The 55,521-nt window shown below is 55.7% G+C and overlaps 1 protein-coding gene and 1 non-coding gene across 2 annotated transcripts; both read left to right on the top strand.

Annotated features, from left to right (window-relative positions):
- The first annotated feature begins 29,842 nt into the window (after positions 1-29,842).
- TRNAV-GAC (transfer RNA valine (anticodon GAC)) lies at positions 29,843-29,917 on the top strand. Its single transcript has one exon. It is a non-coding gene; the product is annotated as a tRNA-Val (tRNA).
- A 9,143-nt stretch (positions 29,918-39,060) lies between these two features.
- Positions 39,061-55,032, top strand: DNAJB5 (DnaJ heat shock protein family (Hsp40) member B5). Its single transcript, XM_056848026.1, has 4 exons — positions 39,061-39,111; positions 47,370-47,614; positions 50,704-51,305; positions 54,744-55,032. Exons 1-4 carry the CDS (start codon positions 39,074-39,076, stop codon positions 54,975-54,977), a joined length of 1,119 nt encoding a protein of 372 aa, XP_056704004.1. The 5' UTR covers positions 39,061-39,073; the 3' UTR covers positions 54,978-55,032.
- Positions 55,033-55,521: the final 489 nt, after the last annotated feature.

Raw genomic sequence — 55,521 nt, 5'->3', positions numbered from 1 at the left:
GTGTGCAACCTCTCAGTCAACTTGTAAACTCAGCAAGAAATAAAGAATATAATTGCAACCGTTACATTACCACACCATCTAGGCAGGTGGAGGTGGTGGTGATTGTTCTGAAGCCAAGCAGGCTGGCCACTGTAAGGGTCATAGTTGAGCTGGGGAGCCAGAGCAGCATTTGCCTAGCAGGTGGTGGGCTCTGCAGGGGAGAGGAAACAAGTGGGTGCCCCAGGGAGTAGCGGGAACCAAACATATGCCCCCCCCCGCAAGTCTTGTGGGCCTCTGCTTATGCTTTTATGATCTGCAAACCTGGCCACTAGACTGCCCCCCCATTCCAGATCATTTATGAACAAATTCAGTAGTACTGGCCCCAATACCAACCCTTGTGGGACCCCACTGCTAATCCCTCTATTGTGAGAACTGTTTGTTTATTCCTTCTTTTTGCTTCCTGTCATGCCAATTTTTAATAGGAGAGCCCATCCTTTCTTCCCCTGACTGCCAAGCTTACTCAGGGGTCTTTGGTGAGGCCCCTTGTCAAAAGCCCTTCGGAAGTTCGTGTATGTGATGCCTTCTACATTCCCTTATCCACACGCTTGTTAACCTGCCCAAAGAACTCCAAAAGGTTGGCAAGGCGGGACTTGGGGCCCTGCTGATTTTTCTTCAGCAGGCTTTGTTCCTCTTGTACAGCAAGTCTTGTGTATTTGCAAAGGCTTATGATGTGGTTTGAACAGCAGGCGAGGGGCGTGCTAATTGGCTTTAATCTGTAATGTTTTAATAGCTACTTGCAGGCCACCTGAAGCCAAGAAAAAAAGGCAGGGTGCAAATAATGCTCTCAATTAACACTGGCTACTAATCTGATGTGAGGCTAACTGGCCTGTAATTCCCTGGATCCCCTTTGTGCCCCTTTTCAAAAATCAGTGTAATTTTGTGCTACTTTCCAGTCTTCCAGGGCACAGGCTGAATTTAGCAACACGGCTAGATTTGAGTTCTGGAGAACTGTAGAGGCCAGTAAAGTTTTCAGGGCGTGCACTTTCAAGAGTCAAAGCTGCCATCGTCAGATGCTTGCAAGAGCTTTGCCTTTCAAAAGCCCCTGCCCTGAACACCTTATTGGTCTCTAAATACTTGAATCTAGCTGTTCTACTGCAGTCCAACATGGCTGCCCTCCGGAACTATCTTCAGCATCACAGGTACATCGACTGGTTAGTTTCACATGTGAGTTTCTTTAGAAAGCCTCAGGTGTAAATGGGGCAGGTGAGGTGGCTTGCTTCACGCTCATGTGAAACCGCCTTCTGCTGAGCCAGCCCCTTGGTCTGTGGCCTATTCTGCCTGGGGGGCACTGGCTTTCCAGAGTCTCAGGCGGAAAAGGGTCTTGCATTTCACCAGATCCTTTTAACTAGAGATTCTAGGGACTGAGTCAGAGCCCTTCAGTAAACGTGCTACAACGGAGCCAGCAACGTTTAATAAAAGGAAAGAGCCACTACTTGGATTGGGCACATCCATGGGATATGCCTCTTTGCTGGGGGTGGGGGCGCTTCCTCCTCCCCAGGCAGAGAAAAATCCCCCTGGGAAAGTATATGCTGGGGAGGGGTACATGAGGTGGCTGGTGCTTTTGTTCCTGCCCTGTTAGTAGGCCTCCAGAGGCATCTTACTGGCCTTGCCTATTCTTCATTCATCTAACATGGAATTCTGCTCATCTCCAGACGGATAAGCCACCCAGGAGGACCTCACATCCACTCAATGTCTCTCGTCTCATACAGGCCAGAATTTGGTCTAGCAGACCGTTTGACTGGCAAATCCACTATACTTGGCTCACCTTTGCAGATGAAAGCTCAGACTCTGCCAAAAATTGTGTTAAGTCTTTACGTTGCTACTGAACTCTTGCTCTTTTGAACTGCTATTGACAGACTTAGCACGGCTACCCATCGTGATCTGTGCAGATGAGTAACTCCAGATTAGCCTGCAGCGTAGTAGGGAGGGGAAGCCTTTGTGTCTTCTGTGAGAAAAAGCAGTTTTTTGGGGGGCAGAAAGCTGCAGTACCACAGTCAAAAGCTCTGCTCACAACCTGAGTTCGATCTCGATGGAAGTTGGTTTCAGGTGGCCGGCTCAAGATTGACTCCACCTTCCATCCTTCCGAGGTCGGTAAAATGAGTACCCAGCCTGCTGGGGGTAAAGGAGAGACTGGGGAAGGCACTGACAAACCACCCTATAAATAAAGCCTGCCTAGTAAACGTGATGTGATGCCACCCCATGGGTCAGTAATGACCTTTAGGGGCAAGTTAAGGCAAAGATGGAAACAAACTGCCAGGCACAGAATCCTCTCTTCTCCCCTTATTTCCTATCAAGTATCTTTTCAACAGTGCTTTAATCGGGGGGGGGGGGAGGCCTCAGCATACCCTGAAAGACCCATCTGACAGAGTAGCAAGCCTGCATTCTACCACCCCACACACTAACTGTGTAGCCTTTCCAGGTGATGCTCTTTCTCAGCAACATCTCTCAAGTTGCTGAGATCTACGGCCTTGAGAAATAGGAAAACCTGTTCGGAACAAGTCACGGAGTCAAGAGTAAAAGCAGCACCATCTTTAATGGAATGTTTTACAGGAGATAAAGACAACCAACATTCACTGGGGCTCTTATCCCTGCAATTCTTCTCCCTCCACCAGAGTTATGCAGGAAAGGGGGCTTGTGGTGCCGGGTGAGTGTGCATACTCGTGGGGGGGGGCAACTTCACCTCTCCTCTCAGTGAGGCACTTCCTAATCAAGCAGCTCCTTCTAGTAGCTGCATGATAACTTCCCTAACCTGTTAATCTCAGTGTTCATTTGCTGGTGCGTGAGTGCACGTGTGCATCTGTCCCTGTGCATTCAACGTGAGTCTTGTGCGTAGATTAAGTGAGCTTTGTGGAGTGTGAAGCCTCAAAGTTGCAGACATTCAACAGTTACGAGGATTCTCTTTTAGCAGCTGGACAAGTGTATGCCGCAGGGCATAAATCCCAAATCGAGAGCTCAGCAACCAGGGTGCTCTTGAGATCCTGTGCTAGAGCCAGTATTGCTTGCTACAGATGCAAGGCAGGTGGCACGGGAGCTGCGTGCTCTTCTTGTAGCTGGGATCGTAGTAGTCCCACTCAAACCGCCCCGACTGCTGGGGATGCAACAGGGGTGTGGTGGGGCTCTCTTCACTATCAGACGACAGGATCCGCAGGGAGACACCTGCAAGACACAAGCAACAGGTGAGGGGAGAAGGAGCCACTGTGTCAGGGTTTCTGCCCTCACTGACACACTGCCCCCTAGCCAGCCTGGCCCACTGGTTTGGACACACTGACCTAAGGAGTTCATAATCCCAAGGGGAACTCTCCCCCTCAAACCTTCCCCAAAACAAGGCAACGTAACCCGTGTCTTAGATTCCCCCTGGCCCCTAGGGGCACAAAAACCCAGAGCTCTTGGCAGCAGTGTGGAAGGGGCTTCACAGTCTCCCCGTGGTGTGGGAGAGCCAGCATGTAGTGGTTAACTGCGGTGGTTTGGAGTGGTGGACTCTGATCTGGAGAACCGGGTTTGGTTCCCCACTCCTCTACATGAAGCCGGCTGGGTGACCTTGGGCTAGTCACACTCTCTCAGCCCCACCTACCTCACAGGGTGTCTTGTGGGGAGGGGAAGGTGATTGTAAGCTGGTTTGATTCTCCCTTAAGTGGTACAGAAAGTTGGCATATAAAAAAACTCCTCCTCTTCTGTGGTATTGCCCTTCTCTTGGGAGCTCCAGCCCGTTCTCCTGCCTTCTAGACACCCCCCCCCCTCAGATTCCTGTCCAATTCACTGACATCCTCCTTCAAAATGAGGTCCCCAGAAGTTCCCCCTCTGCAGCTGTCCACTCACCGGCGCTGGCTCCAAAGTCAGAGTCCAAGCCTGGCCCCTGCGATGCTGTGAAGTTGGCAGAGTTGAGCAGGGTCCACTTGTGGTCCCCACGCCGGATGCTGCTGCCATACTCAAAAGGCACTGGATTCGAGCAAGTGGGAAACGCTGGCCTGCAGCTTAGCATCTTTCTCTGCGTGCCGGTGTGATGCCCACTGAATGCGCCGTCCGGGGTGCTCTGCAACGCAAGGGAGGTGATCTTGCTAAGCCACTGCATGCTCCGGCTGCTCTTTTGGTACTCACACACAAGAGCCAAGAGGGATTTGGTTAGTGGACAGACTCATTTGCTTTTAGAAAGGCAGTGAGCAGAACCCAGAGACAGCCGAAGGACGGCTCTGCATGATGGCTCTTGGGGGGGTGGGGGTGGCGGCATCCTTTAGCCTCATTTTTCCACCTGGGGCTCTTACCAGGGCTGCCACCCTCCAATCTTGGCAGGGGGCGTCTCTTTTAAGCTCTCTTATTGCAGAGAGAGACGCTTCGGTTCTGCCAAGAACTGGCAAAGTCAGGAGTCTGCCATTCCCAGTAGCAGCTGGGCTGGAGCTTAGGGCTTCTCCCTGGAGTCACACCTTCGACCGAGGATCTCTCTCAGGGTGGCTGTTAATCCACAAGAAAGATTCCTAACCACCCCTTAGGTCTGCCTTTTGTGAAATTCTCAAGTACGTTGCAACAACCTTGGCGGAGGTTTTTGCCTGAGAATCTAAGAATTCTGCAAACACCACTAGTCTTAGGGTCCCAAATCGTGCCAGAGGCCTGGAAGGACAGGCCCAATTAACCCCGCAGAACAGCCCAATTAATGCCCCCCAGGGGCCCAGGCCCTGGTGAGTCCTTGGATGGGAGACCACCAAACAAGTCCTGGGTTGCTATGCAGAGGGAGGCCGTGGCCAAACCACCTCGGACTGACTCTTGAAAACCCTACATGGTTGCCAAAAGTCACTTGCAAGGATGGTAAAAAAGTGCGTGGGGGGGGGAGGGGAGGCAGGAAAGAGCCTGAGGCTGGGGGTCCCCAACCTTTCTGAGCCTGCCGGCACCTGCGGCATTGTGACATTGGGGGGGGTGCGTGGGTTGCAACCCCGGACTGCCCAGCCGCCCTTCCAGGGTCGGGGCGACTTCATGCAGAGCTCCCTCTGCCCCTGTGGCCCCTTTCGGGCCGAGGCTGCGCTCCCCGCCGGCCTTCGGGCAGGAGCGCCTTGCTTGGGCCGCTTCCCTTGCCAGGGCGCGCCCCGCCCCGCCCGGGCCCCTTGCCAACGCCAAGCCCTGCGAGGCAGGCCGGGGCGCGGAGGCGCAGCCCCCTCTTACCCACGAGCCGGCGGGCGAATTGGGCGGCACCCGCGGGGGCCGCGGCTCCGGCTCGCTGGACGGGGAGCGGGAGGCGGCGGCGGCGGCGGCGGCCGGAGGCGGGCGGCACGCGGGCGGGCCCCTCGGCTGGCGCCGTCCGCAGGCGCAGGGCAGGGGCGGCGGCCAGCGGGGGGCGGCGGCGGCGGCGGGGGGGCTGCCGTGGCGGTGGCGCAGGAGGAGCAGGGCGGCCAGCAGGGCCAGCAGAGCCACGCAGGGCGCCAGCAGCCCGGCCAGCAGGCGCAGCGTGGCCGCCGCCTCCGCCCCCTCCATCCGCCCCGACGGCACCCCGGCGGGCGGGCGGGCGGGCGGGCCGGGCACGTGCCTGGGGCCGGCCGGCGTGGCGCGCGGCGAGGAAGGAGCGAGGGAGCGAACGACCGGACTGCGGGGCGGGGCGGGGCCGGGTAGGGCAGGTGGGAGGCCCCCCGGGCAGGGCCGGCTCGCTGCGCAGAGGCGGGCGGGGCCGGCAGCAGTGGGGCGGCCCTGGGCGGCCCCCGCCCCCTCCGCCTGGCTGGCCTCGAGCGGACCAAAGGCCGGTGGCGCTAGAAAGGCCGGCGGCGCCGGGAGTGGACGCAGGAAGGTGCCGCCGACTGAGTCCGGCCGCGGCCCATCGAGGCCGGTCTGGTCTCCTCCGGCCGGCAGCGGCTCTCCGGCGTCTCCGGCAGAAAAGGGTCTTCGCCGGCCCCTCCTTGCCTCGGGGTCCCTGGAACGGGCGACGCCGCCGGGGAGGGCGCCGGGGCCCCTCCCCGACCTGCTTCGCCGCCTCCAGCCGCGGCCCAGGCAACCCCACCCCCGGCACAGGAGCCCCCGCCGCTCGGCTCCCGCCTTCTGGGCATGGCCCTTGGGCATGGGCCGGGGGGCGGCGCGGGGCCCCCTGGCCCGGCGGCGAAGGAGCCCCCGAGAGCAGCGCGGCTGTTGGTGCGGCGCAGAGGCTCCCCGGGCCGCCAAGCGAAGCGCAGGACGGCGCCACGGTCTGTCCCGACACGGAGCCGGCCGGGGGTGGCTTGGCACCAGGGCCTCTTGCTCCCGGGGGGTGTCCTTGCCCGCCTGAAGCCGGGGGGGGGGGAGAGGCCCTTCTCCCCTCTCCAGAGGGTGGGGTCTCCCTGGCAGGGACTTGGCCATGGGGAGAGGGAGGGGCAGAGGCCGGAGCTGCTTTTCCGATTCTGGCGCGGCTCCCGGTTTGCCCCCCCTGGCCTGGGGTTTGAGGCTAGTCTCCTCCCTTGCCTCTCCCCACAAATGAAACTGCCATTGCCGTAGGCAGGTGGGCCCCAGTACCTTTCTCCCCTCCCTTTTCTGCACCCCCTTCCTGGCACGGGGAGGAAATGCCCCCCTTTTCCCAAAGATAGGAGGGGTGCTCCTGCTGGGTTGTTTTTTTCTGGGGGTCCCCATGCCACAGTCCCATAGCTAGGAAGAAGAGAAGGCATCTGAGCAGGCACAGGGTGCTTTTGCTTACCTGTCTGTCCATCTTGTCTTTTTATCCTGCATTTCCTGCAAGGAGCTCAGGTGGGTGTGAATGGGGCCCTCCCCTCCCCTCCCCGTTCTGCCCTCACTGCAGCCCTGCAAAGTAGGTGGTGGCAAGAGAGGAAGGGCTTGCCCAGGGAGCTGGCTGGCTGGGTGCGCATTGGCAAGCCCACCACCAGCGCCCATCTGCTCAGCACCCCCTTCTAGTGGTGCCCTCCTCTGTGAGGGCTTCTCTGAGAATGGGCAGAGCCCCCACGCTCTCAAGAAGAAAGAGAAGCAGAGTTAGTTTTCATATGCCAATTTTCTCTAGAGAGAATTGAACCAGCTTACAATCGCCTTCCCTTCTGCTCCCCACAACAGACACCTTGTGAGGTAGGTGGGGCTGAGTTTGGAGAGAACTGTGACTAGCCTAAGGTCACCCAGCTGGTTTCATGCAGAGGAGCGGAAAATCGAACCTGGTTCTCCAGATTAGAGCCCACCGCTCTTAAAACACTACACCACACTGGCTCTCAAAAGGCCCGCCGGGTGCTGAACCTCGCTGTCTCTCATCCTTCACCTGAAGCCTTTAAACAGACTTACTGGCAGCTGGGAGGCTGTTTGGTACCCAGCCAGGACGGCCTCCCCAGGGGGGAGCAGAACCGCATAGGCACTTCGGCACGCCCTCTACCACAGTGCCTATACCACCAGCTCCTGCCACCCTTGCGTGGCTCGCCCCTACGGAACAGAGAGCCCCCCAGGGCCAGCCTCCTGCTGCGCACGCTCTCTTTCCCCTCCCGCACAGCGTGAAGGCCTGGTCAGGGGAAAGGCAGCATGTAGCTGTCTGCCCCCCAGGTGGATGCAACAGGTGTACACCTGGCACTCGGAGTGGTGGGTGGAAGGAGACAGGAGAGGGGAGCAGTGACTCATCCTCTGGGTATGGCGAGCTCCTTGTTGTGGGAGACGGCAGGGACAGCTGAAAGCGGGAGCCATGTGGCACGGGGCGGCCTTGCCTTGGGCCCAGTGCCTGCCTCGTGTTTGGAGGCTGCGGCTCTGCTGAAGGGGAGGGGCCGTGGCTCAGTGGTGGAGCCTCTGCTTGGCACGCAGAAGGTCCCAGGTTCAATCCCTGGCATCTCCAGTTAAAGGGACTAGGCAAGGTGGTGATGTGAATAGACCTCTGCCTGAGACCCCGGAGAGCCGCTGCCGGTCTGAGTAGACCGTACTGACTTCGATGGACCCAGGGGGGTCTGATTCAGTATGAGGCAGCTTCATGTGTTGAAGATGCTTTTGCAGCCATGCCTGGTGCAGCTGACTAACATGGAGCACCAGCTGCACCTGTGGATTTTATGAGAGACACCCAGCATCACAGCCCTTTCAAAGGGGGTGGCCGTGTTTGTTTGCAGCAGAACAGCCAGATTCGAGTCCAGCAGCAGTATCTGATGGTAGGAGATTTGACTCTCGAAAGCTGATGCCCCAAATATCTTGTTGGTCTTTAAGGTGTTGCCAGACTGGACTCTCCTTCTCAGCATAAAGGCGCCCGATCAACCCTGAGCAGTGGATCCCGTTGAAGCCACTTTAGATAGCTTGCAGGTGCCGATGGTTTGGTGCTGGGGAGGGCTCTTAACCTGGATAATTGGGCGGGGGGGGGGGGGCTGCTGCCCTGATAGAGGGGTGGAAGTTCACCCCATAGCTGCAGCCCAGGGCCAGGCTAAGCACACCCTTCCACTGTGCCAGCACCACCGGGGGCCCTTGGCTCAGCTTGCTCCAGTGGGCTTTTAAGGTGCCAGTCAGATCCTGGCATGGGTTCTAAACTAGCAATGTGGGCATGCACCAAGTACCTGCTTTCCAAAGGCAGCTACCCTTTCCCCCCTGCTTGGAATAGAGCCCCTGATTGCCCAGATGGGACTGGCCTGAGTGAGGGAGAGATCCCCTGGGGGCATGGGGTTCCAGGATGCTCTTCAGTGTCCTCTAGCTTTAGAGGAAGAAGAAGAGTTGGTTTTTATATGCCGACTTTATCACTTAAGGAAGAATCAAACCAGCTTACCTTACCTTCCCCACAACAGACACCCCGTGAGGTAGGTGGGGCTGAGAGAGCAGTGAGTAGCCCAAGGTCACCCAGCTGGCTTTGTGTGTAGGAGTAGGGAATTGAACCCGGTTCTCAAGATTAGAGTCCACTTCTCTTAAGAAGAAGAAGAGCTGGTTTTTATATGCCAGTTTTCTCTACCTTTTAAGGAGAATTAAACCAGCTTACAACCTCCTTCCCTTCCTCTTCTCACAACAGTCACCTTGTGGGGTAGGTGGGGCTAATAGAGTTCAGAGAGAACTGTGACTAGCCCAAGGTCATCCAACTGGCTTCATGCGTAGGAGCGGGGAAACCAACCCTGTTCTCCAGATTAGAGTCTGCCGTTCTTGACCACTATACCATGCTGGCCTTACCCTTTGTGCTGGACATACATTGAGAGGGGTGCACTGGGGCCCAGCCATGAGGGTGTCCTGTGGGTTCACCTGCCTCCATCTTCCCTCTGCGGTGCTGTGGGCATTCTGCTCAGAGGGCATCCTTCAGTGTGGGCAGGGCAGCCTCCCTTGTGTGCATTTATGGGAGAAGAGAGAGGGGACACGTGCCCGTCTGAGACTGGCTGGCTGGGTTTCAGCTCAGTGTCGCCCGAGGGTGGTGTGGGGGCTGGCAGGCTGTAAATAACAGGGAGGCAGGCGTGGGAATTGTTCACGGTGGGAAGTGAGGCAACGTGGAATGAAGGAAGAGGACGTGTGGCGTTGCGGCTCATCCTACTCAACAGGCATTCTGTGCAGGTGGGAACGCCCGCGCACGCCCAGGAGCGGAAACCCTGCCTGGCAGAGAGAGGTGACGTCTTCTTCCCTTGGCAGGTGGGGGAGGGGCAGCTGCTGAAGGGAGCTGGAGGCTTCTCTTCTGCCACGGGCTGGATATGCTTCCTGGGCCTGCCCACAACTGCTGCTTGCAGGATGGCAGAAATTGCGGCCCTGTGTGCCACGACACCACCTAGCGCATCCCACTGGCGTGTTGGATCCTGAGCCAGAAGTGAGGTGCCCCCCTTCCTGTGTGCTGCAGCAGGAATGTCAGTAGCCACTGCCTGGTGAAGCCTGGGCCAGACCCCCGCCAGTCCTGTCCTTGGGACTCCTTGCCCATGGCACCTGATTCCCGGGCACTCCCACTTACCCCGAAGCATGTGTCGTTGGGTTAGTCATGCTGGTTTTGTCGAAGGGGAGGGGCGGTGGCTCAGGGGCAGAGCTTCTGCTTGGCATGCAGAAGGTCCCAGGTTCAATCCCCGGCATCTCCAGTTAAAGGGACTAGGCAAGTAGGTGATGCGAAAGACCTCTGCCTGAGACCCTGGAGAGCCGCTGCCGGTCAGAGTAGACAATACTGACTGGATGGACCGAGGATCTGATTCAGTATAAGGCAGCTTCATGTGTGACACATTGGAGGGAGGCCAAGTCTTTGCCAAATGGGTGCTGGTGGTCCCGCATGGCTGTGGGCCCTCCCCGACAGGGCTCTTCAGCTGTGTGAGGGTTGGGGAGTGTAGCTTGGTGCAGGACCCCCCCCTCCAAGAAAGGCAGATGGAGGGAGCTGTGAGTTGGCTGAAGATAAGCCCCCTGGACCCAGGGAGAGGCTGCAGGTCTTTCTGCTAGGTGTGTGTGTGGGGGTCCACTGTCTTGCAGGAGTGTTTCTGTTTCCTCACCAGAAGCCACTCCATATTGTTTCACTCCCTCAGCTTCTCCAGGGGGTGAGAATTTCCTCTGGTGGCTTTTAACTGGGTTGGTTCCCTCTGAAGGAGAAAGTACGGGGGACATTTGTCTCCTTTGAAGCTTTTCCTTTATTTATGTACATGCAGTTAGAGACAAGAGGCACTCCTATAAGGTAGCAGATCCTCCCCCATCAAATATCTGGGGGGGGAGCTTCAGAAGACCCCTGCTGGACCAGACCACTGGTCCATCCAGTCCAGCATCATGCCTCGCATAGTGGCCAGCCATTTCTTCTGGAGGTCCACCAACAGGGCACAGAGGCCGAGGCCTACCCTTGATGTTGCCTCCTGGCACTGGGATTCAGAGGTTGGCTGCCTCTGAATGTGGAGGTTCCCTGTAGTTGCCATTGCTAGTAGCCACTGATGGACCTCCCTCTCCTCCATGAATCTGTCTAATCCCCTTCTAAAGCTGTCTGATATGCCTGTGACCATCACTACATCCTAATGTTTCCATCTAGACATTAGGAAGAATTTTCTAACAGAGTGGTTCCTCAGTGGAACAGGTTTCCTCAGGAGGTGGTGGGCTCTCCTTCCCTGGAGGTTTTTAAAGCAGAGGCTAGGTGGCCATCTGTCAGCAAGGCTGATTCTATGAGCTTAGACAGTTCGTGAGAGGAAGGGCATCTTGGCCATCTTCTGGGCACTGGGTGTGTGTGCTGGAGGTAGTTGTGAAATTCCTGCCTTGTGCAGGGGGTTGGACTACATGACCCTGGCGGTCCCTTCCAACTCCATGATTCTATGATCCTCTGACAGCGAATTCCACATTTTAATCACTTGTGTAAAGAAGAATTTCCTTTTGTCCATCCTGAATCAAACTAGCCCATTGGCTTCATTGAATGCCCTCAAATTCTAGTATTTTGGGAGAGGGGGAAAAGTTCTCTTTATCAACTCTCTTCATCCTGTACATAATTTAATCAACCTCTATCATGTCTCCCCTTAGTCGTCTCTTTTCTAAACTGAAAAGTCCCAGACTCTCCAGCCTTTCCTCGTAGGGAAGGGGCTGCAACCCCCTAATCTTCTGGGTTGCCCTCTTCTGTACTTTTTCCAGCTCTGCAACATTGTTTTATAGATACGGTGACCAGAACTGTACACAGTATTCCGAATACATCTGCATCACAGATCTATACAAGGACGTTATAATATTCAACATTTTGTTTTCAACCCCTTTTCTGATAACCCCCAGCCCAGAGTCCGTCCGCCTTTTTCACCACTGCTGCACATGGGGGTCAACATTTGCAGAGAGAGAAAGAGAGAGGGCACATACTGGTGCTTTGGCCAGCTGGCAGCCATGTCTGGCTTCCTCTCTTCCAGAATCGGAACGGCTCTTTCTTTACGCAGACCGCCCTCGCCCTCCTCCCTGGTTCCTAACAATGAAGATCCACTGAGGTTATCTCCGCTGCTCCTTTTGTCCTGGGCGTGGTGTCACAGAGGCACGTCGGTTTAGGCTAAGGCAGAGGACCATTTACTGTAATTTCACGCCGTTCCACTGGGGAAATGAAGCAAAGCTGACAGCCCGTACCCCGTGCCGTCTTTTCTTCACAAGGAACACGGCCAGGAATTGCTGACCTTGGGACGCCTCGTGGCTCTGGGAAGCTTCATAGCAGGTTAGCAGGGACAGGCCCGCTTTCCTGCTCCCAGCCCTCATTTCGCCCTTGGAGGTGCCTCTCCACACTGGCCGTTTTCACTGCCACCCCTGAAGGCACCTGGGAGCGGGGAGGCAGCCACACCAGTGCAGGCAAGGGGCAATCTGCCTTCCTGGAGGAGAGCCTTTGGGAAGATCCTGCCTGGAGACAGAGGGAAGGGGTCCACTGCTCTTAACCACCAGACCACGCTGGCTCCCAGTTGATGCATTATGTGCAGCGACGATGTGTGCCTTTGTCCTGGAGTGGCTACAAGATTCCATGGTGCCCTCTGGGTGGGTGAGAGGAGACCCGGCCTCAGGCAACAGCGTGGCTCTGGCTGACTCGGGAGGAGACCGGCCTCTCTGCTGATCTGGCATCGAAGTGCTGAGGAACGATTGCCGTGCGCACGGGGCGTGTGACGCAGGTGTCTCTTCGGAGCCGAATGCATGTCACCCCCTCCCTCCCTCCCCACACGCAGCTCCCAGACCCTGAGCATTCCTCTTGAAGAGAAACTGCGGGGTGGGGGCGTGAGCAAGGCCCCACCCTTGTCAGGAAAGGGTGTGGCTCAGAGGTAGACCCTCTGCTTCCCACCCCTCCCCACACACACCCCCTGCGTCTCTCCTTCCAAGCAACAGGTAGCAAGTGATGTGGAAGACCCCTAGTCGGAGGAGACCAGGGCGGCCTCAGGGGCTGACTCGGGAGAAGGCGGCTTCAGGTGTGGTGGAAGGGCAGCTGGGGACTGAAGACAGCATTATTTACCAAGGCCAGCCTCTGGAATGCCCCCGCCTCCCTTATTCCTGTGCAAACCTCGATTCTGCAGCTGCCACAAAGATGCCAAACCTCGGCTGGTCAGAGATGTGTGAAAAGTGGTGATTCACGCTTGTGGGGAGTGATTCAGTCCGCCAGAAGGGCAGTCGTGTGCAGAGCAGTTGACTTTAAAGGAAGAGGCGTGTGGTGGGGGCAGCAAGGTGGTCTCCAGGTCTCCCCTTTCCCCCTTGTGCTAGTGGGAGAAGGCCACAGACATGCTGCGAGAGACCCCCCCCATTACACGCACAGTTCCTTCAGCCCCCTAAAGAGATCTTCTGTCATTCACCTATAAAGTCAGGAGTTTGTGAATGACACAGTTGGAACGTGCACAACATATCAGCAACAGGGCTGTTGCTATGGATACTATGCTCTTGACTACCAACATGCTTGGTAACTAAGGACAGGAAGCTCCTTGATGGGGAGGGAGGCTGGTGTCCCCCCCCCAAATCCAAGGCAGAGGAGTACCAACCTCCTTATGGGCAGGACCTGCCAGTGCCCCCCCAACCTCCCCAGAAATCCGGTTTCCAGCCCTGCCTCCTCTCGGAGATGCGCTTCTGGGCATCGGAAGTGAGACGGGGCTGTGTGCTGCTCCCACCAGACGACGCAGCCAGCAGCGTGGGGGCGAGAGACCCTGGAAGTGAATCCCGTGACGTGGCAAACGGCTCCTTCCCACCCACAGGCACACGTAGCTGAGGGCCCACGCACAGATGCGCTCACCCGCCCACGGGCACACCACCCTCCACCAGAGCTGCTGCTCGGAGTGAATGGCCTCATTCATTCAGTCTCTCTGGATACCCCTCAGACGTCAGTGCTCCATGCACACGCAGCGTGCGCCAAGGGAGGGTGGGCTGGCAACATGACTCCTGGTCCTCCAGGGCTGCCAAGCAACATTAGCCCCCCTCCCCACCACTCCATGGGCTGACCAGGCTCTGCAGAGGACAGGGCATCACTGTGTCAAAAGGACATCTTTGGAAGTGGCACCCACAGACATGCCCTCTGCTCCACAAAGCCCTTCTGTTGGGTCTGCCGTCCTCTCCTCTGCCCACTGTGACCTCTCCCCTTCCATCCTGTGGCCTGTCCTGGCAGCCGCCTTCCTCTGTCTGTACAGCACCTGGCACCTGCTGGCCAGGGCTTTATGCATATTACACTGCAGAAGCTTCTCTTGGCCAAAGGACGAGTTCCCTTTGGCTCTGTGAAAAGACCCCAGGGGGGCTGTGGCTCGTCCGCTTGGCCCCCAGAAGGTCCCAGGTTCAATCCCCGGCATCTCCATTAAAAAGGCCAGTCAGGAGGTGACGTGAAAGTCCTCTGCTTGAGACCCTGGAGCGCCGCTGCCAGTCAGAGCTGACTATACTGGTCTTGATGGACTGATGATCTGATACAGTCTAAGGCACCTTCGTGTGTCCAAAGCCCTGCCCTGGGTCAGGCACAGAAACCCCTGGCTGGGGGCTGGGTCCTTCTGGAGCTGTGCATGCTCAGGAGGAAACCTCTGGACCAGCCAGGCCTGGTTGCAGCACCAAGAATGGACACTGCCCTGTTCACACACGGAGCATGGCCCTCTGCCTGCTGCAGTGTCCTCTGCCACTCCCAGATTTGCCCAATTTTGAGGTTCTGGAGAGCTTGTGAGATGGGAGAGGGTCTGCCGTTGGAACTACAAGGTCACCTTCACGAGGCCTAATTCAGCCCGCCCACCCCGGCCTCCAACATGCCCCAAAGTTTAAAAATGGGCTATATATGAGCAGCTCCCTGGGGAAGAGGGAGGGGGGCTAGTGGAGGACATTTAGAAAAGGACTCCGCAGGAAGAAGAGACATCTTGCTGTGGAAGCAGCCCCTGCCAAGAGGAAAAGGCTGAGTACAGGAGGCTCTGGCTTTGTACGTCAGATGAATAAGATCTGTCAAAAATCCCACCCGTTGCTGCATCCTCACCAAAGCAGACTAGAGCCGCTACATCTCCCAGACAGAGGTGCTGGTATGTGAGCACCCTGGCCATCCATCTGTGGAACCCACAGACTCAGCAGAGGGATGAAAGTGTGTGAAATATGCTTTACATCTAATGCCCAACCTTGAAGAAATGTGACACTCTTCTCACGGACAACTCTCAACCACTGCTCAGTTGCAAGCGCTAATTTAAACATATGCAAATAAAAACTCAGTACACAAAAGAGGTAAAAGGTAAAGGTCCCCTGTGCAAGCACCGGGTCATTCCTGACCCATGGGGAGACGTCACATCCCGACGTTTTCTAGGCAGACTTTGTTTGCGGGGTGGTTTGCCAGTGCCTTCCCCAGTCATCTTCCCTTTACCCCCAGCAAGCTGGGTACTCATTTGACCGACCTCGGAAGGATGGAAGGCTGAGTCGACCTTGAGCCTGCTACCTGAAACCGACTTCCGTGGGGATCGAACTCAGGTCGTGAGCAGAGCTTTTGACTGCAGTACTGCAGCTTAACACTCTGCGCCACGGGGCTCCACAAAAGAGGAGACCCTCTTAAATCTGTGGCTGTGCTTTTGTGTGAGCTGCTCTCTGCATCCACTTGCCACTCACCCCCCCCCAACAATGTAAACACTGTACCTGTGGACATAACACTCATAGAATCATAGTTGGAAGGCACCACCAGGGTCATCTAGTCCAACCCCCTGCACAATGCAGGAAACTCACAACTACCTCCCCCCCCACCCCCAGTGACCAGAAGATGGCCAAGATGCCCTCCCTCTCATCATCTGCCTAAGGTCACAGAATCAGCATTGCTCTCTGGCCACTGGAACTCCTCTCACGTGTATTGGGATTAGTTTATCATAAGCCATTTGGAGCTGATCTTTTTTGGGAAATTGGCATATCCATTAATGTGTGTGTGTAAAGTGCCATCAAGTCGCAGCCGACTTATGGCAACCCCTTTTGGGGTTTTTCATGGCAAGAGACTAACAGAGGTGGTTTGCCAGTGCCTTCCTCTGCACAGCAACCCTGGTATTCCTTGGTGGTCTCCCATCCAAATACTAACCAGGGCTGACCCTGCTTAGCTTCTGAGATCTGACGAGATCAGGCTAGCCTGGGCCATCCGGGTCAGGGCATATCCATTAATATCTATTAATAGGAATTAGTAAAATCTTTCCCAGGTCACCCTCATCCACATCCACACACAATTTAGCAATTGTTCAATCCTGCAGGAGTGCTGTCTGGAGCACTGCTTTGCACCAACATCACAGAGCCCCAAAACCCTTTTTCAAACTCCTGAGCAGGTGTAATTTTTATGAACACTCCGCACTGGCAGCTGTTCCCATGTCCAGGGAGACCTTATTCCAGAGCTGTGACAGCCCACAGCCACGGAGCTTTCAAAGATCACGGTCTTCATTTGCTTTGTCCCTTTTGTTGCGCTTCTCTGCTGCTGGGGGTCAAATACCTCTCCGTTTCACTTATCCGTTTGTATCTTGCCATTCCTCCAAGGAGCAGTGTGCATGGCTTTCCCCTCTCCCATTTCCCCTCACAACAATCCTGTGAGGTGGGTGAGTAGAGGTTTGAGCGTGGGACTCCCTGGTCTAAGTCTGAACACTTCACCGCTCTGGCTCCGAGACCGGCAAAACCACCAGGTGGTATGAAAATCGATGCATTCTGTGCTCTAATTTTGTGCTGTGTTTGACTCTCGGGCCACAGTAAGAGCCGTCAGAAATGATCCGAAGATAAGTGGCAGGTGAAATCGGTCTGTTGGTAGACTCTGAAACGGCACCATTGAAGCGCCACTGGAAAGCTCAGGGATCGTGCCGAGGCTTAGCCAGAGCTACTCCTGGCCCTTTGCCAAGGCTGGGTCAGCTCCTGGACTTCCCAGGAAAGGTCCTGGTAGGCTGCTGCCCTGCAGGACTGCTGGTGTCCTGGGGAGAGCTCAGCGGAGTCCCAGATGAGCAGGCTGCACAGCTGGAGTCGCTTGGCTCAGATTGTACCAGCGCTTAGGGCAGCACGGGTGTAGTCTTGGCCCAGGGCCTGGCATCCTAGTCACTACTGGCTGGGTGTGGGCCAGGAGACTGACCTCTGCCAGGACTACGCTCCCTGGTCTGCTCTGAAGTGCCTGGTTGTATTATAGAGTCCAATGATAGACAACAAGGAGGAGGTTAAGTTAAAGCAACAGTTCTTTATTTAGCTAAACACAGACCTGGGGTGAAATAACCAAAGATAAGATGCAAGGTTACTCACCAGAGAACAAAGGAAAGTCATTTATGCATTCGGATGGGGCAGGCCCATAGCTGCTGACAAGCAGATTGATACACAAAAGCACCAATACACATTAGGTGTCTACTCCACTCTAATTAGCATAGCCTATAGATATTGCCCAAAGGCGTTCACTGAGCGAATGCTTGTAGAAAACACATTCCTAAGGTCAGAGGTAATTCAGAGACAGCCCTCTCCACTGGTGACTGGCAGTACCAAGCACAGTGCATGATTTCCTGGCTCAAAGGCTTCTGGATGCCAACTTCCCCAAAGCTTCCATGTGTGTGCATATGAGTACGTAGTATTTTATACCAGCCCTTATATCTGGGCATTACAGCTCCTGGGCGGTTTCATTGGCACCACTGATCCCTCTGCCTCAGGCTTTCTGTGACAACACCAAAAATCAGGGTCCCCCCCAGGGCCCACTCTCTGGCTGCCCAGTCACCCAAGGGATGCAGTGCAGGGGCTCCACTTGATCCCAGCAGTCGGTGGCACAGAAGGGGACGGGCACTCCCTCCCAGTCCCTCACCACCCCTGCCCAAGCCCTTGAGTCATCGCAGGCCCAGGAAGGGAAGGCTGTCCCTTGCTTGGTGGTAGAAAGGGCCATCAAGTCACAGCCAATTTACAGCAGCACCATAGGGGTCTTCAAGGCAAAAAATGTTCAGAGGTGTTTTGCCAAGGCTTGCCTCTGCTTAGCAGCCCTGGGTTTTCCTTGGTGGTCTCCCATCCAAATGCTAACCAGGGCCGACCCTATTTTGCTTCTGAGACCGGGCTAGCCTGGGGCAACTAAAATGCCCCCACTTTCCCAGGGGATGCCTCCAAAGGATCCCTCAGCATGCCTTGGGAAAGATTTCCTTGATCTCTGTGGGAATGGCATATTAAGGCCAACCCTCTGCCCTGATTTATACCTGCCTCCTGAAGGTGAAAGAGATGTGTCCTTCTCCTGCCCTGGCTGGGGGATTTTAATCGCTGTTCCTTGCTGTTTGTCAGCCACAGAGCCGGCTGCTGCACCTTGGCTCTCAAACCCGCCCCAGCTCCTGGGAAGGTCCTCCTTGGACTGACCAAAGCAGGCTGCTTTTCTACGCTGTCTGCACAGATTCATGTATGGCTGGTCAGGTGCAGACTTTAGTTAGGGTTTGATACTGGTGATGCGTGTTCAAATCCCTCTCAGGCATGGTGCTCAGTGGTGGCCGTCGACTTGGCCTACCTCGCTGGGTGGTTGTCAAGCTAAAGAGACGGTAACTCAAAAGTACTTGGCATACTGAAAAGAGGTTGGCATCTAGAATCCCCGCATCTGTCAATCTGTCCACCTTCTTCTGAACTCCTTAGCAGATCCAACCAATCACTGCTCTGCCTGCACTCGAGTGGGTAAGCCCACCTGAGCACTGAGGCTTGGTGACTTTATAGGGATGCGTTATTTCCTGTATTGCAGCAGGAACTGGATATTTTAATAGTGAACACGTTCTATCCCTGCGCTGTCAAGAATTTTGGGGAGGGGGTGCATCAATACCACTCAGTAGGGTTGCCAGCCTCCAGGTACTAGCTGGAGATCTCCTGCTATTACAACTGATCTCCAGCTGATAGAGATCAGTTCGCCTGGAGAAAATGGCCCCTTTGGCAACTGGACTCTGGCATTGAAGTCCCTCCCCTCCCCAAACCCCGCCCTCCTCAGGTGCCGCCCCAAAAACCTCCCGCTGGTGGCAAAGAGGGACCTGGCAACCCTAGTGTTCAGTGCATGTCTAAGCCCATTCCATACAACTGTGCCTCTGCCGTTGGAAATGTTTGCTGCCTGCGACTCTCATTCCAAAATTGTTCTTGTAGCACAAAACATTGGGAACCAGGCCTCACAATTAATTTATTGATTTGCTTCATTTATACCCCCCTTCTCCTCAGAGGGGTCCCAAAGGGGTTGACATTGTTCCCCTTAATTTTATCACTCATTGAGGTATGGGGGAAGCCAAATGTGTTTAGTCCCCTTCCCAACCCCTTCATCTGAGTCTTGCCAGGCATTTCAGCCCTGCCCAGGCCCCCCGTTGGCATTCCAGCCTTGGCAGTTGTTGTGAGAGCCTGCCTCTGCCCCCGCAGGGCTGCTTTTCCAGGTCAGAGGACAATGAGGGAGGCTGGTGACTCCAGCAGCTGGCAAAGCAGACCCCCCCCCCCGCTTTTCCCCTCCTGCAGCAGCCAAACCAGTAATTGGACTGCCACTTCTCAAGGCCCGGAAAACAGCCAGCCGTTTCTCTTTCCAGGAATGTGCTGCTTGGCTCCCCACAGCCCTGCCCCCCCCCTTGGATCCTTGCATGTATTAATGGGTTTCTGTCTTCAGCTGCACTCTGGGGTCATTTGGGGTCAGCTGCCTTCTTTCCCAGGTGCATTTCTGCCTCTGAGGAAAGCTTGCCTCTTGAAACCACCTCATCACCTGGTTCTCTGTTCATCCCTGGAGATCGGAGCCTGTCACCAGGCCTCCAGCTGGGAGACGGGACAGACAGGGAACCCCTCAAAGCCAGATGCCGGCTTCACCAGGAAAGCCCTTCCCCAGACTGGCATAAGCTGAGCCTTAAAAAACAATAGGGCCGGCTCTCCGGCCAGGCCGGCCAGGTTGCAGCACTGGGGCTCTGCAGGGAAGAGGCCGTCCCCCCCCCTGCAGGGACTCAGCTGGCCCCCAGCCACTGTCTGTGACAAGGGAGGCGACTGGCATCCTCTGCACTTCTGCCAGTGTAGTGCCACAGGGTTTGGCTCAGTCCTGAGAGTTGCCAACTCTGGGTTGGGAAATTCCCAGGGATTTTAGGGGTGGATTCTGAGGAGGGAGGGGTTTGGGGATGGGAGAGACCTCAGCAAGACGATTTATCCAGCCGTCCATGCATACTAGGAAGGCACACTCCTTTATCCTATGAATGAACCTTTGGCACACGAAAGGACTAGAAGCTTGAAAAAATTCTACATGAAATGGGAATTATACCGGAAGCCCATTGCACAGCACAGTGTCTTGATTCCGTTGCTTGATTGTTGCAATTTACATGTATGGACTTGACATGATTTGAGCAGTTTACGCCTACGTTTACCCACCTGGAGGTTGGCAACCCTCGTTCCTGACCTCCAGCTACATGAGTAAGTCCCCGGAAGGGACAGGTGTAGCTCGCTTGGGCAGGACAAAATACCTTGGATTGGCCCTGCTGAAGAAGCCACCAGCAAGGAGAAGTTTGTGCTGGGACTTTGGTGGGTCCCTCTGCGAGAGAAGGAAGAGAGCAACACCGTTTGGGCAGAGCCCCCCCCCCACACCTCTGTGCCCTTTAGGAGCAGTATGAGAGAGAGAGAGAAAGAGAGAGAGAGAGCGCACTGGAAGCAGCGGGGTGTCCTCGTGAACATCTGTTTCTTTCCCCCGTCTGGTTCAAGATCCACAAGAACAGAAGCCGGCTGTGAGTTGCGTGCGGCTCTGAAGCGGCTGCTGGCTCTCAAGACTCACCGAGGGTTCCAGGCCGGCCTCTGTCCTTGCAGAGGGCCTCCGCAGGCCTGTCCCGTTTCCCCCACCATCTCCCAACTTCGTGTGTTGCCGGCCGGCCCAATGGATTAGGAGTGAAGAGCCTCTGCAGGCGAACTGCTGGCATTAAGCAGCGGGCCTTCTAAGGAGAAAGTGGCACTCGCTCGGGCATGACTCATCGCCCCACCAGCTGGCCATGTCGGGGCACGCGATGCCTCTCACAGTAAGCAGCCTGCTCTTTGCCGCAGCCGAAAGAAACGAGAGCCCCAGAAGCTGCCCGAGGAGAGGAAGCAAACGTTTCTCCGAGCAAGGCTGTGTACAATGGCAAGCGCCAATTGGCACGGGAGGGCAGCAGCAGCGTTCCTGGAACCCGCTCTGCGTTCTCTGTGTCCGGACGGAGAGATGGGGCTAGGGCCTCAGAGCAAGGCAGAGGGGATGAGGGGAGGGGCCCTGCTGGTTTCCCAAGAAATTTGCCCGGGCTGCCAGGTCTGTGAGCAGCTTTTGTAGAACAGAACACAAGCAGGAAGGGGGAGCCAGGAGCCCAGCTGGCAGCCGAACGCAGGGTAAGATGAGGATATGGCTCAGTAATGCCGCCTCCGCTTGGCAGGAGCGGAAGCAGCCTGGAGACAAAAGGGGGGCACCTGCCCTCCGTACACAGCCCCCCCTGCCTCGGGAGGCCTGGAGCATCTTTGCCCCATGCTCAAGACCAGGCCAGGCAGGGTGTGTGGCGGGGTTGGCTGGTAGAGCTAGAAGGCCTGTGTTCAAGTTCTACGCCTTCTACATTTGGGGCAGGTCAGGGCCATTCACCCTCAGTTCCTCCTTTTCGAAATGAGACTCCCAGGTTGCATTGTGAAATGGGGGACAACAGAGGGTGACTTGATGGATCACCAAGGCATAGCCCTGGAACACGTGACAAGAAGGGCAGGTGTGCTTCTGAGCATATGCAAAGTGAATTGCCCTCACCAATGAATAACCTGAAAGCATACGGGCCGCCTAAACTCCCGGACTGGACCTGGCAACCCGCTATGCAGGCACACGACTACTGTTCTAGCCGCGCGCCTGACCCAAATGCTACTGGGACGGCCGCTGCTCTCTCCGTTGAAACTGACACGGCCACTCCTGTGAGCTCCGTGCAGCCGGCAGCTAGGAAGCAGAAGCAAGGGCAACCTCCAGGGAACCTGAGAGACTCCATGTTCCTGTGCAAACTCTGTTCGAGACGCAGCCATGTCATGGAAAGCAGTGCCAACACCCCCCTCTCCCATTGCAACATCAGCAGCTTAATGGGCAATCAGCAGCAATCCTGATATCAGCAATGAGTCGTTCCTCCAGCTATGCAGCAGCGATCCCCAGACATTTGCAGAGATCGCGCCTATTGTTCCAGAACGTTAATCACTTCAGCAGAGATCTCCCGGTTCCTCCCGGGTTGCAAAAGCCATTGGAATCAGAATAGATTTCCAAATTCTCACTACCCCACCCTGGCAGCCGAAGATTAATCCTTTTGTCACCTTTTGTCACCTGGGAACCTGGGAGGGGTAAACCCCCTCTCCCCGCCCCCAGAAAAACAGTATATCTAGGGTGCCCCGAGCCCATAATGTTACCGTAGGTCTTTCCTGGCTTCTACGCTGTTACTCTGTTGGTTTGGTTTTGCGCAGCCTGACCATGCTCCCTCCCCCAATGTAACACCCATTTATAAAAAAGGTTCCAGGGGGGACCCAGGAAATTACAGGCCAGTTAGTTTAACGTCTGTTCCGGGTAAATCGGTGGAAAGCATTATTAAAGATAGAATTGTCAAGCATATAGTGCAAGGTCTGCTGGGCAAAACCCAACATGGCTTCTGTAAGGGTAGGCCCTGTCTCACTAACCTATTAGAGTTTTTTGAAAGCGTCAATAAGCATGTGGCCAGGAATGAGCCTGTGGATAGTGTGTATTTGGATTTCCGAAAAGCTTTTGACAAAGTCCCCCACCAAAGACTGCTAAGCAAACTTCATAGTCATGGGATAAGAGGACAAGTCCTCTTATGGATTGAGAGCTGGCTGAAAAATAGGAAGCAGAGAGTAGGAATCAATGGTCAGTTCTCACAATGGCGGGATGTGAGCAGTGGGATGCCTCAGGGATCTGTGTTGGGACCGGTGCTTTTCAACCTGTTCAGCAATGACCTGGAGTTGGGGTTAAACAGTGAAGTAGCCAAGTTTGCAGATGACACCAAATTATTTAGGGTGGTTAAAACAAATTGGACTGTGAAGAGCTCCAGAAGGATCTCTACATACTGGAAGAATGGACATTAAAATGGCAAATGAGTTTCAATGTAAATGTAAAGTGATGCATATTGGGACAAAAAATCCCAACTTCACATATACATTGATGGGATCTGTGCTGGCAGCAACAGATCAAGAAAGGGATCTTGGGGTGGTAGTGGATAGCTCAATGAAGATGTCAACCCAGTGTGCGGCTGCTGTAAAATAGGTAAATTCCATGCTGGCTATAATTAGACGAGGAATAGAGCATACAACTGCTGATATCCTACTGCCCTTGTACAAATCTGTGGTGAGACCACACTTGGAATACTGTGTACAGTTCTGGTCACCACACCTAAAAAAGGATATTACAGAGCTTGAGAAGGTGCAGAAAAGAGCAACCAAAATGATTAGGGGACTAGAGCAACTGCCCTATGGGGAGCGGTTAGGACGCTTAGGGCTGTTTAGCTTGGAAAGAAGGCGGATAAGGGGAGACATGATAGAGGTCTATAAAATTATGCAAAGTTTTGGAGAGAATGGACAGGGAGAGGTTTTTCTCCCTCTCCCATAATACGGGGTCATCTGCTGAAGCTGGAGGGTGAGAGATTCAAAACAGATAAAAGGATTATTTCACACAACGCATAGTTAAATTGTGGAACTCCCTGCCCCAGGATGTGGTGATGGCTGCCAGCTTGGAGGGCTTTTAGAGGGGAGTGGACATATTCATGGAGGAGAGGGGTATTCATAGCTATTAGTTGGAATGGATGCTGGTCATGCTGCATACCTGTTCTCTCTAGTATCAGAGGAGCATGCCTATTATTTTGGGTGCGGTGGAACATGGGCAGGATGGTGCTGCTACAGTCATCTTGTTTGTGGCTTCCTAGAGGCACCTGGTTGGCCGCTGTGTCAGCAGACTGCTGGACTTGATGGGCCTTGGTCTGATCCAGCAGGGCCTTTCTTATGTTCTTATGTAATACTTTTGTGACTGGGGTTCAAGAGGTCAGCTTTGGCACCGGGCAAAGCACGTCTTCCACCCCCACCCCACTTCTAGGAGCAGGATCCCCCATCTGGGGGCAGGAGACCTGCTTCACTCACTTGCAAACAAAGAACTGGGCAACGTCTCGACAGTGACCCGAGAGCTCACATTTCTTGTCCCCTTTCCACAGAGCTATTGGTGCTGGCAGCTTTCCTTGGCCTGCTGCCCGTAATGATGGAAGGTCTTGGCCTGAATTAAAAGCCCGGCACAAACTCCCAGGGCTGGCCCCATGCTTGGAGAGACATAATGAGGGGGGTGGCACATGGTGAGGTTTCCTCTGGTTCCCAGAACTCAGTGGCGCAGGCTAGGGACGGGACTTCCTCGCTTGATGGGACAAATGCCTTGAGCCAGCCCTGGAGCACATATACCCACACCAAAGTGGGTCCATATCCGGCGGGGAACAGGCAAGGAGCACACGGCCATCTTACGCACTTGAAGTCAACAGATTCGAGAAGCCCCCTGCCCAATTTGTCTCTCTGGACCACTGCACCTTCCAAACAGTTGCCATGGAGACGGGAAGGGGCTGCCCTTCTCTGTAGTCTTTGAAGCAACAGCTGGGTCTGAAGGTGATCTCCCAGATGGGGATCCACGGGGAATGTCTATCATGCCAGCTCTGAGAGAAGTGCCCCGTAAACACTCCATCCCCACCAAGGAGAGGTGAGGATTCCCTGGTGGCCTTTCTCCCATGATCCTGCTGATGGGAACATCTCTCATCGCATGACAGCCTGCCCTCCTTCCTGGAGAAGAGAGGGAGAGGAAACTGGACAAGCCTTAGAGGAAATGATGAGGCCTGGGAGCTGAGCAATGGGGAGGCACCGTGGAGCAGTGGGAGGCGGAGGCCGGGGGCCCCGGGATGGGAGTGGAGGACGGTTGCAGAGCCAGGCAGGGAGGCCAGCAGGGACCGGTGTGGACAGAAGCCCCCAAGGGGTCCTCTGCAAAGAGGAAGAAGAAGAATTGGTTTTTATATGCTGTCTTTCTCTACCACTTAGGGTCAAACCAGCTTACAATCACCTTCCTTCCTCCCCACAACAGACAACTTGGGAGAGCTCAAAGAGAACTGTGACTAGCCCAAGGTCACCCAGCAGGCTTCATGTGTTGGAGTGGGGAATCAAGCCCGGTTCTCCAGATCAGTCCGCTGCTCCAAACCACCACTTTTAACCACTACAGCACACTGGGATAGGATAGAGGCTGAGGAGATCGGAAGGGCAACGTGGGGCTCTCTGGGCTGCTGGGAGGAGGGACTTCGGAGGGGATCCATCCTTTGCTGAGTGGGGCTTGTGAGTCGGGGGGGGGATTTGGGGTGCTTTTCCTTGACAAGCGCGTTACCCCTGCTATGTTGCCCGGGGGCGGGTGTGTGTGTGCTATTTGATGTGCCTGGAAGAATCTCTGTGTGTGGACTCTGCTTCATTCCAGTGTGAGGGTGGCCCTGGCCATGTGCGGGCCACCGTGTGTCTCTGCCGTTGGGCTTCTTTGTACGTGAAGCTTTGGTCTGCCTCAGAGGCCTCGAGCGTTTGTTCAGATGGCCTGTTGGTATCACCACCACACCACACAGCACCTTAGAGGCTAACATCAGAAAGAAAAAACCGACCGATGAGAAGCAGCCCAGACTCCGCGCAGGCAGCCAAGGGCTCTCTGGCCCACAGCAGCTGATACCAAAATGAAATCCTGCCATTGAAAGTGCCTCCCGGCTCCTCTTTATTTCTGCCGTATTCTGGTGGAATCATTATAAGCCAAAAGAGGCCGGGGACGTGGGCGGCATCCCCATATCATTGGTTCCAGCACAGTGCTTCTGCTAGAGGGGTCATTTGCCACTGCGTGGGCAAGAAGTGTTGCTCTAGCACAACCACAACGCAACGTCCAGCACTGTGGGAACGCAGCTTAGAGTCTCCAGATCAACAGTGGGAGAAGGCAGAGAAAGGCAAAGGTTCTGTGAGATAATGCAGTCACACAGAACGACCTCTCAGCCACGCAGCCTTGAGGCTCACCTGGTGCCTTCCTTACCATCTTTTAGGTGCCAGTCCTAAACATTTCTCTTCAACCAGACTATTAACTCAGAGGGTTCATCTGTTTAAGAAGGACCATGGCTCAGAGGCAGAGCACCCGGTTCACATGCAGAAGGTCCCGGGTTCAGTCCCTGGCTGCATCTCCAGTTTAAGAGGGACCATGGCTCAAAGGCAGAGCACCCGGTTCACATGCAGAAGGTCCCGGGTTCAGTCCCTGGCTGCATCTCCAGTTTAAGAGGGACCTTGGCTCAAAGGCAGAGCACCCGGTTCATATGCAGAAGGTCCCGGGTTCAGTCCCTGGCTGCATCTCCAGTTTAAGAGGGACCTTGGCTCAAAGGCAGAGCACCCGGTTCACATGCAGAAGGTCCCGGGTTCAGTCCCTGGCTGCATCTCCAGTTTAAGAGGGACCATGGCTCAAAGATAGAGCATCCGGTTCACATGTAGAAAGTCCCGGGTTCAGTCCCCGGCTGCATCTCCTGTTAAAAGGGCTATGCAGTAGATGATGAAAAAGACCTCTGCCTGAGACCCTGGAGAGCCGCTGCCGGTCTGAGTAGACAGTACTGACTTTGATGGACCGAGGGTCTGATTCAGTAGAGGGCAGCTTCAGGTGTGAACTGTTTTTAAGGTCAGCTTCTAGCCTGAAGACTGTTTTATGGATTCAGTTTCAGGCTGCTGAATATTGTGTTTATGGCTTGCTTTATTAGGGATAATTCCTGTGTTGTTTTTGTAACCTTACCATCTTGCTTCAATGCATGAGGTGCCTGCACAGCCCTCAGAGAGGTGGCCTGTGAGCTGTCAAAATAAATATATCTCTACCACAGGATAGTCACATTGGAAGAGCAAAAGTCACGGCAGGTGGAAAGATACAGTGAGATCAGCCCACAGTAGACAATGAAAGCCTAAACGAGGAGTTTGCCTGGCTGCAGAAAGGCCCGGGTAGGAAGGCACTGCCTGGGATTCGAGGGTGGAAATTGTGTTATGGGTTCTGGAAGACGAGGGAAAGGAATCGTTGAGTCGAGAGGAGGTGGCAACTCCCTGCCCCTGCTCTGCTGGCCTGTGAGAGGCTGGGCTGGGAGCTGGCTGGGCCCTTGAAGCTCTGGAGTCGGCACTCCGGAAAAGGGAGGCATGACTCCACTCCAAGTTTGCTCTGGCCGGGCTGGAATCACGGCACGCTTCAGGTCGTAAGCATTATTGTCTAGCTCAGGGGTCCCTAACATGGTGCCCATGAATGTCATGGTGCCTGCCAGCACATTTCGTGGCACCTGCCAAGAGAGCCAGCATGGTGTAGTGGTTAAGAGCAGTGGTTTGGAGCGGTGGAGCCTGATCTGGAGAACCGGGTTGGATTCCCCACTCCTCCACATGACGGATGGAGGCTAACCCGTTCAACTGGGTTTGTTCCCCCACTCCTACACACGAAGCCTGATGGGTGACCTTGGGCCAGTCACAGCTCTCTTAGAGCTCTCTTGGCCCCACCTACCTCACAGGGTGTCTGTTGTGGGGAAGGGAAGGGGATTGTAAGTCAGTTTGATTCTCCCTTAAATGGTAGAGAAAGTCGGTGTCAAGAAGTTGAGGCCTCTCAATTTCTTGGAGTGTGTTATTTCTTTGGTTCAGGCCTGGGAGGCCTATGAGTTTTGTGTTATTAGGATTTTGGAGCAGTAAAATAGTTACACTTTGAAAGCTGCTTTTGGTGGAGGGAACAAGATAGGCCCCAGCTGGTGCTTGTTAAAGTCTCCTCTCCCCTATCTGGAATGCAAGGCTGTGCCTTGCCCTAGTAATTAATCGGTCAGCCATCATGACAATGTCCAGGTGTAGGTAGTTCTGTAAGCTTCCTCACCTGAACACATCACTTAAGGAGTCAGCATTTCTGACCAAGTGATTAATTACCAGCTAAGTGCTTTCGTTTTCTCGATTGGTTTCTATGAGCTCATCCTTTTGAGAAAACGAATATAAGGACAGACCAACCCTAAACAAACTATGCACGCTTTGGGGTGCACAGCAGGAAGGCTGTGCTGGCTGCATCACAACCCATTTGATTTTGGCCCTACGGGGAACCTCTGGTCAACTTGACCTGCTTGGAGAAACCTTTTGGATAACCTTTTGAAACTTTTGAATACTGGAAGCATCTTTGGAACTTGGTAACTATAAAACCTGATGCAAGAAACCTTTGCCAATCCTTTTGAATTAAAAAGGCTTTTGAATGTATTAGTTAGCTTTGCTAAATAGTTTATTATTTTCTTGCTTAACACTTCATGACTTTTTCTTTCCTGTAAACCAGCTTAAATCTTATAAATAAATTGTTAGCCTTTAAATGGCTTGTGTCTGTGATTTTGGGATTCCAAGCCTAAATTCTAAGTGCCTTGTTTGAGTGTAAAAACCACCTACCAAAAACCTAAGACATTTTGGGAGTGTAATCTTTCCCTGGCAGGCTTCTACCTTGCTGGGTAAGCGTTGCACTTAACTTTTGGAGCTTGGCTGGAGGTACCCTGGACTCCTTGCCTGGAGGCTCACCCTTTGGACCTCAGGGTTGGTGGCAGCTACTGAATTAAACTTGGGGTGAAAACCTGGAGCTTAATATTTTGGGAAACTTTTGACCCAACCAAAGCAGCCCAACTGGTGGAGACTGGTTGTGGCTCTTTGACAGTCGGCATATAAAAACCAACTCTTCTTCTTTTTAGAAAGTAAGTGGAGCTAGGTGGGGTTTTTGCCCAGCAAGGCTTCTGATTGGCCATTGGAGATTTAATTGGCCATGCAGATTTAAAAAAACCCCACATTGCTTTGACAGCAGCTGCTACAACCACAGCAAAAGGATCTTGACAGTGTGACTGAAGGTAAAATGTGGCAGCTATCTTGTGTCTGGTTCTGCCTCCCGTGGTAGCCATTTTGTGGCTGCACCCACCCTGCTGTGAAGTTACTGTTCTTGGGTTGATCCCACAGAATGAGAGATAACTGGAATGTGTCAGACCTTCTTACCAGGCCAGCGTTAATTGTTTCCTAAACAAGTTTTCAGACTGTGCAAGCAGATCCTTTTACAAATCTTGCAGTTCCAAGTGTGATTTTGGAGAGTTGTTACCTGGTTGTATTAATTACCTGGGAAGCCTCTGGGGCACACGATGGGAGCTGGTTGGCTTGTGCTTCACTGTGACTTCCCTGGGAAAGGAAGTGCTTCCAGGGATAAGGTCAGCAAGGAACTCCACACTTTTCTCTGTGTTCAAGCCTTCCATTCTTCTATTTCTATGGAGTAATTTTTTTCTATTTCTATGGAGGAGAGGGCTATCCATGGCTACTCGTCAAAATGAACTCTAGTCATGATGCATCCCTATTCTCTCCAGGATCAGAGGAGCATGCCGAATATATTAGGTACTGTGGAACACAGGCAGGACAAATGTTGCTGCAGTCGTCTTGTTTGTGGGCTTCCTAGAAACACATGGTTGGCCACTGTGTGAGCAGACTGCTGGACTTGATGGGCCTTGGTCTGATCCAGCAGGGCTTTCCTGATGTTCTTATACCTATTCTCTCCAGTATCAAAGGAGCATGCCTATTATATTGGGTGCGGTGGAACACAGGCAGAATCATGCTGCTGCAGTTATGTTGTTTGTGGGCTTCCTAGAGGCCCCTGGTCGGCCACTGTGTGAACAGACTGCTGGACTTGATGGGCCTTCTTGGTCTGATCCAGCAGGGCTGGTTTTTTTTTTGTTCTTATGACAACTGTGGGACTTATTTGAGCTGGGATGTTCCTGGTGCAAAGGTAAATAGATGTTTGCAGCGGTGCCTTCCCAGTTCAACCGAGGAAGTGGGCCAGGCCAAGTCTCCCCGGGGAAAGGCAGTTGTCTTTCCAGCAACACATTTCAATCAGGCTGCAGGCTGGATTCATCAGGTGGGTAAAACTGCATGTATCTGTCCCACTAATTATTAATTAAGTCATTTTACACACACTCTCACACATCTCTCTCTGGCCCCGAGGAGGAGGGAGGGGTGGCTCTGAATTTGCAAGGCTCTGCCTTGGATATACTTTCAAGGGAAGAATCCTGGCTAAGCACATAGGGGAGGGGCTGTGGCTCAGTGGTAGAGCATCTGCTTGACATGCAAAAGGTCCCAGGTTCAAACCCTGGCCTCTCCAGTTAAAGGGACTAGGCAAGTAGGTGATGTGAAAGACCCCTGCCTGAGACCCTGGAGAGCCGCTGCCAGTCTGAGTAGACAATACTGACTTTGATGGACCCAGGGTCTGATTCAGTATAAGGCAGCTTCTTGTATGTGTTCACCAATCCAGAGAATCATGCCACTCGGATCAGGTGAGCCACAAGAAATACACAGATACACATGCAGGTCTAGAGGTCTCTAAAGGCACCAGTGAGGTTTCTCAGGTGAGATGGCATTTGGACTTTTAAAAAACTGTGATTCACTCTTCGTTCTGGTGACTCATCTCAAAAGCTGGGAAAAGTGCAGAAAATGAGGAGCCAAATGATCAACGAGGTGGAGCACCTTTCTTACGAGGAAGGACTAACGTTTGGACGGTTCATTTAGGAAAAAAGAAGTCTGGACATGATAGAAGTTAATAAAATTCTCCATGGCTTGGAGAAAGTGGATGGAGAGGGCCTTTCCTCCTCCTCCTCCTCCTTGTCCTGTGGGTTTCACAGTGTCCAATGAAACTGGCTGGCAGTAAAGTCAGGATACCCAAAGGGGCCATTTTCTTAGAAGCCTTTAAAAAGGAGCAGACTAATCCAGGGGAGGGCAGGGGAGGCGGCATGGTGTAGCCCGATCGTGTCAGATCTCGGAAGCTAAGCAGGGCCGGTACCTGGATGGGAGACCACCAAGGAAGACTCTGCAGAGGAAGGTGATGGCAAACCACCTCTGCTTAATCACTGGTCTTGAAAGTCTCTTGCCAGGTCGCCATAAGTATTTTGATAATTGACAGTACTTTACACACACACAGTCCATGAGAGACAGGCCTATCCAAGGCTACCAGCTATGGCTGCTAAGTTGAAACTATTCTTTGGCTTCTACATACAAACACGAGAAGAGGGTTGCTTTTCCATGTTGTGCTTGGGAGCGCCCAGTTGGCATCTGTTGGCCATTATTGTAAGGAGGACCAGAGGGGCCTTTGGTCTGATCCAGCACAGGAATAGTAGGAACTGAAGAAGATCATGAATTAGGGACCCAAATGGAGATGTGAATAAGTGCTTCTTGAGGCTCCCACAGGTATCTGCAATGCAGATATAACCTCTACATAGGATGTTTGTTCCATTTAAATACATTTTAAACCATGATAACAATGCAGCAAATAGCAGGAGAGACTCAGGACAAAGGTGTAATGTCCCTACATTTGAAATAGGGGTGGGGGTGAAGCTTGTATTTTGCATCTGTTCTTTGACATTCAAAGTTGTAAACTCAACCTCTTGTGAACCTGCGGGATACAGAACCAAGCTGAGAACTTCTTGAGCAATTCCCTTCCAACTTTCTGTGCCCCCAAAGTGGTTTACAGAGAGGATAAATAGTCATCAAGCAGGAATTCTTTGTGGTGCCCTTACAGGGAAGAAAGAAAAATGTAAGGCATCTGCAAAGAGGGAGATCGCTTCCTAACTAGATGTAGCTGGAAAAAAGCTATTGTTTCCTCTGTCATGGGACCTCTGTTTCTCCAGCAGGAGTCCAGAATCCAGCAAGATTCCTGAGCTCTTAACAAACTCTTTCAATTAAAGCTGCACACCATCAATTGAGAGTAGGAAGAACCATCCTGTTCCAAGCAATGGCCCTTCCAGCCTACATGGCCAGCGTGGTGTAGTGGTTAAGAGCGGTGGTTTGGAGCAGTGGACTCTGATTTGGAGAACCGGGTTTGATTCCCCACTCCTCCACATGAGCGGCGGAGCTAACCCGTTCAACTGGGTTGGTTTCCCCACTCCTCTACATGAAGCCGCTGGGTGACCTTGAGTTACTCACAGCTCTCTTAGAGCTCTCTCAGCCCCACCTACCTCACAGGGTGTCTGTTGTGGGGAGGGGAAGGGAAGGTGATTGTATGCCGGCTTGATTCTCCCTTAAGAGGTAGAGAAAGTCGGCGTATAAAAATCAACTCTTCTCCTTCTTATATGGATTCCGCTTCAGGTTGATCTCCCTCAGCCACAAGATCACTGCATTTGGGCTCAGGCGGAGAAAACTGCAGCAGGGGGCTCATTCTCAGTGTTCTGTCGCTCGGTGTCGTCAGGATATTGATGACATCCCACTCCAACCCTGCGGACGGTCTCATTAAAGGGTCTTGTGGCACCTCCCATGGCAGCTCCCAAGGATTCCTGGCATGTGGTTCTGCCCTCCCCACCCCACCTCTGCCAGGCTAATCTGCCAAGTTGCAAGCGCATCGCTTCAGCATCCGTGGCCGGTCCCAAACGAGCCATTTAATCTGGAATTGCCACTATTTATTCACTCTGAACAGACAAAGCAAATGACATCTTGGGCAAGTCCCTACATCCCAGCATTTCTTGGGTTGATCTGTTTTCCCACCCAGACCTGACTGGGATCCTCCATCAGTGGAAAAATGTCCCCATGTGGATCAGCTCTTAATTCTTTGGCCCTAGCAGAATGGGACCGAATCCTCTTTGTGGCAGGCTTTGAAAGACCTGCACTTTAAATGTTTATTTATTTACTTTATTCATATCCTACTTTTCTCCCTGATAGGGACCCCAAATGGCTTGTATCATTCTCCTCTCCTCTGTTTTATCCTCGTAATAACCCTGTGAGGTAGGTGAGGCTGAGAGTGTGTGATTGGCCCAAGGTCACCCAACAAGCTTCCACGGCACTAGTGGGGATTCGAACCTGAGTTTCCCAGTCCAACACTGTAACCACTACATCACGCTGACTTTTTTTTGATACACAGTCTTTCTGCCTCTCTTCCTGCTTTCTCTGCATTGATCCCCCTCAGAGCATGTTGTCCCACTTCTCTCTCTCTCACACAGTCCCACCTTTTCCACTCCATCCTCGTTCCCAAGTGCAACGGAGTTCTAAGCATTCCAAAACTTGATCTTTCTTTCTTTCTTTCTTTCTCTTTCTTTCTTTCTTTCTTTCTTTCTTTCTTTCTTTCTTTCTTTCTTTCTTTCTTTCTTTCTTTCTTTCTTTCTTTCTTTCTTTCTTTCTTTCTTTCTTTCTTTCTTTCTTTCTTTCTGACCGAGGTCCTTTAAAGATTGCCTCTGCCATCCTGTTAGACACGCCCCCCCTTGCAGGTCACAGCAAATGCCAAGTCACAGCGTGGAAAGCAAAATCAAAAGGAGCTGCAGCAAACTTTGTTATCCTTGTTGGCATCTGTTTGTTTCCCTCCACTGTCTCTTTGCGATTGCACACCTGTTGGTGGCCGAGGCCTGCCCGTTTTTGCCTGTGTTGTTCTGAAAGGGGCTGTGGACTCCAAGGGCCCCGTATTCATACATCGATAAACATAACAACCATCCGCTGTGAGGAAGGAACAGAGAGTAATTTCCTTGGTTGGTAAGCGAAGAATGGTTTTCTGGGACACCCAAAGGCAGTTCTCTTATCGGGACTGTGGTGGCACGAAGTACTCGAGGAAGGAACACTTGGCCTTTGGAGTGAGTGAAGGAATGAATGGACATCAAGGAGGGAGCAATTGCATCGCAGCAATTACTGCAGCAGAACCGCTAATCGTCCCGCCCACGGCTCAGCTGTTTGCACAGAGCCGAGCGCGGCTCCAGCCTTGGCTTCTTCCGGCCGCCCCGCTGAGTCTCCAGCCTGCCCCTCTGGGGCAGCTCTTGTATTGGTTGGGTCACATTGTTGGCTGAGGCGTCTGGTGGAAAACGTTGTTGATTTGCTTAGCGTTCTTTCCAAACCCTCTCCCAAGCCACAGAGGCGAGTTAGAACCGATCTTCCCGACCCTGGGTTCCACGAGAGCCAAGAGTGGAGATTCACTCTTCAAGGCGAGGCTGGTGGGGCCCAGGCGGCTGTTTCCCCAAGCCCTGCCTCCTCCTCCTCCTCCTGCTCTCGGGCCTTAACTTCTCCGAGGCAGCACGCTCGGCTGGGCCTTGCGGAGGCCTGGCTACCACGAAGTTGCCAGATGGTATGAAAACTACTGGGCCTGCCGAGCCCAAGCACAAAACAGGAGTCGTCGCCGCCGTTGCTGCCTGGCACTTGGCCTCGGCCCCTCAATGCCCCAACAGCATGGTTGGTGCTGTTTGGACTTGCAGGAGTACCGAGCACAAATAATGGCCATTTATGCATGGGGAGGTTTTGCCTTGGATTTGCCACTCTTTAGATGCACATTTCCCCCATCCAAATTCTCAAAACTCAACAATAAGCCCCCCGTGCAGTTTTGAGATTTCGGATGGGGAAAATATGCATCTAGAGAGTGGCAAATCCAAGGCAAAACCTCCTCATGCATAAATGGCCAATGTTGCCAGGTGTCCTGTATTGACCTGGAAAGTCCAGTATTCTCACTAAATGTTTGGGGGGAGGGGGGAATTGTAAAAATACCAGGCATTTAATCGTCTGTTTTTTGTTTGTTTCTCCTCCAGATAGTGAAAATACTGGACTGCTCTGGTCAACCTGACCAAGCTGAAAGAGCATGAAGCGCTCCGTTTGGGCTCAGAAGAGACAGTGTCAAGGCAGGCCCAGTGCCAAGCAGGAGCCTGCTGCTTCGTACCTACGTTTGCCAACTCGAGGTTGGCAAATTCCTGGAGATTTGGGGGTGCTGCATTACCTCTGCTTGTTCTGCTCTCTGCAGTTGTCATGCCTCTGTATTAATTCCGCCCCGTTTCCCCAACTGTTCTCTTATTTACTTTGCTGTTACAGTGTTTGTTTGATAAATGGTTTCTCATTCAGGCCTCCTATTTGGTCATACATTATGGCATGCCCTGATCCAGGGAGTTTCCAGGATGGGGCAGGGAAGGTGCTGTGCCCCCCCGAGTGGGGGCAGCCATTTAAGGGCCTTGCCTGCTCTGGGGCAGAAGGGGGCAGGAGGGAAGTGTGTGTGTGTGTGTGGGGGGGGGGAAGGGATCCTTGGCTGGGATGTCCCATCTGTGGCAAAACCTTGCACAGCTCTTGCCACGACAGCGGTCCTCCTGGGTGCATGCCATGCTCAGGCCATGCTCCTTCCACACAACCCTATGGCCGAAAACTTGTACAGAAGGAAGATGGTGGCCAGAGAAAGGCCTGCCCAAGGACTCCGTTGTCTTTGCGATCCTGAAAGTGCCACTGAGGACAGCAAGACTTCCTTTGGGGTAAACATGTCCCAGTCACGTTGCACAGCTGCCATACTAACCCCAGCCCTGTCACTCAAATGTGTGCGTGTTCATGGGGACAGAAGGGAGGGAGGGGCCGGTATTACAAAACAGGGCCACGAAGTCCAGAAGGTTGTAGTGTCATATTACAGAGCAAGGGCCACAGCAAAATCCAGTCTCCGGATGGAGAAGTAGCTTTCTGGCCATAGGCATGATGTAATGGTCCCTGCGGAGTGGTTGATGCACATCAGAACATAAGAAAGGCCCTGCTGGATCAGACCAAGGACCATCAAGTCCAGCAGTCTGTTCACACAGTGGCCAACCAGGGGCCTCTATGAAGCCCACAAACAAAGATGACTGCAGCAGCATTGTCCATCCTGCGTTCCGCAGCACCTAAAATAGGCATGGTCCTCTGATCCTGGAGAGAATAGCCATGGCTCATGGCTGGTATCCATTTGGACTAGTAGCCATGGATAGCCACATCTTCCATAAGAACATAAGGAAAGCCCTGCTGGATCAGACCAAGGCCCATCAAGTTCACACAGTGGCCAACCAGGTGCCTCTTTCTAGGAAGCCCGCAATCAAGACAATTGCAGCAGCATTATCCTGCCTGTGTTTCACAGCACTTGATAGAATAGGCATGCTCCTCTGATCCTGGAGAGGATAGGTATGCATCAGGTCTAGTATCCATTTTTTACTAGTAGCTAAGGATAGCCCCTTCTTCCATAAACATGTCCACTCCCCTCTTAAAGCCTTCCAAGTTGCACACTCTGTTTCCTTGCCAACGAGAGTCCCACCCCCACCCCGGTGGGCTCCTCTGGATCAGATTTTGTTTGCATCTGCCTTCTGCAGAGATGTAACACAGTCTAATTTATTTATTACTTTTCAATTTTGCACTCTTTATGTGATACATATAGGACGTGCCTTACAATGTTTTTATTAAAACCAGGATGAGGCTAAGAAACAGCAGTCGGAAACAATAAAAGCTGCGTTGGGGAGTAAAAGAAAATCAAGGACACACCACAAAAACCGCAACACCTGTAGAACAGGCAACACACAAAAGGCTAGAGGCAAACCCAACCAGGGACCAAAAAGTCTTCCAGAGACAGGGTGGGGTTGGCAAAGGGACTTGTTCAGATCACCCCAGGGCTCCAGAAAGCCCTGGTTTTGTGAGGCGCTGGAAAGTTTGTGCCTTTGCTGTAGTGCCTTACACCAAGGGAACCTTCCGAACCTTCTTGGAGAAAGCCCCCTGGGGGAGTGCAAGGCCCGATTCACACATGCTGGCAATCTCCATGCCAGCAGAATACAAGCACAGCATGCAAGAAGGTGCCCTGGCTTGCTGACATACTAGCTTTCTGCTTGCAGGGAGCTCTGCATAAAGCCATCCTGCCCAGCAGCCCGATCTGTTGTATTCTTACTGTATACATTGCAATGGAATTACTGTGGTTTTTAATTGTGAGCCACCACAAGAAAGACTCTGAAGACTGGGCCCAGGAATGCTCTAAATTGTTATGGGAAAATGGGGTTCATGGGGGAGAGAGACCTCTTCTGTGATTCCCTCCGGAGGTACAGGACTGGTTCTTGCAATCCCGTTGGGTTCAGATGACAACCCACCCGGGACCGAGGCCAGGGTGTCCGTGCGTAACTCTCTCGACCAAAAAGGGTTGTGCTGGCAGAAAGGACTCAAAGGCACCCAGGCATCGGCACCCCGAGCCGGGTGGGCCAGAGGGGTGCAACACCCCATCTCCCCCCCTGGATCCGAGTCACGGCACCAAGGAATGTTATGGGAGAACGGGGTTCGTGGGGGAGAGACCCGAGACCGTTGTCAAGAAAACAGTTTTATTTGCAGCTGGGCCCAGCTGCTTTAGCAAGCAAAAACCACTGAGCCCTGATTGTACTGGGGAAAGAACATTTATCCCAAAACCATGCTCTGACGGGGCACGTCAACATTCTGTGCCTATCTGTTTTTACACCGTCTGGAGCCCAAGAGCTCTGCGGTTTCATCCAGTCCCCGTTATCATTCACCATGGCTTTCCCCCTACTAACTTAAGACACACAGAGCTAGCTCGTATTGAAGCCGACATTTCCCCCCTCCTGCCACAAAACAAATAAATGGGGCGGCCTCCGTCTTCTCCCCCCTTCCCATATTTGCGGGAGTCTCATGGGGCGGAGTCCCTGCTGAGTTAGTTCTGCTTGCTAGCTAGAAGGGCAGGGGTTCCCGTCTGCTGCTGAGAGCAGCCCCTCCCCTCCCCTGATAAGCAAGGGATGGCGTTTGGAGCGCGCCCGTTTCTTCTTGCATCGTGCAGGGGGTTGGACTAGATGACCCTGGTGGCCCCTTCCAGCTCTAGGGTTCTTTTTTCGGCAGGAGCCTGGGTCAGTCCCTGATCGGGCCGCGTCTCCACCCGCCTCCCGCGTCTGCGAGTCAAGAGGACGGACTTCCTCACGAGGAAACCTGCGCCAAGGCCGGCGACGCTTCCCTCGCTCCGTCAAGGCCCACGTGGACCCGGCCCCGCCCACCGAGGGGGCGGAGCAAACCGCCCCGCGCCCTCGCAGCAGGCCCTCCGTTGTGACGTCACGGGGCTTCCAGAAGCCTCCAGAGGGTTTTCCTTCGGGGGGCGCGCTCGCCCACGGCCAATCAGCGTCGAGCGGAGGCCGGGCGGAGGGGCGTGGGCGGGCCTAGCCTTCACCGGCCGCGAGAGAGGCGGGGCCCGCTTGCCTCGCCCCCCCCGTCGCCTAGAGACCAATGACAGTGGAGAATGGGAGTGACTGGCCGTCGTCAAGGCCAGTGAGGAGAGAGGAGCGGGAGGGCGGCCTGGGCTTGGGCAGGGGCCGGGCGGACCCGAGCCCGCCTACCCCGCTCTCCCTCGCTCGGGCCAAAGGGAACGGCGCGCGAGCACGATGGACAGCGACGCTGGCCAATAGGGGCGAGAGAGCGGCGCGGGCGGGCCGTTGCTAGGCGGGGGCGGGGCTCCTGGCCCGCCCGTTACCCGGAGGGCGGGGGCGAGAGCGAGAGGGAGGGAGGCCGCCGCCGCCGCCGGGACCGAGGCAGGTGAGGGTCGCTGGGGCCTCCCGGGCGGCCGCCGGGACGGGACGGGCCGGGCGGGGCGGGGGGCGTCTCAGGGGCCGCCCCTCCCTCCCTCCCTCCCTCCCTGACAACGGACGGGGAAGGGAAGAGAAGGCCCGCCTCCCCCCCCAGGGTTTCCTTTGGAGGCGGGGCCAAGCCCAGCCCCTCCCCCTCCGCACGGGGGGGCTCCTGCTGAGGCCCCTCCCCCGTAGGGGGGCTGCCATTTGGCCAGGGGCCTTCTCCCCCCCCCCCAGGCAGGAGGGGAGGGGTGTGTGTGTGTGTGTGGGGGGGAGATACTTCCTAGCCAGAGAAGGGTTAACTCCTGGGGGGGGGGGAGATATCTCCTGGCAGACCTGTCCTGACACGGGAGGGTCCCGTGTGAATGGCCTTCCCAGGGCGAGCCGGGCTTCCTGGCCCTGAGTTCCCCGCTCGCTCCCTCCCGCCTCCCTGGCATCCCGGCCTGGCCCCCCTCCCCCTGCCCTGCGCGTGGAGAGCGAAGCATAGAGCCACAGGGTTGAAAGGGACCCCCCAGGGTCATCTAGTCCACCCCCCCTGCACAGTGCAGGAGATGCACTAACTCCCTCCCCCGCCCCACCCGCCCCCCGGTGACCAGAAGATGGCCACGGTGCCCTCCCTCTCGGCCTCTGCCTGAGGTCAGCAAAGCGCCCTGCCCCTCCCTCCCTCCCGTGGGCGGGCTGGGGGCCCCGCCGGCGTCCGTGGGCTGCTTCGGCTTCCTCCCCCCGGGGACGGGCCGCGTGGGCGCGGGGGGTGGGCCGGGCCGGGGCTGGCTGGCGGGTGATTCAGCGCGAGGTGGGGGGGGGCTGGGGAGGTGGGTGGGCGGGCGGCACGGCACGGCATGGCATGGCATTCCTCGCCGCGCACTCCAGCTTGGCAGCCGGGCTGCGAAGGGTCTCCTCTGGGCTCCGCCGGCCCGCCCGCCTGCCCCTCGGACCGCCCGCCTGCCCAAACTTGGTCTTCGCGCGCTGCCCGCCTGCCCGCGGCTGCGATGCCCGCCATTCTGCTCTTCTGGAGCCGCGCGGAGAGGTAGGCGCTGCCCGCCCGCCCGCCCGGGGGACCGCTGCCCCGCTTGGCACCGCGCGGGGCCGGGGGCCGGGGCATGCCCAGGGCGCGGAGGGCAACCGGGGGCACAGGCTGGCCGTCTTGGGAGCGGGTGGTGGAGTGCCCAGAGGCGGTTTGGGGGGCAGAGGCGAGACGGGCTGGCAAGCGCGGGAAGTCTGGCTCAACTTTGCCCGGGACGCCGCCCCGCCTGAGCCTCCGTCTCTGGCCGGGCGCCCTCCCCGCTCGGGCCGGACCTGAGCCCTGGCTGCCCTTCTGGCCGAGGGGCACCCTCCAGGGCCACTCCGTGGGAGAGGGCCAGGGGTGCCATTCATTTCCAGCCCCGCATCTTTGTTTGGGGGGGGGGCATGGGGCATCCCTGGCTCAGCATCTCCCCCCCCCCCCCGAAGGCTGCTCCTCCGCCGGCGCTTGCAGCGAGAAGCCAATGAGGAGCGGCATCGCGGCTGCCCCAGGGCTTCCTGGAGCCTATTCGGCGGCGGGGAGGGGGCTGCGCGGAGGGAAGGAGGGAGGGGGCCGTGGAGCCGCCGGGAGCATCCCTGGGAGCATCGCCTCTGCCGCCGCCGCCCCTGCGTTGCTGACTTGCGAGCCGGTGTCCGGGGGGGGGGTGGTGGTGGTCCTGCGCTGTGCCCCGGCCGCCGCCTTCCTCCTCCTCCTCCTCCTCCTCCTCCTCCTCCGGCGGAGCCATGTTCCGAATCAAGCTGGAGCCGCTGCGGCGGAGCGCCTGGGGCACGAGCGGGTTCGTGAAGTTGCGGTGAGTGCGGGCGGCGGGCCTCGAGGGCGGGCTCTCGGCCCCCATCCTGGGCAGGAGCTGGGAGCCGGCGCTGGCACGGCGTGCCCGGGTGGGTGCGTGCGCGCGCCCGGCTGCTGCCGTCGCCGACTGGGCTGCTGGCATGGCCGCCCTGGCATCGGGCGGACCTGGGAAACAGCCCGGGGAGGCTCCAGAGGGCTGCTGTGCGGAGGGGAGGGGAGGGGAGGGGACCTCTGGCTTTGGCTTGAGGGGTTGCTGTCCGGTTCCTTGGTATTTAGGATTTCCCCCAGAGGCTCCCATCCATCTGCTTTGGAAAGCATTTGGTGGAGGGGAGAAAAAAGGGGGATTTGGCCAGGGAGGGATTCCGAGCGGTGTGCCAAGCCCCCGGAGGGGGGTTATCCGGGGACGGCGTCGTGTTTTACCACCATGTGTGGGGGTGCTGCTTGAAGAGTGTGCTGAGCCCGCGGGGTGACCTACAAGGCTTGGCAGCCTTCCCTGCAGCTCCCCCGCGAGGGGGGGGGAGATCTCCCCATTCTGGAGCTCTTCTTGTGCTGCTGATGCTGCTTCCATCAAATGTTCTGTTCTCTTCTCTACCAGCAGCTGAGAGGAATGGGATGTGATGGGCCTGCGCTTACTCCTTAGACGGAGGGTGGCTCTTCTCTCTCTTCTCCCCCCCCCCCAGTTTCCACAAGTGTTAAAACAGCAGCTGAGAAACATCTTGTTTATGTAAAACGAGGTGGGGCCAGAGCTGGGGCCCCCAGTGCCAACCCCTGCCATATGGGTGGAGGATGCAGGGGGAAAACATGAGGGATAGGCCGGGGTGCCCCCAAAGATGCAGAGTGCAACTGACCCTTGCGCGTTCATTCTAAGGGCTGCCCCTCTGGACAGGGCCTGGTGCAGTTGGAGGAAGGGGGCTCGGTGGTGTCTCTTGCAGGGTGTTCTGCAGAAGCAAGGCGGCGGGGAGGGGGTTCCTTCTGCTGGGCCTGGGCAGTCGACAAGGGGTGCCTGGGTGAGGGAGAAGCTCAGCAGCCTGAGGTGGGCCTCTGGGGACCTCCAGAGCCCAGTATGGCTCTTTGGTGGAAGGTGTCTTTGGCTTCCCTCCCCACACTGTTATGGGGAGGGGCTGGGGCTCAGTGGTAGAGCATCTGCTTGGCATGCAGAAGGTCCCAGGTTGAATCCCCGCCATCTCCAGTTAAAGGGACTAGGCAAGGAGGTGATGGGAAAGACCCCTGCCTGAGACCCCGGAGAGCCGCTGCCGGTCTGAGTGGACAATACTGACCTTGATGGCGGTCTGAGTGGACAATACTGACCTTGATGGACCAAAGGGGAGGGGTCTGATTCAGTAGAAGGCAGCTTCATGTGTTCAGTGTTGACACAGTTGGCAAGTGGGTTTGTTGGAAGGAGCGTGATGCTGAGGAGGGGAATGACAGCCCTTTGGTTGGGGGGGCTTGTGGGGGGCAAGAAGGTGCTGTTGGCCCCTGCACCGAGGCTGGCACAGTGGGAGGGTGGCAGGATTTGCCAGCGGTCGTTTCTCTCTGCTCTGCCCCTCACCCGGGTCCTCTTTTGCTGGCCCCTGCTTCCTGGAGTCTGGGCTGGCCTTCCACAGAACGGGCATGGGGTTCAACCAGCTGACCTGTCATGCGGAGCTCCCTCCCCACTGGCCTTTGCCGCTCAGGCTGTAGCTCCACGGCCTTGGCAGCCTCTTGGCATTGAGAGCCCGCCCCCTGTCAGTGCCCGGTGGCCCCGTGTGCTTCTAACAATAGACCTCCTGCTGTGCCGCTCGCAGCTTCCTGCCGCTGCCCCCACCCGCGGGAGCCTTATTTCCAGCTCCTGATCTCACTACTTAAGGCAGGGAGTTACAGCTTCTGTGCCAGAAACCCGCTCCCCCGCCTGCCTCCCCCATTCTGAGCCCCCCACGCAAAGGAGCGGGCTGAGAGCGAATGCCTTTCGGGGGCTGCTGCATTTCTGGATTTGGTGTGTCAGCCTAGGGAGGGGGGAGATCTGTGGCGCGCCTCAACCCGCCGCCTGGCAGAGAGAGAGGCAGGTGGCAGGGAGGGGACGGTTCTTCCTCTGCCTGCCAGGAGCACTCGCCTGCCAAATGTCTAGAGCTGGGCTGGCCGTGCCAGCGTGTGTGCAGACTCTCTCTGGGCATCTTCGGGGCTTGGAGACAGCGGCACTGAGGAAGCAAAGGTGTGAGCGAGGGCGTGAAGCGCCGGCTGGCTGGGTCAGGCCAAGGTGACTCCACCTAGCCGTGCTTCCGACTTCTACCAGTGCTGGTGTCTCTGCCCAGCCCCTGGAGACAACACCCCTCCCCTGTTCTGTACCTCCAGTGCTGAGAGGTTTAACTGGAGACCTGCTTTGCTTCCTTGGTCCCGCGTTGCTACGCAGAAGCACCATTCCATGTAGATAAGGCCCCGTGGGAAGAACCGTGTGTGTGTAAAGTGCTGTCAAGCAGCAGCTGATGTATGGCCACCCCGTGGGTTTTTTAGGGCAAGAGGCAAACCAAGGTGGTTGGCCATTGCCTGCTTCTGTGTAGCAACCCTGGACTTCCTGGCTGGTCTCCCACCCCAGTACTAACCCGACCCAGTTTAGCTTCCCAGATCTGACCATCCTGGGCTGTCCAGGTCAGCGCGGAAGTGGTTTTGCTGACAAAAGCTGCTGGGGAGCAAGAGGCGGTTGCGGGAATGGCTGATTTATTTTTAGCTGTTTCTCTCCTGCTTCTCCAGTGAAGCTTGTTGCTTAAAACAATGCCAGAGGCCAAGAAATGCAACAGACTCCAGCTGCAGAATCCTCTTCCCCGCAAGCGATGCCGACAGCAGCAAGGAAGAGTGGGCCGGGCAAAGGCGCAGGTGGGCCGCAGGTCCTCTGGCGGCGCTTGTCCCAGAGCCAGCCGCTCTGCTTGTTCTGCCTCTGCCGTGACGCCCTGGGATGTGAGAACCTTAGAATAGAATCACAGAGTTGGAAGGGACCACCAGGGTCATCTAGTCCAACCCCCTGCATAATGCAGGGAATTCACAGCTACCTCCCCCCTACACACCCAGTGACCCCTACTCCATGCCCATAAGACAGCCAAGACACCCTCCCTCTCATGAACTGCCTAAGGTCATAGAATCAGCATTGCTGACAGATGGCCATCTAACCTCTTCTTAAAAACCTCCAGGGAAGGAGCTCTTACCACCTCCCGAGGAAGCCTGTTTCACTGAGGAACCGCTCGAACTGTTAGGAAATTCTTCCTGATGTCTAGACGGAAACTCTTTTGATTTAATTTCAACCCTTTGGTTCTGGTCCGACCTTCTGGGGCAACAGAAAACAACTTGGCACCCTCCTCTATATGACAGCCCTTCAAGTACTTGAAGATGGTTATCATATCACCCCTCAGTCTTCTCCTCTCCAGGCTAAACATACCCAGCTCCTTCAACCTTCCCTCATAGGACTTGGTCTCCAGACCCCTCACCATCATTGTTGCCCTTCTCTGGACACGTTCCAGATTGTCTACATCCTTCTTAAATTGTTGGTGCCCAAAACTGAACCTAATATTTGAGCAGCACTGTCCTGAAGGGCGCACCATCCTTAGTGAGCGGTGGGGGCATGGGGAGAGCTGGCTTCATTCCTCCTCCTGACCACGGTTGCCCTCTGCCTCGGAGATGGACCCAGCGATAAAAGCAGAAAAACAGCGTCATGATTTGCAGGGCTGTTATGAGGGAGAAGGCCCTGGAGTGAGCAAAGCACTTGGCATGTGAATGCCATGTGGGTGAGCTCATCGGGGCCTCGGGGGCGGAGCTTGCACCTGGCCACGACCCTATGAGATGGTGAGCGGCACATGGCTGCTGGTTGCCTAGAAGGAGATAAATATTTGGCTCAGTGTGGGGTTCCGTGTCAAGCCCCGGATGGTGGGATAGAAAAGAATTCAGCATTTGGAAAGAAGCCACGGAGGCAGCGGCGGTATTTGGAACGCCCCTGGCCTTTACGGAACAGATGGGAAAGCGTAAAGATGCTGCAGAAGCCGAGAGGAATTTGGCACGAGATGCCTGGAGGGGTGGGCTGGGCATGAGGAGAGCAGCAGACAGGCAGGATGATCCAGGCCGTGGGGCAGGGCCAGTGGGGAGCTGCTGGGGAGTCGCTTCCCTGCTCTGCTGTCCCATGTAACCTTTGGCAAGATGGCAAAGTCCTCTGGCCCCAAGCAGGGGTGCTGCGGGCACCATGCCCAGCTTTTGAGTCTCTTCGTCGGACAGCTGATAGGCCGCTGCTGGCTCCTCAGGAGACGTGATGTGGCAGATTGGAAAATGTACCCCCCCCGAGCTTTCACCCCAACTGAAAAGATGCTAAGGACTGTGAATTGGATCACAGCAGATTGTGTGTGCGCGTCTCTTTCCTCATCACGTACTTTTAAATCAGAATTTCCCTGCAACTGCTTTCCCCATTGTGAAGGAAAAGGCGTCTACTCTGGTGTTCGTTCGGAAAAAGAGCCTTTGGAGAAGGGGTGATGGCCTTCACCCCTGCGACTTCCTGGGGCTGCGCCCCACTGCACGGCCTTGAAGATCCAGGGATCCTCCATGGTGCTTGGTGGTTGGGGAGTGACGGCCTTGTCTGGCTCTCCTGGCGGGGGGTGGGGGTGGAGGAAGCAGCATCTGTTGAAGACAACAGGAGCTTTTGTGATTTGCAGAGTTCAGCAAACAGACCTCTGAGATTACACAAGCAAGATCCTCCGGAGCACTGGTCGTTTCAGAGGGCGGCTGCGTTGGTCTGAAGTAGAACAGCTAGATTCAAGTCCGGTGGCACCTTAGAGACCAGCGAGGTTTCTGGGGTCTGAGCTTTCAGGAGTCAGACTCTCTTCATCAGATATCTGGCAAAGGGAGCTTTGACTCTCAAAAGCTTATAACCTTGAAGATCCTCTGCTGTAGCTGCTCTTGAGCACTAAGGGTCTGAAATCCAGAGCTCAGGTGGGCAAGGAGGCGGACTGGCTTGAGAAGCTGCTGTGCTTTTGCACCTGGTGCTCAGCGAAGTGCCACGTCCTCGGGCTCTGCTTGCAGAAGCCCTGCTTGCAGCCCTTGTTGGGAAAGGGGTTTCGGTTCTCTCACAGGCAGTGGGGCAGCTCTTGTGGATGAACTCACCAGGTGGCCCTGGGTTCTCTTTCGCCTTCCGAGAACTGGGAACTACGTTGGTTGACATTCCATCTAGACATTAGAAAGAACTAACAGTCAGAGCGGTTCCTCAGTGGAACAGGCTTCCCCAGGAGGTGGTGGGCTCTCCTTCCCTGGAGGTTTTTAAGAAGAGGCTAGATGGCTATCTGTCAGCAATGCTGATTCTGTGACCTTAGGCAGATTGTGAGAGGGAGGACACCTTGGCCATCTTCTGGGCATGTAGGGGGGTCACTGGGTGTGTGTGTGTGTGGGGGGAGGTAGTTGTGAATTTCCTGCATTGTGCAGATGACCCTGGTGGTCCCTTCCAACTCTATGATTCTATGTGATCTAAGAGCTGGAAAAGATGAGGAGCCCTTGAGCTCCGTATGGCTATGAGCCCTTCAGGCTTCCCATGAAGCAATAGTTCAGAGTTGATAAGCATCAGGTGATGTGCAGTGGAACAAAACACCCCAGCTTTAAAGATATGCTGATGGCTGAGGCTGAGAGAGAAAGAGACCTTGGAGTTTTAGCGGATAGCTGAATGAAAATGTCAACCCGGTGCGTGGTAGCGGTGAAGAAGGGCCCAGCTCCCCCGATGAGGGTTGTTAGGGAAGGGATTTGGGAATAAAACAGCCAATAGTGTGATGCCCCTGTATGGTACGACCTTGTTTGGAATACTGAGAACAGTTCTGGTCACCGTCTCTCAAAAAGGATACTGCACTGCTGGGAAAAATTCAGGAGAGGGCAACCAAGGTGATTCAGGGGTTGGAGCACCTTTCCTATTGGGAATGGGGACTTTTCAGTTCAGAAAAGAGATGGCTAAGGGGGGGGAAACGTGGTAGAAGTTTATGAAATTATTTATGGGGTAAAGTGGAGAGAGGGGGCTTTCTTGCCTTCTCTGTAATACTCGTGCTCGGGGGCACCCAATGAATTTGATGGGCAACTGGTACAGGACAGACTAAAGGAATCATTTCTTACTCAATCAGTAATTAAAATGTGGAGCTCACTGGTCGTGACGGCCACAAGCTCAGACCAGGCAGGTTCATGGAGGAGACATCTATCACTGCCTGCTGGCCTTGGTGAGGAAAGGGGAGCACTGAGGGAGGCAGGAAGCCTCTGAACCTTGGTGCTGGGAGGCAGCATCACAGAAGGCCAAAATGCTGGGCTAGATGTGGGCCCGGTGGCTCTTCCAATACTCTCGTGAGTGGTGAGGGGGCTCCCTGCCAGAGAGCCAGTCTGGGAAGAGAGGGGACACATGTGTAAGGTCTTAGGCCAGGGGTGTTGAACTCATTTGTTAACGAGGGCTGGATATAACATAGGTGTCTCTTGGCCAGGCCGTGCCTCGCCAGCCCAGATCGAGGTTGGAGGGGATAGATGACTTGGCTTACTCGCGGGCCGGATAAGAGCTCTCAAGGGGACAGTTCCGGCCCGGGGGCCTTATGTTTGACACCCCTGTCTTAGGCTATTCCTCATAGCCTTGCGTAGTGGGGAATGCGCCACATTCTCTTCCTGGCTGCCTCCACACCCCCTCATTGAAGGAGAGGAGACCCCCTAGCCCCCTTCCTGTGATTCTAGCCTGCCACGGTGTTTCTCAGGGGACTGCAGATGCCCGGCTTGTGAACGCTTTAAAAATAGCCTCCCACCATCGCAAGATGTCTCCGTCTAACAGCTCTGTCCTCTGCCGTCTTTCCGCTGGTACATGGTGGGAACGTGTCCTCGTGTGAACTCCCCACGCTGTTTTGAGAAGTTCTTTTAAGGCCGTCTGCACAAGGGAAGACAAAAGCGCTCCTTGGATACGGAGCCTTTCATTCTGCCGTGCATTAGGAAGTCTTGTTTCAAAGGCTCCCCCGCCTGTCCTCGCGGCCCCAGCTCCCTCCCCGGCAGGCAGGGGAGCCTGCTAGAGCAGAGGCATGGAGGAGCCCTTCCTCCCTGGCAGTTTCTGGATTGGTGCTCGGTGGCAGCTGCCCGTTTCCCTCCTCCCAAGACTCCTTCCCTGCACACCTATTTGTGGAGGGGCAGCGGCCTCCCTCTCCAGTTACAGGGTCACATGCTGCTCCTATTCCTGCCCTCTGCATAACAACACAGCCCCCCCCTTTGCAGGGCACTCTGCCCCGGTGAGTCTGGCACAGGAAGGTTGAGTGGCTCTCCTGCAGCCCCTTTCCCTTGGAGGAATAGGTTGTGAAGGGCTGGTGTTTTCAAAGAGGCAGAATTCTTCCCCGTGTCCAGACATAACATGCAGGGGTTGGAAGGGCCTTGGGATGGAGAAGGCCGGGGGCTGCACCAGTTCCAGAGCTCTGGCCTGCATGTTTGGATGGAGGCCCTTTTGACTCCCCCTCACCCAATCTCTCTCCTTGCAGGAATAAAGAGTCGGTGGCCGGGACTGTCTCCACGATGGGGAAGGATTACTACAAGGCCCTGGGAATCCAGTCGGGAGCCAACGAAGATGAGATCAAGAAAGCCTACCGGAAAATGGCCTTAAAGTACCACCCCGATAAGAACAAGGATCCCAATGCGGAGGACAAGTTCAAGGAGATTGCAGAGGCCTACGACGTCCTGAGCGATCCCAAGAAGCGGGCTGTCTATGACCAATATGGGGAGGAAGGTAAGGGGGTTGAAGTGCCTTGGTACTCTCCACTTGGGTTCATCCCCCCAGGAAGTGCCCTGGGGTGACTTAATGGCAGGTATCCCCATCCGGCTTTGCCTTGTGATCCCTTCTTGTTAGTTGCCCACAGAAGTAGGTCTCCCGAGCGTAGCGCCTGACCTGCTGTGGCCGACGGGCTTCTGGAGCAGCTTTCCTGTGCAAACTCAGCTGGCCTTGCCTGGGGCCTTTCTCCCCAAGCAGCAATAGTAGCTGGGGGAAGGTGGGGAGAAGCACCCTTGCAAGGCTTGTGTGGGGAGAGCAGGATCTGCCCATGCTTGGAGGTTTAGTTCCCAGGGAAATTGGCACTCTCCGTGCTTGTTGAGAAGGCTTGGTGACTTCTGGGTTGCCCCACCAAGAACAGAGGCCCACGTGACGGGCCGTAGGTGAAAACACGTCCCCCGTAGCATAATTGGGGCCTGACTTCTGCCTGCTCTCTGCTTCCTTTTCAGTACATGCTGCCCCGTGTGTGTTTCTCTGCGTTGCAGCCTTTCCCAATTTTAGTAATAGCTCCTTGTTTCATAAGCGAGGCCAGGCCGTTGGCAGGGAGCGCGGCGGTTTCCGTGGGCCTGTTTTGCTGGGGAGGGAAGTTAAGCTGGGAATAGCAGTCGCATTAATCAGCCAGATCGGTCCAGGACTCGCTGTTCAGAAGACTGGGAATAAACAGTCTCTGGCAGCTTGGCTGGCCCGGCCACACTCTGGCCCAGAAACACGCAGATTCCTTCGATCTGAATAAATTAGGCTCATTGAGCAAAGCTTTTGTGCATTTCTTTTGCGTACCTCTTGCTTCTAAAATCTTTTCTAAGACATGTTGGAGTTGGAGATGGCAGTGGCGGAGTGTTGGCAGGGGAGATTGGGATTGCCTTTTTTATGAAGCTGAGAAGGGGCAGGATCCTGTGCAGACGTTTCCCCCCCCCCTTCCGCTGCTTCCAGCTGGTTCATAGGTGCACTGACAGGCTCTGCACCCTTATGGCCTAGGAATGTTTTTTTGGAAGAGTGTGACAAAATCGTGGAGCAGGCCCATGCTCCCTGGGGCACTGTGGAACAGTAGCGGCAGGTGGGGGAAGGAGAACTGGAACCCGACTCCTTAGCTTCCCAATTCGGAGGCAGCAGGCGGCCCGGCTATTTGGCCCTAGGATAAAGGCTCAGGCCTGGCAGCGGCTCTGCTTGCGCGCGCACTCTCTCTCTCTCTGTCTGACTGAAGCATCTAATTATGTCACAGTGGTGACAGGCAAGACATAATTGCAGCAGCCTCAGCTTCTGTTCAAGAAATAACGGGGGTTCATGGAAAACCCGTTCCAAGAACGTCACTTAGCAGTTTTATCGGGGTGCGTCTGGGGGTGATCCAGAAGGGGTCAGGAGACTCAGTTAAAGGAAGGGGCTCTGGGGAGAGGTTGTCTGCTGGGCCTCCTCGTCATTCAGTGTCCATGCTGAGGGGAAAAGTCACTGACTGGACCAGGCAGAGGCGGCAGCACCCACCTTCTTCTCCCCTCGAGGACTCCCAGGAGGCCAAAGAGCTTTCTTGGCAGCACACGCTCCTCTTTGCACGTTCAGCATCCACCCTCAAAGATGCTGCTTGCCTTGAGCATTCTGCTGTTAAGAGCTTCATGGTTGCTGGCCGCCCGGCTGGCTGGCTGCTTAAAAAAGTCCAGGCGGGGCACAGGGGCCATCTTTGTGGCTTATCAAGCACCCCCTCCCCACCCGAAGGAGCTGTGTCCCTTGGGCCCCTCTTCGCTTCTTAGGGAGCTTCCTCTGTTCCTCCCCCTCTCTCTGCTGCTATTGCAGCAGTTTGCCCCGGAGTTTGCAGCTGCTTCGATACTGGAGCTGGTTGGCTGGGGGTGGGGGTTTGGGCGGCTACACCCATGGAGGGTCCAGGCTCCGGAGGGTGGGGCCCGGGTGCAGGGAAGCCTTTGCCACCACAAGTCCTCCTGGAAGGATTTCCAATGGTGGGTGTTTCATAGGAAACATTCACTTGGACCTGTAAATCTGTCTGGGGTTTCCTTGGAAGAGACGCACGGAGGTGAAGGATGCTCATTCATTTCCGGGCCTGGCTTTTCAGCAGTCATGATGAAAGCAAACCCTGTGGGAGGAAATGGTCCAGCTGGGAACTTTTCAAGGCACCTTGAGCACTTTAAGCAAGAATTATAGAATCATAATAGGAGAGGTGGCTCCTAAATATTAGGAACCATTATGCAAGAGTGAAGTCCTTATGAAATCCCCGCACAGCTTGGGGAAGGGTATGAGCCATGCAGTTGGGAGGGGTCAGAAGCCCTGCCCTACACCCCGTCTGTCCCCATAGAAGGGCTTCTTGCGTCTGCATTGACAGTCGGTGGCAGGAGAAAAGAGCCCCTCTTCACAGGAGAGGGAGGAGGGAGGAGCTCTCCCTAGATCAGCCGGTCTGGGCAGCCTTCCTTTCAGACTCTTCCGGTGGCAATTCCCACCCCCCACGCCTTCGCAAGGGAAATGGCCCCCGTGCCCTCCCACCCTCTGCTCCTAGCTACCCAAGGGATCTGAGGCTTGCGGAGATTGTGTAGCAGTTGCAGTCTCCCTGGGGATGGCGGGTGCCCACGGGGCCTTGCGGCACAGCCAGGAAGGGGCAGAAGGGGTGGGTGGCTGGGCTACAGGCTCCTGTGGGTCGTGGCGTTTGATTGGAACACCAGACTAGGATTGCAGGTGACTTCCGTATGGCCATATGCCCTCCTGGCTCTCAAGGGCTCCCTTGCCTTGCCCAAGGGTTGCTCCTGCTGCTGTGCTATGGCGGGGAGGCTCGTGGGCTGCAGGACCAAGAGGGGAGTGGAGGTTCTTGTGCAGACTTCAGCCAGGCTTCTGGGGAGTGGGTTCAGCTGAAGAGGCATTTGCTCTCCCACCCACTGTGGCTAGCAGGAGCAGACAAAAGCAAGCAGCCACCAGCCCATCTGATGGGCTGGTTCGGGTTGTGGCTTCAGGCTTTTTTCTGATGGGCTGGTTGTGGCTTCAGGCTGTTTTTTCCCTCTTTGGCCACGTTCAGCTGCTGCTTTCTCTGTCCCTTGACTGGTGGTTCTCTTCTGCTTTAGGGCTCAAAACAGGCGGCGGCTCATCGGGCAACACGGGAAACACTTTCCACTACACCTTCCATGGAGACCCCCACGCCACCTTCGCCTCCTTCTTTGGGGGCTCCAACCCCTTCGACATCTTCTTCACCAGCGGCCGTTCCCGGGTCTTCAACGGCTTTGACCACGAGGACATGGACGTTGACGAGGACAGCGACGATCCCTTCAGTGCCTTCGGCCGGTTCGGCTTCAATGGGCTCAGCGGCGTGCACCGGCGGCACCCGGAGCCCATCCACATGCGCCGGAAAGTGCAGGACCCGCCCGTGGTCCACGAGCTGAAGGTCTCCCTGGAGGAGATCTACCACGGCGCCACCAAGCGCATGAAGATCACCCGCCGGCGGCTGAACCCGGACGGGAGGACCATGCGGACCGAGGACAAGATCCTGAACATCGTCATCAAGCGCGGGTGGAAAGAGGGCACCAAGATCACCTTCCCCAAGGAGGGGGACGCCACGCCCGACAACATCCCCGCCGATATCGTCTTCATCTTGAAAGACAAGCCGCACACCCATTTTCGGCGGGATGGGACGAACATCATCTACACGGCCACGATCAGCCTGAAAGAGGTCAGTCCTTGGCTCAAGATTGCATGGGTGGGGGTGGGGGGGAGGAGGCAGCTGGAGTTTTGGGTGTGCCAGGCTCCCAAGGTGGTCTTCGTCATGCTAAGTCACAAACGGTGAAGAGCTGGGGGGCTGGCGCTGCCCGCATCTCTGGTGCTCTGCTGGTTTCCCTAGCCAGTGGCTCTTCTTTCCTCTCTCTTCTGCCTTGCCACTCCTGCCTTGCCCCGGCAGACTGCGCGCAGTGGGCAGAACCCGGTGCCCTCCACTGGTAAGGAACTTAGGAGGGCATCATTCTTATTCAGCTATGTGAAGCATAGGAGGATGCTGACTTCATTGAGGGGAGGGGCCATGGCTCAGTGGCAGAGCATCTGCTTGGCATGCACAAGGTTCCAGGTTCAATCCCTGGCATCTCCAGTTAAAGGGACCAGGCAAGCAGGTGATATGAAAGACCTCAACCTGAGACCCTGGAGAGCCGCTGCCGGTCAGAGTAGAAAATACTGACTTTGATGGACCGAGGGTCTGATTCAGTATACGGCAGCTTCATGTGTTCAGGTGTGTGAACATGGGGAAATAGGGCAGGATGCATCCATAAGCCCCCGAACGTCTGCCAGCAGGGAGCGAGGGCTGACATGTGAAGAGCCCCCCCCCCCCAAGAGTTGTGTCTGCACTGTGAAGGGGGAGAAGCAGGCAGAGAGAGGCAAAGGGAGGGGTGCCAGGAACTGGCAGGGGGGAGGGCTGAGCCCCCCGGACAGCTGATCTTCAGAGTCTCAGAAGGGCGACTTTTGGCTGCCGGCGTATTTTTAAAGAACTCGATGGCTGCCTCTCGGAAGGGCCCTGCAAGATCCCGGTCCACGGAGGAGAGGAGGCGGCTCCTCACTTGGCCAGAGGCGAAGAGCTTTGGTGGAGTCCAGTTATTCCTGTTGCCCTGGCTTTGACATTTTCCAGTCCGGTTTTGCTGGTGCAGGCTAGAGAGGTCTCCTCCCCTCTTAAACTTGGGGATGGAATACCTGTAGGGAAGGCCACAGGTGTGTCTGAACCTCCCAACCAACTTATCCACTGGAGACTGAGAACACGAACATCAGAAGAGCCCTGCTGGATCAGACCAGTGAGGGCCCATCAAGTCCTGCATCCTGTTTCATACAGCAGCTGACGGTTTGCCCTGGAGGTCCAGCAACAGGGCGTAGAGGCTGAGGCTGCCGTGAGACCCAGGTGGGCTTCCTAGAGGCACCTGGTCGGCCACTGTGTAAACAGGCTTCTGTACTTGATTGACCTTGGTTTGATCCAGCAGGGCCTTTCTGATGTTCTTGTATTCTGGCACGCTTGACCTTTGCCCATCTTCCCCGCTGTCCCGCTCAGCTGGCCGCTGGCTTCCTAGCTGAGAGGGTCCCTGTTCATGGCTGCTTCAGTCTCAAGCCTGTTCGGAGCCGGTGCTCCATAGTGGCATTTCCCCTGGCAGGTGTCGGCTGCAGCAGCTGTGTGTGCGTCTTGCATTTACAAGCAGGCCGAGCACAGAGGGAGTCCTTGCGGTGGGAGCCCCCGTGGCTCCTGTACCAAAGTTCTGGGGTGGCCGGGAACCACCTGCCAATCTAGCCCCGTGCTCAGCTCTCACTCAGTGGCTTTTGGGGCCGGGGCTCCACTTGCCAGCCAGTTGCTTTCAGCAGGTCTTAACTTGGGGGGTGGAGTGGGGGGACACCTATCTTCCCAATGCAGCAGTTTCTCCAAAAGGAGACAGTCTGCTGGGGTAGTTTTGCATGCCCTCTCCCCCTTCGGACCCCAGAGATCCATAAAATACCTTTCATGAGCATGCCCACTTCCATGCTGAAGTGAGGCAGGGGCTTTCAGATCTGCAGAGACCGTTGCAGGGCTCACACCCCCTCCTCCCCCTCCCGCCGCTTGCCTCGCTGGCTCCCCATGGGCTGTCCGCCCGTTCGGGTTTTTTTGGGCTGCTTCCGGAGCTGGCAGGTTCACCTGAGGACATGCCACTCGCTCGGGGCTTCCGCGGTCCGCACCGGCTCTGTGCTGCGTTGCTCTGCCACCTTCCGTGCAAAGCGTGCAACGAACGGGCAGCTCCTCCGCTGGGTTTTCCTCCCAGGCTCTTCTGCCGGTGAAATGAACTGGAACAAGGGGGTGGCGGTGGCCAGGAGGGCCTTTCCTCCTCGATTGGGGGGCAGCCGTGTTTCTGCAGGGAGAGCCGCCTGCCTGCCATTGCTTCCATTTGGGAACCCAGCCCCACGGCGCAGCCGGCTCAAAGCCCAGCCCAGAGGCCACTTGGGGGAGGGGTCTTGCCTCAGTGAGGATTCCGTCTGTCTTCTGCAGGTGGGCTGCCCAAGCAGGTCATTCTGCAGCATCCAATCAGCAAGCTGAATGCAGGGAACGATCCCTGAAAATTGAGCTGCCCCGAGAGACAGGCCTTTCCGTACCTTGGCTGCGGGCCCCCACGGAGCTGTCAGTACTCTTGATGCCCAACTTCCTGTCTTCTCAGCCATCCCTGCAAGGGCAGGAACCAGGCCTACAGGGATATGCCAGGCCCCTGCTTTGGTCTCCGTCCGTGTCTGCCGGCTCCATAGCGGGGAGCCTCAGCCAGGCACGTAGCTCCCCTGCGCAATAAAGCCAAAGGGAGGGTGAGAATGGAGTCGGGGGGCCTTGCTCTTTTTGGGATTGCTCCTCTGGAGTCAGCGCTAAGGTGGCTCTTTTGGCAGCTCTGATGTTGTGGGCGCTGGTGGGTAAAAATAGCCCAGCTCGAGGGTGTCTGGCTTCCGTTCGAGGCCTCACGGAACCAAGGCAGCAGGAGAAAACTCTCGAAAGCCTTCTCTTCCTGGAAGGGGCTGCGTGCGACCCAGGCAAGGCCAGAGTCTCTCTTAGGTTTTCACGACCTTCTGCAGGCTGTTGGCTGTGTGTGTGTGTGGGGGGGGGCATGGGCACAACAGCTGAGGGGGCTGCGGAAACCTCTGAAGACTGTTTGGGTTACCTCACTGGGATTAGGCTCCAAAGCCGTTCTCAGTCTAGCTCTTGCTTGGGGCCTGCTGCGGGGCTGCCTGGGCTCTGAGTGGCTGTGGGGTTGGAGCTGCCGGCCAGGGAAGGGGCTCCCCTCCCGAGCCCTCTCCTCCGATGCTCTGACAGTTTCAGCGGCCAGGGGAGAGGGGCAGGGCCTCCTGGGCTCCTGGTTCCCGGCTGCTCTGGGTCTGCATGCCTGATGCAATGTTGGGGGGGGGGGCGTGGCTCAGTGGTGGAGCCTCTCTTGGCATGCAGAAGGTCCCAGGTTCAATCCCCAGTGGCATCTCCAGTCAAAGGGACCAGGCGAGTAGGTGATGTGAAAGACCCTTTTCTGCCTGAGACCCTGGAGAGCCGCTGCCACTCTGAGTAGACAATGCTGACTTTGATGGACCAAGGATTCAGTATAAGGCAGCTTCATGTGTTCGTGTGGTATCCCCTTGTGTCTTGCAGGCCTTGTGCGGCTGCACTGTCAACATTCCCACCGTGGACGGGCGCGTCATCCCCCTGCCCTGCAACGACATCATCAAGCCTGGCACCGTGAAGAGACTGCGTGGGGAGGGGCTGCCCTTCCCCAAGGTCCCCACCCAGCGCGGAGACTTGATTGTAGAGTTCAAAGTCCGTTTCCCAGACCGGATAGCCCCCCAGACCCGGCAGATCCTCAAGCAACACCTCCCCTGCTCCTAGACCCCCTGCCCCCCCTGCCCCCGGGTCGGCCTCGTCTTTGCCTGCCGGATCTCAGCAGCAATACTTCACGCCCTCGGCTTGCAGCGTGCCCAGGGGCTCGGGCGTGTGCTGCTCGCCGTAGAACGCGCCCTCCTGCCCCAGCAGGCGCTCTGGCCTGGCTTGTATGTGCTCCCCCTCCCCCTCCCTGGACCCGGATTTCCGGCTCTGCGGGCGCTGTTGCCCCAAGGGTGCCCTGTGTCACTTTGTGGGGGCTTCTGGTGGACAGCTGACCCTCTGATGCTGCGGGAACCGTGGTGCGAAGAGGACTTCGGCGCCTCTTCTGCTTCTGCCGGGGTCGTTTGAAGATCCTTTTACAGCTGCTGCTGGGACGACCGGCCCGTGCCGAAAGCCGGCCCCGTCAGTATGCCGGGAGCAGGCCAGCCCAAGCCTGCAGCCGAGGTCTCCCATGCTGTGAGTGTGCCCATGTGGCAAAGCCTTTCTCCTGGCTCCTCCTCTTCGAAGCACACAGACGTCAGCCTCTGCCAAGCCGGAGCAGGCCGGGACG

The sequence above is a fragment of the Euleptes europaea genome, chromosome 4 (assembly GCF_029931775.1).
Source record: "Euleptes europaea isolate rEulEur1 chromosome 4, rEulEur1.hap1, whole genome shotgun sequence".
Lineage (NCBI taxonomy): Eukaryota > Metazoa > Chordata > Lepidosauria > Squamata > Sphaerodactylidae > Euleptes > Euleptes europaea.
The sequence above is the reverse complement of the archived record's forward strand: the minus strand, read 5'-3'. Positions and strand labels throughout refer to the sequence as shown.

Bases quoted from the DNA above. Each gene is read 5' to 3' on its own strand.
- DNAJB5 (XM_056848026.1), top strand. From the start codon at position 39,074: ATGCCCGCCATTCTGCTCTTCTGGAGCCGCGCGGAGAG. The intron at 39,112-47,369 runs GTAGGCGCTGCC...CTCTCCTTGCAG, and splicing joins TTCTGGAGCCGCGCGGAGAG to GAATAAAGAGTCGGTGGCCG. The intron at 51,306-54,743 runs GTCAGTCCTTGG...TGTGTCTTGCAG, and splicing joins CCACGATCAGCCTGAAAGAG to GCCTTGTGCGGCTGCACTGT.